A 72,089-nucleotide genomic window follows, 5' to 3' on the forward strand; every position below is an offset into this window, starting at 1 on the left:
CTCCTTCGGCACAGTTTTTGCATTAACTGACTAGTGGAGGGAGATTGAGGGGAGGAGCCAGTGCACCCACACTGAAAGTTCTTTTATGTGCCTGTCTCTCCTGCGGAGGTCTCAATCCCCATAGTAGTGAAGCCCAGTATCCCATATGGACTACGAGAAAAGGATTTACCGGTAGGTACCCAAAATCCTATTTTTTAGACCCCATATACCACTTTCACACCGCTGTACCCTTTCACATTTGATTGGGGTGTGAAAACCGGAATCTGGGAATAACTTGTACGCAGCTATGTGCCTGAAGGGTAAAATCTGGAACCTGTGATGAAATGTTCCTGACTTAGCAAGGTGCTTGGGGGTTTAAGCCGGAACCGACGGATGAGATGTTCTGGCCGTGACGAGGTGCTTTTGGAAGTGAAAGCTGGAACCAACGCATGAGATGTTCTGGCCGCGATTGGATGCTTTTGGGAGTGAAAGCCAGAACCGACGCATGAGATGTTCTGGACGCGACGGGATGCTTTTGGGAGTGAAAGCCGGAACCGACGCATAAGATGTTCTGGCCTGCGACGAGGTGCTTTTGGGAGTGAAAGCCGGAACCGGTGCAGGAAATGTTATAACACTTGATTGGGGTGTGAAAACTGGATCTGGCGAATAACTTGTCCATATGCAGCTATGTGCCTGGAGGGTAAAAGCTGGAACCTGTGAATGAAATGTTCCCACCTTGGCAAGGTGCTTGGAAGGGGTTGAAGCCTAAACCGACGTATGAGATATTCTGGCTGCGACGAGGTGCTTTTGGGGGTGAAAGTTGGAACCGGCGCAATAAATGTTCTGGCCGCGGCGTGGTGTTTGGGGGTGAAAGCCGGAAGCGGCGCATGAAATGTTCCGGACGTGTTGAGGTGCTTTGGAGAGGTGCCAGATCCGGAGCATGAGATTGTCATGCTTTTGCGATGGGCTTGAAGGCGGGTGAAAGCCTAAACTGGCGCATGAGATGTTCCAGGCACTGTGAGGTGCTTTGGGGGGTGATAGTCCCTGACAGCTCCTCAAGACTGGCTGCTGCAGAGCACATACCCGGCGACCTGCTCAGTTTGTAAAACTGAGTAACGGGTCCACAGTTAAGGGTCTTATATGTGCTGTAGCATGTATTTGCAATCACTGGGGCAGGAACTGATAAGGATGACTTGTGTTGTCTGTATAGTACTGCATTTATGTGTGTTACGATGTAAGACACATTATTAATAAATATGCATGTATGTCATGAACATATTATCAAGCCTCCTTCTTCTTCTTTTTTCAGGTAGACCTTCTCCATGAATGAATTGTGATGTCAACTACTTACCCAGCTACGTCTCTGGACTACTGTGACATCATTTTTACTACAGCATATTCCAAACGTCAAATTGCAGGAGCAGCTACCCACAACAGGTAAGCAGGCGCGATAATATCTTCCTGGCATACATGTATATTTATCAAATATGTATGGTCTTCCGTAAATTATGTTTAAAGTTTGATGAATTGAGGTCCTTATATTATTTTATGCAGACAGCGAGCCAAATCAGGGCTGATAGTGCGGGAGATAGCAGTGATATTGTCTGCATTGCTTTTTTATTGAATGTCAGTAATACTTTTTTCTACTAAAGTAGGTGAAAATAATAATTTTCACCTACTTTGGTAAAAAAAAAAAGTGATAATTTATAGGCCCCATATACCACTTTCACACCGCTGTACCCTTTCACATTTGATTGGGGTGTGAAAACCGGAACCGGCGAATAGCTTGTTATGTTCGCGGCTATGTGCCTGGAGGGTAAAAGCTGGAACCTGTGAATGAAATGTTCCCACCTTGGCAAGGTGCTTGGGGGGTAAAGCCGGAACTGACGTATGAGATGTTCTGGCCACGACGAGGTGCTTTTGGGAGTGAAAGCCAGAACCGACGCATGAGATGTTCTGACCTGCGACGAGATGCTTTTGGGAATGAAAGCTGGAACCGACGCAGAAAATGTTCCGGCTGCGGCGTGATGGTTGGGGGGTGAAAGCCAAAAACGGAGCATGAGATGTTTCGGCCGCTGTGACGTACTTATTTTCTACAAAAGTAAGTGAAAATGATCAATTTCACCTACTTTGGTAGAAATGAAGTGATAATATATAGTCCCCATAAACCACTTTCACACCACTGTACCCTATCACACTTGATTGGGATGTGAAAACTGGATCCGGCAAATAACTTGTCCATATGCAGCTATGTGCCTGGAGGGTGAAAGCTGGAACCTGTGAATGAAATGTCACCGCCTTGGCAAGGTGCTTTTGTGGGTGAAACCTGGAACCGGCACAAGAAATGTTCCGGCGTGATGGTTGGGCAGTGAAAGCCGGAACCGGCGCATGAGATGTACCGACTGCTGCAAGGTACTTATTTTCTACAAAAGTAGGTGAAAATTGTTATTTTCACCTCCATTGGTAAATAAAAGTGATAATTTTTAGACCCCATATACCACTTTCACACCGCTGTACCCTTTCACATTCGATTGGGGTGTGAAAACCGGAATCTGGGAATAACTTGTACGCAGCTATGTGCCTGGAGGGTAAAATCTGGAACCTGTGATGAAATGTTCCTGACTTAGCAAGGTGCTTGGGGGTTGAAGCCGGAACCGACGGATGAGATGTTCTGGCCGTGACGAGGTGCTTTTGGAAGTGAAAGCTGGAACCAACGCATGAGATGTTCTGGCCGCGACGGGATGCTTTTGGGAGTGAAAGCCAGAACCGACGCATGAGATGTTCTGGACGCGACGGGATGCTTTTGGGAGTGAAAGCCGGAACCGACGCATAAGATGTTCTGGCCTGCGACGAGATGCTTTTGGGAATGAAAGCCGGAACCGACGCAGAAAATGTTCCGGCTGCGGCGTGATTGTTGGGGGGTGAAAGCCAAAAACGGAGCATGAGATGTTTCGGCCGCTGTGTGGTACTTATTTTCTACAAAAGTAAGTGAAAATGATAAATTTCACCTACTTTGGTAGAAATGAAGTGATAATATATAGTCCCCATAAACCACTTTCACACCACTGTACCCTATCACACTTGATTGGGATGTGAAAACTGGATCCGGCAAATAACTTGTCCATATGCAGCTATGTGCCTGGAGGGTGAAAGCTGGAACCTGTGAATGAAATGGTACTGCCTTGGCAAGGTGCTTTTGTGGGTGAAACCTGGAACCGGTGAAAGGAATGTTCCAGTAGCGGCGTGGTGGTTTGGCGGTGAAAGCCGAAACCGGCGCATGAGATGTACCGGCTGCTGTGAGGTACTTATTTTCTACAAAAGTAGGTGAAAATTGTTATTTCCACCTTCTTTGGTAAAATTAATGTGATCATTTATAGGCCCCATATATTACTTTCACACCGCTGTACCCTTTCACATTCGATTGGGGTGTGAAAATCGGAACCTGGGAATAATTTGTTCCGTACACGGCTATGTGCCTGGAGGGTAAAAGCTGGAACCTGTGAATGAAATGTTCCCGACTTGGCAAGGTGCTTGGGGGGTTAAGCCAGAACCGACGGATGAGATGTTCTGGCCACGACGAGGTGCTTTTAGGAGTGAAAGCCAGAACCGACGCATGAGATGTTCTGGACGCGACGGGATGCTTTTGGGAGTGAAAGCCGGAACCGACGCAGAAAATGTTCCGGCCACGGCGTAATGGTTGAGGGGTGAAAGCCAAAAACGGAGCATGAGATGTTCCGGCCGCTGTGACGTTCTTATTTTCTACAAAAGTAAGTGAAAATTATCATTTTCACCTACATTGGCAGAAATGAAGTGATAATATATAGGCCCCATATATCACTTTCACACCATTGTACCCTATCACATTTGATTGGGATGTGGAAACTGGATCCGGCGAATAACTTGTCCATACAGTATGCAGCTATGTGCCTGGAGGGTGAAAGCTGGAACCTGTGAATGAAATGTCACCGCCTTGGCAAGGTGCTTGGGGGTAAAGCCGGAACCGATGGATGAGATATTCTGGCCGCGGCGAGGTGTTTTTGGAACTGAAAGCTGGAACTGACGCATGAGATGTTCTGGACGCGACGGGATGCTTCTGGGAGTGAAAGCCGGAACCGACGCAGAAAATGTTCTGGCCACGGCGTAATGGTTGGGGGATGAAAGCCAAAAACAGTATGAGATGTTCCAGCCACTGTGAGGTACTTATTTTCTATAAAAGTAAGTGAAAATTATCATTTTCACCTACATTGGTAGAAATGAAGTGATAATATATAGGCCCCATACATCACTTTCACACCATTGTACCCTATCACACTTGATTGGGATGTGGAAACTGGATCCGGCGAATAACTTGTCCATATGCAGCTATGTGCCTGGAGGGTGAAAGCTGGAACCTGTGAATGAAATGTCACCGCCTTGGCAAGGTGCTTTTGTGGGTGAAACCTGGAACCGGCACAAGAAATGTTCCGGCGTGATGGTTGGGCAGTGAAAGCCAGAACGGGCGCATGAGATGTACCGACTGCTGCAAGGTACTTATTTTCTACAAAAGTAGGTGAAAATTGTTATTTTCACCTGCTTTGGTAAAAGAAAAGTGATAATTTTTGGACCCCATATACCACTTTCACACCGCTGTACCCTTTCACATTCGATTGGGGTGTGAAAACCGGAATCTGGGAATAACTTGTACGCAGCTATGTGCCTGGAGGGTAAAATCTGGAACCTGTGATGAAATGTTCCTGACTTAGCAAGGTGCTTGGGGGTTGAAGCCGGAACCGACGGATGAGATGTTCTGGCCGTGACGAGGTGCTTTTGGAAGTGAAAGCCGGAACCGACGCATGAGATGTTCTGGCACGCGACGAGGTGCTTTTGGGAGTGAAAGCCGGAACCGACGCAAGGAATGTTCCGGTCGCGGCGTGTGAGTTACTTATTTTCTACAAAAGTAGGTGAAAATTGTTATTTTCACCTACTTTGGTAAAAAAAATGTGATCATTTATAGGCCTCATATACCACTTTCACACCGCTGTACCCTTTCACATTAGATTAAGGTGTGAAAGCCGGAAACCGACGCATGAGATGTTCTGGCCTGCGACGAGGTGCTTTTGGGAGTGAAAGCCGGAACCGGTGCAGGAAATGTTATAACACTTGATTGGGGTGTGAAAACTGGATCTGGCGAATAACTTGTCCATATGCAGCTATGTGCCTGGAGGGTAAAAGCTGGAACCTGTGAATGAAATGTTCCCACCTTGGCAAGGTGCTTGGGAGGGGTTGAAGCCTGAACCGACGTATGAGATATTCTGGCTGCGACGAGGTGCTTTTGGGGGTGAAAGTTGGAACAGGCGCAATAAATGTTCTGGCCGCGGCGTGGTGTTTAGGGGTGAAAGCCGGAAGTGGCGCATGAAATGTTCCGGACGCGTTGAGGTGCTTTGGAGAGGTGCCAGATCCGGAGCATGAGATTGTCATGCTTTTGCGATGGGCTTGAAGGCGGGTGAAAGCCTAAACTGGCGCATGAGATGTTCCAGGCACTGTGAGTTGCTTTGGGGGGTGATAGTCCCTGACAGCTCCTCAAGACTGGCTGCTGCAGAGCACATACCCGGGGACCTGCTCAGTTTGTAAAACTGAGTAACGGGTCCACAGTTAAGGGTCTAATATGTGCTGTAGCATGTATTTGCAATCACTGGGGCAGGAACTGATAAGGATGACTTGTGTTGTCTGTATAGTACTGCATTTATGTGTGTTACGATGTAAGACACATTATTAATAAATATGCATGTATGTCATGAACATATTATCGCGCCTCCTTCTTCTTTTTTTCAGGTAGACCTTCTCCACGAATGAATTGTGATGTCAACTTCTTACCCAGCTACGTCTCTGGACTACTGTGACATAATTTTTACTTCAGCATATTCCAAACGTCAAATTGCAGGAGCAGCTACCCACAACAGGTAAGCAGGCGCGATAATATCTTCCTGGCATACATGTATATTTATCAAATATGTATGGTCTTCCTTAAATTATGTTTAAAGTTTGATGAATTGAGGTCCTTATATTATTTTATGCAGACAGCGAGCCAAATCAGGGCTGATATCAGTGCGGGAGATAGCAGTGATATTGTCTGCATTGCTTTTTTATTGAATGTCAGTAATACTTTTTTCTACTAAAGTAGGTGAAAATAATAATTTTCACCTACTTTGGTAAAAAAAAAAAAGTGATAATTTATAGGCCCCATATACCACTTTCACACCGCTGTACCCTTTCACATTTGATTGGGGTGTGAAAACCGGAACCGGCGAATAGCTTGTTATGTACGCGGCTATGTGCCTGGAGGGTAAAAGCTGGAACCTGTGAATGAAATGTTCCCACCTTGGCAAGGTGCTTGGGGGGTAAAGCCGGAACCGACGGATAAGATGTTCTGGCCACGACGAGGTGCTTTTGGGAGTGAAAGCCAGAACCGACGCATGAGATGTTCTGGCCTGCGACGAGATGCTTTTGGGAATGAAAGCTGGAACCGACGCAGAAAATGTTCCGGCTGCGGCGTGATGGTTGGGGGGTGAAAGCCAAAAACGGAGCATGAGATGTTTCGGCCGCTGTGACGTACTTATTTTCTACAAAAGTAAGTGAAAATGATCAATTTCACCCTACTTTGGTAGAAATGAAGTGATAATATATAGTCCCCATAAACCACTTTCACACCACTGTACCCTATCACACTTGATTGGGATGTGAAAACTGGATCCGGCAAATAACTTGTCCATATGCAGCTATGTGCCTGGAGGGTGAAAGCTGGAACCTGTGAATGAAATGTCACCGCCTTGGCAAGGTGCTTTTGTGGGTGAAACCTGGAACCGGCACAAGAAATGTTCCGGCGTGATGGTTGGGCAGTGAAAGCCGGAACCGGCGCATGAGATGTACCGACTGCTGCAAGGTACTTATTTTCTACAAAAGTAGGTGAAAATTGTTATTTTCACCTCCTTTGGTAAAAAAAAGTGATAATTTTTAGACCCCATATACCACTTTCACACCGCTGTACCCTTTCACATTCGATTGGGGTGTGAAAACCGGAATCTGGGAATAACTTGTACGCAGCTATGTGCCTGGAGGGTAAAATCTGGAACCTGTGATTAAATGTTCCTGACTTAGCAAGGTGCTTGGGGGTTGAAGCTGGAACCAACGCATGAGATGTTCTGGCCGCGACGGGATGCTTTTGGGAGTGAAAGCCGGAACCGACACATAAGATGTTCTGGCCTGCGACGAGATGCTTTTGGGAGTGAAAGCCGGAACCGACACATAAGATGTTCTGGCCTGCGACGAGATGCTTTTGGGAGTGAAAGCCAGAACCGACGCATGAGATGTTCTGGCCTGCGACGAGATGCTTTTGGGAATGAAAGCTGGAACCGACGCAGAAAATGTTCCGGCTGCGGCGTGATGGTTGGGGGGTGAAAGCCAAAAACGGAGCATGAGATGTTTCGGCCGCTGTGTGGTACTTATTTTCTACAAAAGTAATTGAAATTGATACATTTCACCTACTTTTGTAGAAATGAAGTGATAATATATAGTCCCCATAAACCACTTTCACACCACTGTACCCTATCACACTTGATTGGGATGTGGAAACTGGATCCGGCGAATAACTTGTCCATATGCAGCTATGTGCCTGGAGGGTGAAAGCTGGAACCTGTGAATGAAATGTCACCGCCTTGGCAAGGTGCTTTTGTGGGTGAAACCTGGAACCGGCACAAGAAATGTTCCGGCGTGATGGTTGGGCAGTGAAAGCCAGAACCGGCGCATGAGATGTACCGACTGCTGCAAGGTACTTATTTTCTACAAAAGTAGGTGAAAATTGTAATTTTCACCTGCTTTGGTAAAAGAAAAGTTATAATTTTTAGACCCCATATACCACTTTTACACCGCTGTACCCTTTCACATTCGATTGGGGTGTGAAAACCGGAATCTGGGAATAACTTGTACGCAGCTATGTGCCTGGAGGGTAAAATCTGGAACCTGGGATGAAATGTTCCTGACTTAGCAAGGTGCTTGGGGGTTGAAGCCGGAACCGACGGATGAGATGTTCTGGCCGTGACGAGGTGCTTTTGGAAGTGAAAACTGGAACCGACGCATGAGATGTTCTGGCCGCGACGGTATGCTTTTGGGAGTGAAAGCCGGAACCGACGCATGAGATGTTCTGGCACGCGACGAGGTGCTTTTGGGAGTGAAAGCCGGAACCGACGCAAGGAATGTTCCGGTCGCGGCGTGTGAGTTACTTATTTTCTACAAAAGTAGGTGAAAATTGTTATTTCCACCTACTTTGGTAAAAAAAATGTGATCATTTATAGGCCTCATATACCACTTTCACACCGCTGTACCCTTTCACATTAGATTAAGGTGTGAAAGCCGGAAACCGACGCATGAGATGTTCTGGCCTGCGACGAGGTGCTTTTGGGAGTGAAAGCCGGAACCGGTGCAGGAAATGTTATAACACTTGATTGGGGTGTGAAAACTGGATCTGGCGAATAACTTGTCCATATGCAGCTATGTGCCTGGAGGGTAAAAGCTGGAACCTGTGAATGAAATGTTCCCACCTTGGCAAGGTGCTTGGAAGGGGTTGAAGCCTGAACCGACGTATGAGAGATTCTGGCTGCGACGAGGTGCTTTTGGGGGTGAAAGTTGGAACCGGCGCAATAAATGTTCTGGCCGCGGCGTGGTATTTGGGGGTGAAAGCCGGAAGCGGCGCATGAAATGTTCCGGACGTGTTGAGGTGCTTTGGAGAGGTGCCAGATCCGGAGCATGAGATTGTCATGCTTTTGCGATGGGCTTGAAGGCGGGTGAAAGCCTAAACTGGCGCATGAGATGTTCCAGGCACTGTGAGGTGCTTTGGGGGGTGATAGTCCCTGACAGCTCCTCAAGACTGGCTGCTGCAGAGCACATACCCGGGGACCTGCTCAGTTTGTAAAACTGAGTAACGGGTCCACAGTTAAGGGTCTAATATGTGCTGTAGCATGTATTTGCAATCACTGGGGCAGGAACTGATAAGGATGACTTGTGTTGTCTGTATAGTACTGCATTTATGTGTGTTACGATGTAAGACACATTATTAATAAATATGCATGTATGTCATGAACATATTATCGCGCCTCCTTCTTCTTTTTTTCATGTAGACCTTCTCCACGAATGAATTGTGATGTCAACTACTTACCCAGCTACGTCTCTGGACTACTGTGACATCATTTTTACTACAGCATATTCCAAACGTCAAATTGCAGGAGCAGCTACCCACAACAGGTAAGCAGGCGCGATAATATCTTCCTGGCATACATGTATATTTATCAAATATGTATGGTCTTCTATAAATTATGTTTAAAGTTTGATGAATTGAGGTCCTTATATTATTTTATGCAGACAGCGAGCCAAATCAGGGCTGATATCAGTGCGGGAGATAGCAGTGATATTGTCTGCATTGCTTTTTTATTGAATGTCAGTAATACTTTTTTCTACTAAAGTAGGTGAAAATAATAATTTTCACCTACTTTGGTAAAAAAAAAAGTGATAATTTATAGGCCCCATATACCACTTTCACACCGCTGTACCCTTTCACATTTGATTGGGGTGTGAAATCCGGAACCGGCGAATAGCTTGTTATGTACGCGGCTATGTGCCTGGAGGGTAAAAGCTGGAACCTGTGAATGAAATGTTCCCACCTTGGCAAGGTGCTTGGGGGGTAAAGCCGGAACCGACGGATGAGATGTTCTGGCCACGACGAGGTGCTTTTGGGAGTGAAAGCCAGAACCGACGCATGAGATGTTCTGGCCTGCGACGAGATGCTTTTGGGAATGAAAGCTGGAACCGACGCAGAAAATGTTCCGGCTGCGACGTGATGGTTGGGGGGTGAAAGCCAAAAAACGGAGCATGAGATGTTTCTGCCGCTGTGACGTACTTTTTTTCTACAAAAGTAAGTGAAAATGATCAATTTCACCTACTTTGGTAGAAATGAAGTGATAATATATAGTCCCCATAAACCACTTTCACACCACTGTACCCTATCACACTTGATTGGGATGTGAAAACTGGATCCGGCAAATAACTTGTCCATATGCAGCTATGTGCCTGGAGGGTGAAAGCTGGAACCTGTGAATGAAATGTCACCGCCTTGGCAAGGTGCTTTTGTGGGTGAAACCTGGAACCGGCACAAGAAATGTTCCGGCGTGATGGTTGGGCAGTAAAATCCGGAACCGGCGAATGAGATGTACCGACTGCTGCAAGGTACTTATTTTCTACAAAAGTAGGTGAAAATTGTTATTTTCACCTCCTTTGGTAAAAAAAAGTGATAATTTTTAGACCCCATATACCACTTTCACACCGCTGTACCCTTTCACATTCGATTGGGGTGTGAAAACCAGAATCTGGGAATAACTTGTACGCAGCTATGTGCCTGGAGGGTAAAATCTGGAACCTGTGATGAAATGTTCCTCACTTAGCAAGGTGCTTGGGGGTTGAAGCCGGAACCGACGGATGAGATGTTCTGGCCGTGACGAGGTGCTTTTGGAAGTGAAAGCTGGAACCAACGCATGAGATGTTCTGGCCGCGACGGAATGCTTTTGGGAGTGAAAGCCAGAACCGACGCATGAGATGTTCTGGACGCGACGGGATGCTTTTGGGAGTGAAAGCCGGAACCGACGCATAAGATGTTCTGGCCTGCGACGAGATGCTTTTGGGAATGAAAGCTGGAACCGACGCAGAAAATGTTCCGGCTGCGGCGTGATGGTTGGGGGGTGAAAGCCAAAAACGGAGCATGAGATGTTTCGGCCGCTGTGTGGTACTTATTTTCTACAAAAGTTAGTGAAAATGATAAATTTCACCTACTTTGGTAGAAATGAAGTGATAATATATAGTCCCCATAAACCACTTTCACACCACTGTACCCTATCACACTTGATTGAGATGTGAAAACTGGATCCGGCAAATAACTTGTCCATATGCAGCTATGTGCCTGGAGGGTGAAAGCTGGAACCTGTGAATGAAATGGTACTGCCTTGGCAAGGTGCTTTTGTGGGTGAAACCTGGAACCGGTGAAAGGAATGTTCCAGTAGCGGCGTGGTGGTTTGGCGGTGAAAGCCGAAAACCGGCGCATGAGATGTACCGGCTGCTGTGAGGTATATATTTTCTACAAAAGTAGGTGAAAATTGTTATTTCCACCTTCTTTGGTAAAAAAAATGTGATCATTTATAGGCCCCATATATTACTTTCACACCGCTGTACCCTTTCACATTCGATTGGGGTGTGAAAATCGGAACCTGGGAATAATTTGTTCCGTACACGGCTATGTGCCTGGAGGGTAAAAGCTGGAACCTGTGAATGAAATGTTCCCGACTTGGCAAGGTGCTTGGGGGGTTAAGCCAGAACCGACGGATGAGATGTTCTGGACGCGACGGGATGCTTTTGGGAGTGAAAGCCGGAACCGACGCAGAAAATGTTCCGGCCACGGCGTAATGGTTGAGGGGTGAAAGCCAAAAACGGAGCATGAGATGTTCCGGCCGCTGTGACGTTCTTATTTTCTACAAAAGTAAGTGAAAATTATCATTTTCACCTACATTGGCAGAAATGAAGTGATAATATATAGGCCCCATATATCACTTTCACACCATTGTACCCTATCACACTTGATTGGGATGTGAAAACTGGATCTGGCGAATAACTTGTCCATACAGTATGCAGCTATGTGCCTGGAGGGTGAAAGCTGGAACCTGTGAATTAAATGTCACCGCCTTGGCAAGGTGCTAGGGGGTAAAGCCGGAACCGACGGATGAGATGTTCTGGCCGCGGCGAGGTGTTTTTGGAACTGAAAGCTGGAACCGACGCATGAGATGTTCTGGACGCGACGGGATCATTCTGGGAGTGAAAGCCGGAACCGACGCAGAAAATGTTCTGGCCACGACGTTATGGTTGGGGGATGAAAGCCAAAAACAGTATGAGATGTTCCAGCCACTGTGAGGTACTTATTTTCTATAAAAGTAAGTGAAAATTATCATTTTCACCTACATTGGTAGAAATGAAGTGATAATATATAGAATGAAATGTCACCGCCTTGGCAAGGTGCTTTTGTGGGTGAAACCTGGAACCGGCACAAGAAATGTTCCGGCGTGATGGTTGGGCAGTGAAAGCCAGAACCGGCGCATGAGATGTACCGACTGCTGCAAGGTACTTATTTTCTACAAAAGTAGGTGAAAATTGTTATTTTCACCTGCTTTGGTAAAAGAAAAGTGATAATTTTTAGACCCCATATACCACTTTCACACCGCTGTACCCTTTCACATTCGATTGGGGTGTGAAAACCGGAATCTGGGAATAACTTGTACGCAGCTATGTGCCTGGAGGGTAAAATCTGGAACCTGTGATGAAATGTTCCTGACTTAGCAAGGTGCTTGGGGGTTGAAGCCGGAACCGACGGATGAGATGTTCTGGCCGTGACGAGGTGCTTTTGGAAGTGAAAGCTGGAACCGACGCATGAGATGTTCTGGCCGCGACGGTATGCTTTTGGGAGTGAAAGCCGGAACCGACGCATGAGATGTTCTGGCACGCGACGAGGTGCTTTTGGGAGTGAAAGCCGGAACCGACGCAAGGAATGTTCCGGTCGCGGCGTGTGAGTTACTTATTTTCTACAAAAGTAGGTGAAAATTGTTATTTCCACCTACTTTGGTAAAAAAAATGTGATCATTTATAGGCCCCATATACCACTTTCACACCGCTGTACCCTTTCACATTAGATTGGGGTGTGAAAGCCGGAAACCGACGCATGAGATGTTTTGGCCGTGACGAGGATCTTTTGGGAGTGAAAGCCGGAACCGACGCATGAGATGTTCTGGCCCGCGACGAGGTGCTTTTGGGAGTGAAAACCGGAACCGGTGCAGGAAATGTTATAACACTTGATTGGGGTGTGAAAAATGGATCTGGCGAATAACTTGTCCATATGCAGCTATGTGCCTGGAGGGTAAAAGCTGGAACCTGTGAATGAAATGTTCCCACCTTGGCAAGGTGCTTGGGAGGGGTTGAAGCCTGAACCGACGTATGAGATATTCTGGCTGCGACGAGGTGCTTTTGGGGGTGAAAGTTGGAACCGGCGCAATAAATGTTCTGGCCGCGGCGTGGTGTTTGGGGGTGAAAGCCGGAAGCAGCGCATGAAATGTTCCGGACGCGTTAACGTGCTTTGGAGAGGTGCCAGATCCGGAGCATGAGATTGTCATGCTTTTGCGATGGGCTTGAAGGCGGGTGAAAGCCTAAACTGGCGCATGAGATGTTCCAGGCACTGTGAGGTGCTTTGGGGGGTGATAGTCCCTGACAGCTCCTCAAGACTGGCTGCTGCAGAGCACATACCCGGGGACCTGCTCAGTTTGTAAAACTGAGTAACGGGTCCACAGTTAAGGGTCTAATATGTGCTGTAGCATGTATTTGCAATCACTGGGGCAGGAACTGATAAGGATGACTTGTGTTGTCTGTATAGTACTGCATTTATGTGTGTTACGATGTGAGACACATTATTAATAAATATGCATGTATGTCATGAACATATTATCGCGCCTCCTTCTTTTTTTCATGTAGACCTTCTCCACGAATGAATTGTGATGTCAACTACTTACCCAGCTACGTCTCTGGAGTACTGTGACATCATTTTTACTACAGCATATTCCAAACGTCAAATTGCAGGAGCAGCTACCCACAACAGGTAAGCAGGCGCGATAATATCTTCCTGGCATACATGTATATTTATCAAATATGTATGGTCTTCCTTAAATTATGTTTAAAGTTTGATGAATTGAGGTCCTTATATTATTTTATGCAGACAGCGAGCCAAATCAGGGCTGATATCAGTGCGGGAGATAGCAGTGATATTGTCTGCATTGCTTTTTTATTGAATATCAGTAATACTTTTTTCTACTAAAGTAGGTGAAAATAATAATTTTCACCTACTTTGGTAAACAAAAAAAGTGATCATTTATAGGCCCCATATACCACTTTCACACCGCTGTACCCTTTCACATTTGATTGGGGTGTGAAAACCGGAACCGGCGAATAGCTTGTTATGTACGCGGCTATGTGCCTGGAGGGTAAAAGCTGGAACCTGTGAATGAAATGTTCCCACCTTGGCAAGGTGCTTGGGGGGTAAAGCCGGAACGGACGGATGAGATGTTCTGGCCACGACGAGGTGCTTTTGGGAGTGAAAGCCAGAACCGACGCATGAGATGTTCTGGCCTGCGACGAGATGCTTTTGGGAATGAAAGCTGGAACCGACGCAGAAAATGTTCCGGCTGCGGCGTGATGGTTGGGGGGTGAAAGCCAAAAACGGAGCATGAGATGTTTCGGCCGCTGTGACGTACTTATTTTCTACAAAAGTAAGTGAAAATGATCAATTTCACCTACTTTGGTAGAAATGAAGTGATAATATATAGTCCCCATAAACCACTTTCACACCACTGTACCCTATCACACTTGATTGGGATGTGAAAACTGGATCCGGCAAATAACTTGTCCATATGCAGCTATGTGCCTGGAGGGTGAAAGCTGGAACCTGTGAATGAAATGTCACCGCCTTGGCAAGGTGCTTGTGTGGGTGAAACCTGGAACCGGCACAAGAAATGTTCCGGCGTGATGGTTGGGCAGTGAAAGCCGGAACCGGCGCATGAGATGTACCGACTGCTGCAAGGTACTTATTTTCTACAAAAGTAGGTGAAAATTGTTATTTTCACCTCCTTTGGTAAAAAAAAGTGATAATTTTTAGACCCCATATACCACTTTCACACCGCTGTACCCTTTCACATTCGATTGGGGTGTGAAAACCGGAATCTGGGAATAACTTGTACGCAGCTATGTGCCTGGAGGGTAAAATCTGGAACCTGTGATGAAATGTTCCTGACTTAGCAAGGTGCTTGGGGGTTGAAGCCGGAACCGACGGATGAGATGTTCTGGCCGTGACGAGGTGCTTTTGGAAGTGAAAGCTGGAACCAACGCATGAGATGTTCTGGCCGCGACGGGATGCTTTTGGGAGTGAAAGCCAGAACCAACGCATGAGATGTTCTGGACGCGACAGGATGCTTTTGGGAGTGAAAGCCGGAACCGACGCATAAGATGTTCTGGCCTGCAACGAGATGCTTTTGGGAATGAAAGCTGGAACCGACGCAGAAAATGTTCCGGCTGCCGCGTGATGGTTGGGGGGTGAAAGCCAAAAACGGAGCATGAGATGTTTCGGACGCTGTGTGGTACTTATTTTCTACAAAAGTAAGTGAAAATGATAAATTTCACCTACTTTGGTAGAAATGAAGTGATAATATATAGTCCCCATAAACCACTTTCACACCACTGTACCCTATCACACTTGATTGGGATGTGAAAACTGGATCCGGCAAATAACTTGTCTATATGCAGCTATGTGCCTGGAGGGTGAAAGCTGGAACCTGTGAATGAAATGTTCCCACCTTGGCAAGGTGCTTTTGTGGGTGAAACCTGGAACCGGTGAAAGGAATGTTCCAGTAGCGGCGTTGTGGTTTGGCGGTGAAAGCCGAAACCGGCGCATGAGATGTACCGGCTGCTGTGAGGTACTTATTTTCTACAAAAGTAGGTGAAAATTGTTATTTCCACCTTCTTTGGTAAAAAAAATGTGATCATTTCTAGGCCCCATATATTACTTTCACACCGCTGTACCCTTTCACATTCGATTGGGGTGTGAAAATCGGAACCTGGGAATAATTTGTTCCGTACACGGCTATGTGCCTGGAGGGTAAAAGCTGGAACCTGTGAATGAAATGTTCCCGACTTGGCAAGGTGCTTGGGGGGTTAAGCCAGAACCGACGGATGAGATGTTCTGGCCACGACGAGGTGCTTTTAGGAGTGAAAGCCAGAACCGACGCATGAGATGTTCTGGACGCGACGGGATGCTTTTGGGAGTGAAAGCCGTAACCGACGCAGAAAATGTTCCGGCCACGGCGTAATGGTTGAGGGGTGAAAGCAAAAAACGGAGCATGAGATGTTCCGGCCGCTGTGACGTTCTTATTTTCTACAAAAGTAAGTGAAAATTATCATTTTCACCTACATTGGCAGAAATGAAGTGATAATACATAGGCCCCATATATCACTTTCACACCATTGTACCCTATCACACTTGATTGGGATGTGGAAACTGGATCTGGCGAATAACTTGTCCATACAGTATGCAGCTATGTGCCTGGAGGGTGAAAGCTGGAACCTGTGAATGAAATGTCACCGCCTTGGCAAGGTGCTTTTGTGGGTGAAACCTGGAACCGGCACAAGAAATGTTCCGGCGTGATGGTTGGGCAGTGAAAGCCGGAACCGGCGCATGAGATGTACCGACTGCTGCAAGGTACTTATTTTCTACAAAAGTAGGTGAAAATTGTTATTTTCACCTCCTTTGGTAAAAAAAAGTGATAATTTTTAGACCCCATATACCACTTTCACACCGCTGTACCCTTTCACATTCGATTGGGGTGTGAAAACCGGAATCTGGGAATAACTTGTACGCAGCTATGTGCCTGGAGGGTAAAATCTGGAACCTGTGATGAAATGTTCCTGACTTAGCAAGGTGCTTGGGGGTTGAAGCCGGAACCGACGGATGAGATGTTCTGGCCGTGACGAGGTGCTTTTGGAAGTGAAAGCTGGAACCAACGCATGAGATGTTCTGGCCGCGACGGGATGCTTTTGGGAGTGAAAGCCAGAACCGACGGATGAGATGTTCTGGACGCGACAGGATGCTTTTGGGAGTGAAAGCCGGAACCGACGCATAAGATGTTCTGGCCTGCGACGAGATGCTTTTGGGAATGAAAGCTGGAACCGACGCAGAAAATGTTCCGGCTGCGGCGTGATGGTTGGGGGGTGAAAGCCAAAAACGGAGCATGAGATGTTTCGGACGCTGTGTGGTACTTATTTTCTACAAAAGTAAGTGAAAATGATAAATTTCACCTACTTTGGTAGAAATGAAGTGATAATATATAGTCCCCATAAACCACTTTCACACCACTGTACCCTATCACACTTGATTGGGATGTGAAAACTGGATCCGGCAAATAACTTGTCTATATGCAGCTATGTGCCTGGAGGGTGAAAGCTGGAACCTGTGAATGAAATGTTCCCACCTTGGCAAGGTGCTTTTGTGGGTGAAACCTGGAACCGGTGAAAGGAATGTTCCAGTAGCGGCGTTGTGGTTTGGCGGTGAAAGCCGAAACCGGCGCATGAGATGTACCGGCTGCTGTGAGGTACTTATTTTCTACAAAAGTAGGTGAAAATTGTTATTTCCACCTTCTTTGGTAAAAAAAATGTGATCATTTCTAGGCCCCATATATTACTTTCACACCGCTGTACCCTTTCACATTCGATTGGGGTGTGAAAATCGGAACCTGGGAATAATTTGTTCCGTACACGGCTATGTGCCTGGAGGGTAAAAGCTGGAACCTGTGAATGAAATGTTCCCGACTTGGCAAGGTGCTTGGGGGGTTAAGCCAGAACCGACGGATGAGATGTTCTGGCCACGACGAGGTGCTTTTAGGAGTGAAAGCCAGAACCGACGCATGAGATGTTCTGGACGCGACGGGATGCTTTTGGGAGTGAAAGCCGTAACCGACGCAGAAAATGTTCCGGCCACGGCGTAATGGTTGAGGGGTGAAAGCAAAAAACGGAGCATGAGATGTTCCGGCCGCTGTGACGTTCTTATTTTCTACAAAAGTAAGTGAAAATTATCATTTTCACCTACATTGGCAGAAATGAAGTGATAATACATAGGCCCCATATATCACTTTCACACCATTGTACCCTATCACACTTGATTGGGATGTGGAAACTGGATCTGGCGAATAACTTGTCCATACAGTATGCAGCTATGTGCCTGGAGGGTGAAAGCTGGAACCTGTGAATGAAATGTCACCGCCTTGGCAAGGTGCTTGGGGGTAAAGCCGGAACCGATGGATGAGATATTCTGGCCGCGGCGAGGTGTTTTTGGAACTGAAAGCTGGAACTGACGCATGAGATGTTCTGGACGCGACGGGATGCTTCTGGGAGTGAAAGCCGGAACCGACGCAGAAAATGTTCTGGCCACGGCGTAATGGTTGGGGGATGAAAGCCAAAAACAGTATGAGATGTTCCAGCCACTGTGAGGTACTTATTTTCTATAAAAGTAAGTGAAAATTATCATTTTCACCTACATTGGTAGAAATGAAGTGATAATATATAGGCCCCATACATCACTTTCACACCATTGTACCCTATCACACTTGATTGGGATGTGGAAACTGGATCCGGCGAATAACTTGTCCATATGCAGCTATGTGCCTGGAGGGTGAAAGCTGGAACCTGTGAATGAAATGTCACCGCCTTGGCAAGGTGCTTTTGTGGGTGAAACCTGGAACCGGCACAAGAAATGTTCCGGCGTGATGGTTGGGCAGTGAAAGCCAGAACGGGCGCATGAGATGTACCGACTGCTGCAAGGTACTTATTTTCTACAAAAGTAGGTGAAAATTGTTATTTTCACCTGCTTTGGTAAAAGAAAAGTGATAATTTTTGGACCCCATATACCACTTTCACACCGCTGTACCCTTTCACATTCGATTGGGGTGTGAAAACCGGAATCTGGGAATAACTTGTACGCAGCTATGTGCCTGGAGGGTAAAATCTGGAACCTGTGATGAAATGTTCCTGACTTAGCAAGGTGCTTGGGGGTTGAAGCCGGAACCGACGGATGAGATGTTCTGGCCGTGACGAGGTGCTTTTGGAAGTGAAAGCCGGAACCGACGCATGAGATGTTCTGGCACGCGACGAGGTGCTTTTGGGAGTGAAAGCCGGAACCGACGCAAGGAATGTTCCGGTCGCGGCGTGTGAGTTACTTATTTTCTACAAAAGTAGGTGAAAATTGTTATTTTCACCTACTTTGGTAAAAAAAATGTGATCATTTATAGGCCTCATATACCACTTTCACACCGCTGTACCCTTTCACATTAGATTAAGGTGTGAAAGCCGGAAACCGACGCATGAGATGTTCTGGCCTGCGACGAGGTGCTTTTGGGAGTGAAAGCCGGAACCGGTGCAGGAAATGTTATAACACTTGATTGGGGTGTGAAAACTGGATCTGGCGAATAACTTGTCCATATGCAGCTATGTGCCTGGAGGGTAAAAGCTGGAACCTGTGAATGAAATGTTCCCACCTTGGCAAGGTGCTTGGGAGGGGTTGAAGCCTGAACCGACGTATGAGATATTCTGGCTGCGACGAGGTGCTTTTGGGGGTGAAAGTTGGAACAGGCGCAATAAATGTTCTGGCCGCGGCGTGGTGTTTAGGGGTGAAAGCCGGAAGTGGCGCATGAAATGTTCCGGACGCGTTGAGGTGCTTTGGAGAGGTGCCAGATCCGGAGCATGAGATTGTCATGCTTTTGCGATGGGCTTGAAGGCGGGTGAAAGCCTAAACTGGCGCATGAGATGTTCCAGGCACTGTGAGTTGCTTTGGGGGGTGATAGTCCCTGACAGCTCCTCAAGACTGGCTGCTGCAGAGCACATACCCGGGGACCTGCTCAGTTTGTAAAACTGAGTAACGGGTCCACAGTTAAGGGTCTAATATGTGCTGTAGCATGTATTTGCAATCACTGGGGCAGGAACTGATAAGGATGACTTGTGTTGTCTGTATAGTACTGCATTTATGTGTGTTACGATGTAAGACACATTATTAATAAATATGCATGTATGTCATGAACATATTATCGCGCCTCCTTCTTCTTTTTTTCAGGTAGACCTTCTCCACGAATGAATTGTGATGTCAACTTCTTACCCAGCTACGTCTCTGGACTACTGTGACATAATTTTTACTTCAGCATATTCCAAACGTCAAATTGCAGGAGCAGCTACCCACAACAGGTAAGCAGGCGCGATAATATCTTCCTGGCATACATGTATATTTATCAAATATGTATGGTCTTCCTTAAATTATGTTTAAAGTTTGATGAATTGAGGTCCTTATATTATTTTATGCAGACAGCGAGCCAAATCAGGGCTGATATCAGTGCGGGAGATAGCAGTGATATTGTCTGCATTGCTTTTTTATTGAATGTCAGTAATACTTTTTTCTACTAAAGTAGGTGAAAATAATAATTTTCACCTACTTTGGTAAAAAAAAAAAAGTGATAATTTATAGGCCCCATATACCACTTTCACACCGCTGTACCCTTTCACATTTGATTGGGGTGTGAAAACCGGAACCGGCGAATAGCTTGTTATGTACGCGGCTATGTGCCTGGAGGGTAAAAGCTGGAACCTGTGAATGAAATGTTCCCACCTTGGCAAGGTGCTTGGGGGGTAAAGCCGGAACCGACGGATAAGATGTTCTGGCCACGACGAGGTGCTTTTGGGAGTGAAAGCCAGAACCGACGCATGAGATGTTCTGGCCTGCGACGAGATGCTTTTGGGAATGAAAGCTGGAACCGACGCAGAAAATGTTCCGGCTGCGGCGTGATGGTTGGGGGGTGAAAGCCAAAAACGGAGCATGAGATGTTTCGGCCGCTGTGACGTACTTATTTTCTACAAAAGTAAGTGAAAATGATCAATTTCACCCTACTTTGGTAGAAATGAAGTGATAATATATAGTCCCCATAAACCACTTTCACACCACTGTACCCTATCACACTTGATTGGGATGTGAAAACTGGATCCGGCAAATAACTTGTCCATATGCAGCTATGTGCCTGGAGGGTGAAAGCTGGAACCTGTGAATGAAATGTCACCGCCTTGGCAAGGTGCTTTTGTGGGTGAAACCTGGAACCGGCACAAGAAATGTTCCGGCGTGATGGTTGGGCAGTGAAAGCCGGAACCGGCGCATGAGATGTACCGACTGCTGCAAGGTACTTATTTTCTACAAAAGTAGGTGAAAATTGTTATTTTCACCTCCTTTGGTAAAAAAAAGTGATAATTTTTAGACCCCATATACCACTTTCACACCGCTGTACCCTTTCACATTCGATTGGGGTGTGAAAACCGGAATCTGGGAATAACTTGTACGCAGCTATGTGCCTGGAGGGTAAAATCTGGAACCTGTGATTAAATGTTCCTGACTTAGCAAGGTGCTTGGGGGTTGAAGCTGGAACCAACGCATGAGATGTTCTGGCCGCGACGGGATGCTTTTGGGAGTGAAAGCCGGAACCGACACATAAGATGTTCTGGCCTGCGACGAGATGCTTTTGGGAGTGAAAGCCGGAACCGACACATAAGATGTTCTGGCCTGCGACGAGATGCTTTTGGGAGTGAAAGCCAGAACCGACGCATGAGATGTTCTGGCCTGCGACGAGATGCTTTTGGGAATGAAAGCTGGAACCGACGCAGAAAATGTTCCGGCTGCGGCGTGATGGTTGGGGGGTGAAAGCCAAAAACGGAGCATGAGATGTTTCGGCCGCTGTGTGGTACTTATTTTCTACAAAAGTAATTGAAATTGATACATTTCACCTACTTTTGTAGAAATGAAGTGATAATATATAGTCCCCATAAACCACTTTCACACCACTGTACCCTATCACACTTGATTGGGATGTGAAAACTGGATCCGGCAAATAACTTGTCCATATGCAGCTATGTGCCTGGAGGGTAAAAGCTGGAACCTGTGAATGAAATGGTACTGCCTTGGCAAGGTGCTTTTGTGGGTGAAACCTGGAACCGGTGAAAGGAATGTTCCAGTAGCGGCGTGGTGGTTTGGCGCTGAAAGCCGAAACCGGCGCATGAGATGTACCGGCTGCTGTGAGGTACTTATTTTCTACAAAAGTAGGTGAAAATTGTTATTTCCACCTTCTTTGGTAAAAAAAATGTGATCATTTCTAGGCCCCATATATTACTTTCACACCGCTGTACCCTTTCACATTCGATTGGGGTGTGAAAATCGGAACCTGGGAATAATTTGTACGCAGCTATGTGCCTGGAGGGTAAAATCTGGAACCTGTGATTAAATGTTCCTGACTTAGCAAGGTGCTTGGGGGTTGAAGCCGGAACCGACGGATGAGATGTTCTGGCCGTGACGAGGTGCTTTTGGAAGTGAAAGCTGGAACCAACGCATGAGATGTTCTGGCCGCGACGGGATGCTTTTGGGAGTGAAAGCCAGAACCGACGCATGAGATGTTCTGGACGCGACGGGATGCTTTTGGGAGTGAAAGCCGGAACCGACACATAAGATGTTCTGGCCTGCGACGAGATGCTTTTGGGAGTGAAAGCCGGAACCGACACATAAGATGTTCTGGCCTGCGACGAGATGCTTTTGGGAGTGAAAGCCAGAACCGACGCATGAGATGTTCTGGCCTGCGACGAGATGCTTTTGGGAATGAAAGCTGGAACCGACGCAGAAAATGTTCCGGCTGCGGCGTGATGGTTGGGGGGTGAAAGCCAAAAACGGAGCATGAGATGTTTCGGCCGCTGTGTGGTACTTATTTTCTACAAAAGTAATTGAAATTGATACATTTCACCTACTTTTGTAGAAATGAAGTGATAATATATAGTCCCCATAAACCACTTTCACACCACTGTACCCTATCACACTTGATTGGGATGTGAAAACTGGATCCGGCAAATAACTTGTCCATATGCAGCTATGTGCCTGGAGGGTAAAAGCTGGAACCTGTGAATGAAATGGTACTGCCTTGGCAAGGTGCTTTTGTGGGTGAAACCTGGAACCGGTGAAAGGAATGTTCCAGTAGCGGCGTGGTGGTTTGACGCTGAAAGCCGAAACCGGCGCATGAGATGTACCGGCTGCTGTGAGGTACTTATTTTCTACAAAAGTAGGTGAAAATTGTTATTTCCACCTTCTTTGGTAAAAAAAATGTGATAATTTATAGGCCCCATATATTACTTTCACACCGCTGTACCCTTTCACATTCGATTGGGGTGTGAAAATCGGAACCTGGGAATAATTTGTTCCGTACACGGCTATGTGCCTGGAGGGTAAAAGCTGGAACCTGTGAATGAAATGTTCCCGACTTGGCAAGGTGCTTGGGGGGTTAAGCCAGAACCGACGGATGAGATGTTCTGGCCACGACGAGGTGCTTTTAGGAGTGAAAGCCAGAACCGACGCATGAGATGTTCTGGACGCGACGGGATGCTTTTGGGAGTGAAAGCCGGAACCGACGCAGAAAATGTTCCGGCCACGGCGTAATGGTTGAGGGGTGAAAGACAAAAACGGAGCATGAGATGTTCCGGCCGCTGTGACGTTCTTATTTTCTACAAAAGTAAGTGAAAATTATCATTTTCACCTACATTGGCAGAAATGAAGTGATAATATATAGGCCCCATATATCACTTTCACACCATTGTACCCTATCACACTTGATTGGGATGTGGAAACTGGATCCGGGGAATAACTTGTCCATACAGTATGCAGCTATGTGCCTGGAGGGTGAAAGCTGGAACCTGTGAATGAAATGTCACCGCCTTGGCAAGGTGCTTGGGGGTAAAGCCGGAACCGACGGATGAGATGTTCTGGCTGCTGCGAGGTGTTTTTGGAACTGAAAGCTGGAACCGACGCATGAGATGTTCTGGACGCGACGGGATGCTTCTGGGAGTGAAAGCCGGAACCGACGCAGAAAATGTTCTGGCCACGGCGTAATGGTTGGGGGATGAAAGCCAAAAACAGTATGAGATGTTCCAGCCACTGTGAGGTACTTATTTTCTATAAAAGTAAGTGAAAATGATCATTTTCACCTACATTGGTAGAAATGAAGTGATAATATATAGGCACCATACATCACTTTCACACCATTGTACCCTATCACACTTGATTGGGATGTGGAAACTGGATCCGGCGAATAACTTGTCCATATGCAGCTATGTGCCTGGAGGGTGAAAGCTGGAACCTGTGAATGAAATGTCACCGCCTTGGCAAGGTGCTTTTGTGGGTGAAACCTGGAACCGGCACAAGAAATGTTCCGGCGTGATGGTTGGGCAGTGAAAGCCAGAACCGGCGCATGAGATGTACCGACTGCTGCAAGGTACTTATTTTCTACAAAAGTAGGTGAAAATTGTAATTTTCACCTGCTTTGGTAAAAGAAAAGTTATAATTTTTAGACCCCATATACCACTTTTACACCGCTGTACCCTTTCACATTCGATTGGGGTGTGAAAACCGGAATCTGGGAATAATTTGTACGCAGCTATGTGCCTGGAGGGTAAAATCTGGAACCTGGGATGAAATGTTCCTGACTTAGCAAGGTGCTTGGGGGTTGAAGCCGGAACCGACGGATGAGATGTTCTGGCCGTGACGAGGTGCTTTTGGAAGTGAAAACTGGAACCGACGCATGAGATGTTCTGGCCGCGACGGTATGCTTTTGGGAGTGAAAGCCGGAACCGACGCATGAGATGTTCTGGCACGCGACGAGGTGCTTTTGGGAGTGAAAGCCGGAACCGACGCAAGGAATGTTCCGGTCGCGGCGTGTGAGTTACTTATTTTCTACAAAAGTAGGTGAAAATTGTTATTTCCACCTACTTTGGTAAAAAAAATGTGATCATTTATAGGCCTCATATACCACTTTCACACCGCTGTACCCTTTCACATTAGATTAAGGTGTGAAAGCCGGAAACCGACGCATGAGATGTTCTGGCCTGCGACGAGGTGCTTTTGGGAGTGAAAGCCGGAACCGGTGCAGGAAATGTTATAACACTTGATTGGGGTGTGAAAACTGGATCTGGCGAATAACTTGTCCATATGCAGCTATGTGCCTGGAGGGTAAAAGCTGGAACCTGTGAATGAAATGTTCCCACCTTGGCAAGGTGCTTGGAAGGGGTTGAAGCCTGAACCGACGTATGAGAGATTCTGGCTGCGACGAGGTGCTTTTGGGGGTGAAAGTTGGAACCGGCGCAATAAATGTTCTGGCCGCGGCGTGGTATTTGGGGGTGAAAGCCGGAAGCGGCGCATGAAATGTTCCGGACGTGTTGAGGTGCTTTGGAGAGGTGCCAGATCCGGAGCATGAGATTGTCATGCTTTTGCGATGGGCTTGAAGGCGGGTGAAAGCCTAAACTGGCGCATGAGATGTTCCAGGCACTGTGAGGTGCTTTGGGGGGTGATAGTCCCTGACAGCTCCTCAAGACTGGCTGCTGCAGAGCACATACCCGGGGACCTGCTCAGTTTGTAAAACTGAGTAACGGGTCCACAGTTAAGGGTCTAATATGTGCTGTAGCATGTATTTGCAATCACTGGGGCAGGAACTGATAAGGATGACTTGTGTTGTCTGTATAGTACTGCATTTATGTGTGTTACGATGTAAGACACATTATTAATAAATATGCATGTATGTCATGAACATATTATCGCGCCTCCTTCTTCTTTTTTTCATGTAGACCTTCTCCACGAATGAATTGTGATGTCAACTACTTACCCAGCTACGTCTCTGGACTACTGTGACATCATTTTTACTACAGCATATTCCAAACGTCAAATTGCAGGAGCAGCTACCCACAACAGGTAAGCAGGCGCGATAATATCTTCCTGGCATACATGTATATTTATCAAATATGTATGGTCTTCTATAAATTATGTTTAAAGTTTGATGAATTGAGGTCCTTATATTATTTTATGCAGACAGCGAGCCAAATCAGGGCTGATATCAGTGCGGGAGATAGCAGTGATATTGTCTGCATTGCTTTTTTATTGAATGTCAGTAATACTTTTTTCTACTAAAGTAGGTGAAAATAATAATTTTCACCTACTTTGGTAAAAAAAAAAGTGATAATTTATAGGCCCCATATACCACTTTCACACCGCTGTACCCTTTCACATTTGATTGGGGTGTGAAATCCGGAACCGGCGAATAGCTTGTTATGTACGCGGCTATGTGCCTGGAGGGTAAAAGCTGGAACCTGTGAATGAAATGTTCCCACCTTGGCAAGGTGCTTGGGGGGTAAAGCCGGAACCGACGGATGAGATGTTCTGGCCACGACGAGGTGCTTTTGGGAGTGAAAGCCAGAACCGACGCATGAGATGTTCTGGCCTGCGACGAGATGCTTTTGGGAATGAAAGCTGGAACCGACGCAGAAAATGTTCCGGCTGCGACGTGATGGTTGGGGGGTGAAAGCCAAAAAACGGAGCATGAGATGTTTCTGCCGCTGTGACGTACTTTTTTTCTACAAAAGTAAGTGAAAATGATCAATTTCACCTACTTTGGTAGAAATGAAGTGATAATATATAGTCCCCATAAACCACTTTCACACCACTGTACCCTATCACACTTGATTGGGATGTGAAAACTGGATCCGGCAAATAACTTGTCCATATGCAGCTATGTGCCTGGAGGGTGAAAGCTGGAACCTGTGAATGAAATGTCACCGCCTTGGCAAGGTGCTTTTGTGGGTGAAACCTGGAACCGGCACAAGAAATGTTCCGGCGTGATGGTTGGGCAGTAAAATCCGGAACCGGCGAATGAGATGTACCGACTGCTGCAAGGTACTTATTTTCTACAAAAGTAGGTGAAAATTGTTATTTTCACCTCCTTTGGTAAAAAAAAGTGATAATTTTTAGACCCCATATACCACTTTCACACCGCTGTACCCTTTCACATTCGATTGGGGTGTGAAAACCAGAATCTGGGAATAACTTGTACGCAGCTATGTGCCTGGAGGGTAAAATCTGGAACCTGTGATGAAATGTTCCTCACTTAGCAAGGTGCTTGGGGGTTGAAGCCGGAACCGACGGATGAGATGTTCTGGCCGTGACGAGGTGCTTTTGGAAGTGAAAGCTGGAACCAACGCATGAGATGTTCTGGCCGCGACGGAATGCTTTTGGGAGTGAAAGCCAGAACCGACGCATGAGATGTTCTGGACGCGACGGGATGCTTTTGGGAGTGAAAGCCGGAACCGACGCATAAGATGTTCTGGCCTGCGACGAGATGCTTTTGGGAATGAAAGCTGGAACCGACGCAGAAAATGTTCCGGCTGCGGCGTGATGGTTGGGGGGTGAAAGCCAAAAACGGAGCATGAGATGTTTCGGCCGCTGTGTGGTACTTATTTTCTACAAAAGTTAGTGAAAATGATAAATTTCACCTACTTTGGTAGAAATGAAGTGATAATATATAGTCCCCATAAACCACTTTCACACCACTGTACCCTATCACACTTGATTGAGATGTGAAAACTGGATCCGGCAAATAACTTGTCCATATGCAGCTATGTGCCTGGAGGGTGAAAGCTGGAACCTGTGAATGAAATGGTACTGCCTTGGCAAGGTGCTTTTGTGGGTGAAACCTGGAACCGGTGAAAGGAATGTTCCAGTAGCGGCGTGGTGGTTTGGCGGTGAAAGCCGAAAACCGGCGCATGAGATGTACCGGCTGCTGTGAGGTATATATTTTCTACAAAAGTAGGTGAAAATTGTTATTTCCACCTTCTTTGGTAAAAAAAATGTGATCATTTATAGGCCCCATATATTACTTTCACACCGCTGTACCCTTTCACATTCGATTGGGGTGTGAAAATCGGAACCTGGGAATAATTTGTTCCGTACACGGCTATGTGCCTGGAGGGTAAAAGCTGGAACCTGTGAATGAAATGTTCCCGACTTGGCAAGGTGCTTGGGGGGTTAAGCCAGAACCGACGGATGAGATGTTCTGGACGCGACGGGATGCTTTTGGGAGTGAAAGCCGGAACCGACGCAGAAAATGTTCCGGCCACGGCGTAATGGTTGAGGGGTGAAAGCCAAAAACGGAGCATGAGATGTTCCGGCCGCTGTGACGTTCTTATTTTCTACAAAAGTAAGTGAAAATTATCATTTTCACCTACATTGGCAGAAATGAAGTGATAATATATAGGCCCCATATATCACTTTCACACCATTGTACCCTATCACACTTGATTGGGATGTGAAAACTGGATCTGGCGAATAACTTGTCCATACAGTATGCAGCTATGTGCCTGGAGGGTGAAAGCTGGAACCTGTGAATTAAATGTCACCGCCTTGGCAAGGTGCTAGGGGGTAAAGCCGGAACCGACGGATGAGATGTTCTGGCCGCGGCGAGGTGTTTTTGGAACTGAAAGCTGGAACCGACGCATGAGATGTTCTGGACGCGACGGGATCATTCTGGGAGTGAAAGCCGGAACCGACGCAGAAAATGTTCTGGCCACAACGTAATGGTTGGGGGATGAAAGCCAAAAACAGTATGAGATGTTCCAGCCACTGTGAGGTACTTATTTTCTATAAAAGTAAGTGAAAATTATCATTTTCACCTACATTGGTAGAAATGAAGTGATAATATATAGAATGAAATGTCACCGCCTTGGCAAGGTGCTTTTGTGGGTGAAACCTGGAACCGGCACAAGAAATGTTCCGGCGTGATGGTTGGGCAGTGAAAGCCAGAACCGGCGCATGAGATGTACCGACTGCTGCAAGGTACTTATTTTCTACAAAAGTAGGTGAAAATTGTTATTTTCACCTGCTTTGGTAAAAGAAAAGTGATAATTTTTAGACCCCATATACCACTTTCACACCGCTGTACCCTTTCACATTCGATTGGGGTGTGAAAACCGGAATCTGGGAATAACTTGTACGCAGCTATGTGCCTGGAGGGTAAAATCTGGAACCTGTGATGAAATGTTCCTGACTTAGCAAGGTGCTTGGGGGTTGAAGCCGGAACCGACGGATGAGATGTTCTGGCCGTGACGAGGTGCTTTTGGAAGTGAAAGCTGGAACCGACGCATGAGATGTTCTGGCCGCGACGGTATGCTTTTGGGAGTGAAAGCCGGAACCGACGCATGAGATGTTCTGGCACGCGACGAGGTGCTTTTGGGAGTGAAAGCCGGAACCGACGCAAGGAATGTTCCGGTCGCGGCGTGTGAGTTACTTATTTTCTACAAAAGTAGGTGAAAATTGTTATTTCCACCTACTTTGGTAAAAAAAATGTGATCATTTATAGGCCCCATATACCACTTTCACACCGCTGTACCCTTTCACATTAGATTGGGGTGTGAAAGCCGGAAACCGACGCATGAGATGTTTTGGCCGTGACGAGGATCTTTTGGGAGTGAAAGCCGGAACCGACGCATGAGATGTTCTGGCCCGCGACGAGGTGCTTTTGGGAGTGAAAACCGGAACCGGTGCAGGAAATGTTATAACACTTGATTGGGGTGTGAAAAATGGATCTGGCGAATAACTTGTCCATATGCAGCTATGTGCCTGGAGGGTAAAAGCTGGAACCTGTGAATGAAATGTTCCCACCTTGGCAAGGTGCTTGGGAGGGGTTGAAGCCTGAACCGACGTATGAGATATTCTGGCTGCGACGAGGTGCTTTTGGGGGTGAAAGTTGGAACCGGCGCAATAAATGTTCTGGCCGCGGCGTGGTGTTTGGGGGTGAAAGCCGGAAGCAGCGCATGAAATGTTCCGGACGCGTTAACGTGCTTTGGAGAGGTGCCAGATCCGGAGCATGAGATTGTCATGCTTTTGCGATGGGCTTGAAGGCGGGTGAAAGCCTAAACTGGCGCATGAGATGTTCCAGGCACTGTGAGGTGCTTTGGGGGGTGATAGTCCCTGACAGCTCCTCAAGACTGGCTGCTGCAGAGCACATACCCGGGGACCTGCTCAGTTTGTAAAACTGAGTAACGGGTCCACAGTTAAGGGTCTAATATGTGCTGTAGCATGTATTTGCAATCACTGGGGCAGGAACTGATAAGGATGACTTGTGTTGTCTGTATAGTACTGCATTTATGTGTGTTACGATGTGAGACACATTATTAATAAATATGCATGTATGTCATGAACATATTATCGCGCCTCCTTCTTTTTTTCATGTAGACCTTCTCCACGAATGAATTGTGATGTCAACTACTTACCCAGCTACGTCTCTGGAGTACTGTGACATCATTTTTACTACAGCATATTCCAAACGTCAAATTGCAGGAGCAGCTACCCACAACAGGTAAGCAGGCGCGATAATATCTTCCTGGCATACATGTATATTTATCAAATATGTATGGTCTTCCTTAAATTATGTTTAAAGTTTGATGAATTGAGGTCCTTATATTATTTTATGCAGACAGCGAGCCAAATCAGGGCTGATATCAGTGCGGGAGATAGCAGTGATATTGTCTGCATTGCTTTTTTATTGAATATCAGTAATACTTTTTTCTACTAAAGTAGGTGAAAATAATAATTTTCACCTACTTTGGTAAACAAAAAAAGTGATCATTTATAGGCCCCATATACCACTTTCACACCGCTGTACCCTTTCACATTTGATTGGGGTGTGAAAACCGGAACCGGCGAATAGCTTGTTATGTACGCGGCTATGTGCCTGGAGGGTAAAAGCTGGAACCTGTGAATGAAATGTTCCCACCTTGGCAAGGTGCTTGGGGGGTAAAGCCGGAACGGACGGATGAGATGTTCTGGCCACGACGAGGTGCTTTTGGGAGTGAAAGCCAGAACCGACGCATGAGATGTTCTGGCCTGCGACGAGATGCTTTTGGGAATGAAAGCTGGAACCGACGCAGAAAATGTTCCGGCTGCGGCGTGATGGTTGGGGGGTGAAAGCCAAAAACGGAGCATGAGATGTTTCGGCCGCTGTGACGTACTTATTTTCTACAAAAGTAAGTGAAAATGATCAATTTCACCTACTTTGGTAGAAATGAAGTGATAATATATAGTCCCCATAAACCACTTTCACACCACTGTACCCTATCACACTTGATTGGGATGTGAAAACTGGATCCGGCAAATAACTTGTCCATATGCAGCTATGTGCCTGGAGGGTGAAAGCTGGAACCTGTGAATGAAATGTCACCGCCTTGGCAAGGTGCTTGTGTGGGTGAAACCTGGAACCGGCACAAGAAATGTTCCGGCGTGATGGTTGGGCAGTGAAAGCCGGAACCGGCGCATGAGATGTACCGACTGCTGCAAGGTACTTATTTTCTACAAAAGTAGGTGAAAATTGTTATTTTCACCTCCTTTGGTAAAAAAAAGTGATAATTTTTAGACCCCATATACCACTTTCACACCGCTGTACCCTTTCACATTCGATTGGGGTGTGAAAACCAGAATCTGGGAATAACTTGTACGCAGCTATGTGCCTGGAGGGTAAAATCTGGAACCTGTGATGAAATGTTCCTCACTTAGCAAGGTGCTTGGGGGTTGAAGCCGGAACCGACGGATGAGATGTTCTGGCCGTGACGAGGTGCTTTTGGAAGTGAAAGCTGGAACCAACGCATGAGATGTTCTGGCCGCGACGGAATGCTTTTGGGAGTGAAAGCCAGAACCGACGCATGAGATGTTCTGGACGCGACGGGATGCTTTTGGGAGTGAAAGCCGGAACCGACGCATAAGATGTTCTGGCCTGCGACGAGATGCTTTTGGGAATGAAAGCTGGAACCGACGCAGAAAATGTTCCGGCTGCGGCGTGATGGTTGGGGGGTGAAAGCCAAAAACGGAGCATGAGATGTTTCGGCCGCTGTGTGGTACTTATTTTCTACAAAAGTTAGTGAAAATGATAAATTTCACCTACTTTGGTAGAAATGAAGTGATAATATATAGTCCCCATAAACCACTTTCACACCACTGTACCCTATCACACTTGATTGAGATGTGAAAACTGGATCCGGCAAATAACTTGTCCATATGCAGCTATGTGCCTGGAGGGTGAAAGCTGGAACCTGTGAATGAAATGGTACTGCCTTGGCAAGGTGCTTTTGTGGGTGAAACCTGGAACCGGTGAAAGGAATGTTCCAGTAGCGGCGTGGTGGTTTGGCGGTGAAAGCCGAAAACCGGCGCATGAGATGTACCGGCTGCTGTGAGGTATATATTTTCTACAAAAGTAGGTGAAAATTGTTATTTCCACCTTCTTTGGTAAAAAAAATGTGATCATTTATAGGCCCCATATATTACTTTCACACCGCTGTACCCTTTCACATTCGATTGGGGTGTGAAAATCGGAACCTGGGAATAATTTGTTCCGTACACGGCTATGTGCCTGGAGGGTAAAAGCTGGAACCTGTGAATGAAATGTTCCCGACTTGGCAAGGTGCTTGGGGGGTTAAGCCAGAACCGACGGATGAGATGTTCTGGACGCGACGGGATGCTTTTGGGAGTGAAAGCCGGAACCGACGCAGAAAATGTTCCGGCCACGGCGTAATGGTTGAGGGGTGAAAGCCAAAAACGGAGCATGAGATGTTCCGGCCGCTGTGACGTTCTTATTTTCTACAAAAGTAAGTGAAAATTATCATTTTCACCTACATTGGCAGAAATGAAGTGATAATATATAGGCCCCATATATCACTTTCACACCATTGTACCCTATCACACTTGATTGGGATGTGAAAACTGGATCTGGCGAATAACTTGTCCATACAGTATGCAGCTATGTGCCTGGAGGGTGAAAGCTGGAACCTGTGAATTAAATGTCACCGCCTTGGCAAGGTGCTAGGGGGTAAAGCCGGAACCGACGGATGAGATGTTCTGGCCGCGGCGAGGTGTTTTTGGAACTGAAAGCTGGAACCGACGCATGAGATGTTCTGGACGCGACGGGATCATTCTGGGAGTGAAAGCCGGAACCGACGCAGAAAATGTTCTGGCCACGACGTAATGGTTGGGGGATGAAAGCCAAAAACAGTATGAGATGTTCCAGCCACTGTGAGGTACTTATTTTCTATAAAAGTAAGTGAAAATTATCATTTTCACCTACATTGGTAGAAATGAAGTGATAATATATAGAATGAAATGTCACCGCCTTGGCAAGGTGCTTTTGTGGGTGAAACCTGGAACCGGCACAAGAAATGTTCCGGCGTGATGGTTGGGCAGTGAAAGCCAGAACCGGCGCATGAGATGTACCGACTGCTGCAAGGTACTTATTTTCTACAAAAGTAGGTGAAAATTGTTATTTTCACCTGCTTTGGTAAAAGAAAAGTGATAATTTTTAGACCCCATATACCACTTTCACACCGCTGTACCCTTTCACATTCGATTGGGGTGTGAAAACCGGAATCTGGGAATAACTTGTACGCAGCTATGTGCCTGGAGGGTAAAATCTGGAACCTGTGATGAAATGTTCCTGACTTAGCAAGGTGCTTGGGGGTTGAAGCCGGAACCGACGGATGAGATGTTCTGGCCGTGACGAGGTGCTTTTGGAAGTGAAAGCTGGAACCGACGCATGAGATGTTCTGGCCGCGACGGTATGCTTTTGGGAGTGAAAGCCGGAACCGACGCATGAGATGTTCTGGCACGCGACGAGGTGCTTTTGGGAGTGAAAGCCGGAACCGACGCAAGGAATGTTCCGGTCGCGGCGTGTGAGTTACTTATTTTCTACAAAAGTAGGTGAAAATTGTTATTTCCACCTACTTTGGTAAAAAAAATGTGATCATTTATAGGCCCCATATACCACTTTCACACCGCTGTACCCTTTCACATTAGATTGGGGTGTGAAAGCCGGAAACCGACGCATGAGATGTTTTGGCCGTGACGAGGATCTTTTGGGAGTGAAAGCCGGAACCGACGCATGAGATGTTCTGGCCCGCGACGAGGTGCTTTTGGGAGTGAAAACCGGAACCGGTGCAGGAAATGTTATAACACTTGATTGGGGTGTGAAAAATGGATCTGGCGAATAACTTGTCCATATGCAGCTATGTGCCTGGAGGGTAAAAGCTGGAACCTGTGAATGAAATGTTCCCACCTTGGCAAGGTGCTTGGGAGGGGTTGAAGCCTGAACCGACGTATGAGATATTCTGGCTGCGACGAGGTGCTTTTGGGGGTGAAAGTTGGAACCGGCGCAATAAATGTTCTGGCCGCGGCGTGGTGTTTGGGGGTGAAAGCCGGAAGCAGCGCATGAAATGTTCCGGACGCGTTAACGTGCTTTGGAGAGGTGCCAGATCCGGAGCATGAGATTGTCATGCTTTTGCGATGGGCTTGAAGGCGGGTGAAAGCCTAAACTGGCGCATGAGATGTTCCAGGCACTGTGAGGTGCTTTGGGGGGTGATAGTCCCTGACAGCTCCTCAAGACTGGCTGCTGCAGAGCACATACCCGGGGACCTGCTCAGTTTGTAAAACTGAGTAACGGGTCCACAGTTAAGGGTCTAATATGTGCTGTAGCATGTATTTGCAATCACTGGGGCAGGAACTGATAAGGATGACTTGTGTTGTCTGTATAGTACTGCATTTATGTGTGTTACGATGTGAGACACATTATTAATAAATATGCATGTATGTCATGAACATATTATCGCGCCTCCTTCTTTTTTTCATGTAGACCTTCTCCACGAATGAATTGTGATGTCAACTACTTACCCAGCTACGTCTCTGGAGTACTGTGACATCATTTTTACTACAGCATATTCCAAACGTCAAATTGCAGGAGCAGCTACCCACAACAGGTAAGCAGGCGCGATAATATCTTCCTGGCATACATGTATATTTATCAAATATGTATGGTCTTCCTTAAATTATGTTTAAAGTTTGATGAATTGAGGTCCTTATATTATTTTATGCAGACAGCGAGCCAAATCAGGGCTGATATCAGTGCGGGAGATAGCAGTGATATTGTCTGCATTGCTTTTTTATTGAATATCAGTAATACTTTTTTCTACTAAAGTAGGTGAAAATAATAATTTTCACCTACTTTGGTAAACAAAAAAAGTGATCATTTATAGGCCCCATATACCACTTTCACACCGCTGTACCCTTTCACATTTGATTGGGGTGTGAAAACCGGAACCGGCGAATAGCTTGTTATGTACGCGGCTATGTGCCTGGAGGGTAAAAGCTGAAACCTGTGAATGAAATGTTCCCACCTTGGCAAGGTGCTTGGGGGGTAAAGCCGGAACGGACGGATGAGATGTTCTGGCCACGACGAGGTGCTTTTGGGAGTGAAAGCCAGAACCGACGCATGAGATGTTCTGGCCTGCGACGAGATGCTTTTGGGAATGAAAGCTGGAACCGACGCAGAAAATGTTCCGGCTGCGGCGTGATGGTTGGGGGGTGAAAGCCAAAAACGGAGCATGAGATGTTTCGGCCGCTGTGACGTACTTATTTTCTACAAAAGTAAGTGAAAATGATCAATTTCACCTACTTTGGTAGAAATGAAGTGATAATATATAGTCCCCATAAACCACTTTCACACCACTGTACCCTATCACACTTGATTGGGATGTGAAAACTGGATCCGGCAAATAACTTGTCCATATGCAGCTATGTGCCTGGAGGGTGAAAGCTGGAACCTGTGAATGAAATGTCACCGCCTTGGCAAGGTGCTTGTGTGGGTGAAACCTGGAACCGGCACAAGAAATGTTCCGGCGTGATGGTTGGGCAGTGAAAGCCGGAACCGGCGCATGAGATGTACCGACTGCTGCAAGGTACTTATTTTCTACAAAAGTAGGTGAAAATTGTTATTTTCACCTCCTTTGGTAAAAAAAAGTGATAATTTTTAGACCCCATATACCACTTTCACACCGCTGTACCCTTTCACATTCGATTGGGGTGTGAAAACCGGAATCTGGGAATAACTTGTACGCAGCTATGTGCCTGGAGGGTAAAATCTGGAACCTGTGATGAAATGTTCCTGACTTAGCAAGGTGCTTGGGGGTTGAAGCCGGAACCGACGGATGAGATGTTCTGGCCGTGACGAGGTGCTTTTGGAAGTGAAAGCTGGAACCAACGCATGAGATGTTCTGGCCGCGACGGGATGCTTTTGGGAGTGAAAGCCAGAACCGACGCATGAGATGTTCTGGACGCGACAGGATGCTTTTGGGAGTGAAAGCCGGAACCGACGCATAAGATGTTCTGGCCTGCAACGAGATGCTTTTGGGAATGAAAGCTGGAACCGACGCAGAAAATGTTCCGGCTGCGGCGTGATGGTTGGGGGGTGAAAGCCAAAAACGGAGCATGAGATGTTTCGGACGCTGTGTGGTACTTATTTTCTACAAAAGTAAGTGAAAATGATAAATTTCACCTACTTTGGTAGAAATGAAGTGATAATATATAGTCCCCATAAACCACTTTCACACCACTGTACCCTATCACACTTGATTGGGATGTGAAAACTGGATCCGGCAAATAACTTGTCTATATGCAGCTATGTGCCTGGAGGGTGAAAGCTGGAACCTGTGAATGAAATGTTCCCACCTTGGCAAGGTGCTTTTGTGGGTGAAACCTGGAACCGGTGAAAGGAATGTTCCAGTAGCGGCGTTGTGGTTTGGCGGTGAAAGCCGAAACCGGCGCATGAGATGTACCGGCTGCTGTGAGGTACTTATTTTCTACAAAAGTAGGTGAAAATTGTTATTTCCACCTTCTTTGGTAAAAAAAATGTGATCATTTCTAGGCCCCATATATTACTTTCACACCGCTGTACCCTTTCACATTCGATTGGGGTGTGAAAATCGGAACCTGGGAATAATTTGTTCCGTACACGGCTATGTGCCTGGAGGGTAAAAGCTGGAACCTGTGAATGAAATGTTCCCGACTTGGCAAGGTGCTTGGGGGGTTAAGCCAGAACCGACGGATGAGATGTTCTGGCCACGACGAGGTGCTTTTAGGAGTGAAAGCCAGAACCGACGCATGAGATGTTCTGGACGCGACGGGATGCTTTTGGGAGTGAAAGCCGTAACCGACGCAGAAAATGTTCCGGCCACGGCGTAATGGTTGAGGGGTGAAAGCAAAAAACGGAGCATGAGATGTTCCGGCCGCTGTGACGTTCTTATTTTCTACAAAAGTAAGTGAAAATTATCATTTTCACCTACATTGGCAGAAATGAAGTGATAATACATAGGCCCCATATATCACTTTCACACCATTGTACCCTATCACACTTGATTGGGATGTGGAAACTGGATCTGGCGAATAACTTGTCCATACAGTATGCAGCTATGTGCCTGGAGGGTGAAAGCTGGAACCTGTGAATGAAATGTCACCGCCTTGGCAAGGTGCTTTTGTGGGTGAAACCTGGAACCGGCACAAGAAATGTTCCGGCGTGATGGTTGGGCAGTGAAAGCCGGAACCGGCGCATGAGATGTACCGACTGCTGCAAGGTACTTATTTTCTACAAAAGTAGGTGAAAATTGTTATTTTCACCTCCTTTGGTAAAAAAAAGTGATAATTTTTAGACCCCATATACCACTTTCACACCGCTGTACCCTTTCACATTCGATTGGGGTGTGAAAACCGGAATCTGGGAATAACTTGTACGCAGCTATGTGCCTGGAGGGTAAAATCTGAAACCTGTGATGAAATGTTCCTGACTTAGCAAGGTGCTTGGGGGTTGAAGCCGGAACCGACGGATGAGATGTTCTGGCCGTGACGAGGTGCTTTTGGAAGTGAAAGCTGGAACCAACGCATGAGATGTTCTGGCCGCGACGGGATGCTTTTGGGAGTGAAAGCCAGAACCGACGCATGAGATGTTCTGGACGCGACAGGATGCTTTTGGGAGTGAAAGCCGGAACCGACGCATAAGATGTTCTGGCCTGCGACGAGATGCTTTTGGGAATGAAAGCTGGAACCGACGCAGAAAATGTTCCGGCTGCGGCGTGATGGTTGGGGGGTGAAAGCCAAAAACGGAGCATGAGATGTTTCGGACGCTGTGTGGTACTTATTTTCTACAAAAGTAAGTGAAAATGATAAATTTCACCTACTTTGGTAGAAATGAAGTGATAATATATAGTCCCCATAAACCACTTTCACACCACTGTACCCTATCACACTTGATTGGGATGTGAAAACTGGATCCGGCAAATAACTTGTCTATATGCAGCTATGTGCCTGGAGGGTGAAAGCTGGAACCTGTGAATGAAATGTTCCCACCTTGGCAAGGTGCTTTTGTGGGTGAAACCTGGAACCGGTGAAAGGAATGTTCCAGTAGCGGCGTTGTGGTTTGGCGGTGAAAGCCGAAACCGGCGCATGAGATGTACCGGCTGCTGTGAGGTACTTATTTTCTACAAAAGTAGGTGAAAATTGTTATTTCCACCTTCTTTGGTAAAAAAAATGTGATCATTTCTAGGCCCCATATATTACTTTCACACCGCTGTACCCTTTCACATTCGATTGGGGTGTGAAAATCGGAACCTGGGAATAATTTGTTCCGTACACGGCTATGTGCCTGGAGGGTAAAAGCTGGAACCTGTGAATGAAATGTTCCCGACTTGGCAAGGTGCTTGGGGGGTTAAGCCAGAACCGACGGATGAGATGTTCTGGCCACGACGAGGTGCTTTTAGGAGTGAAAGCCAGAACCGACGCATGAGATGTTCTGGACGCGACGGGATGCTTTTGGGAGTGAAAGCCGTAACCGACGCAGAAAATGTTCCGGCCACGGCGTAATGGTTGAGGGGTGAAAGCAAAAAACGGAGCATGAGATGTTCCGGCCGCTGTGACGTTCTTATTTTCTACAAAAGTAAGTGAAAATTATCATTTTCACCTACATTGGCAGAAATGAAGTGATAATACATAGGCCCCATATATCACTTTCACACCATTGTACCCTATCACACTTGATTGGGATGTGGAAACTGGATCTGGCGAATAACTTGTCCATACAGTATGCAGCTATGTGCCTGGAGGGTGAAAGCTGGAACCTGTGAATGAAATGTCACCGCCTTGGCAAGGTGCTTTTGTGGGTGAAACCTGGAACCGGCACAAGAAATGTTCCGGCGTGATGATTGGGCAGTGAAAGCCGGGACCGGCGCATGAGATGTACCGACTGCTACAAGGTACTTATTTTCTACAAAAGTAGGTGACATTTTTTATTTTCACCTCCTTTGGTAAAAAAAAGTGATAATTTTTAGACCCCATATACCACTTTCACACCGCTGTACCCTTTCACATTCGATTGGGGTGTGAAAACCGGAATCTGGGAATAACTTGTACGCAGCTATGTGCCTGGAGGGTAAAATCTGGAACCTGTGATGAAATGTTCCTGACTTAGCAAGGTGCTTGGGGGTTGAAGCCGGGACCGACGGATGAGATGTTCTGGCCGTGACGAGGTGCTTTTGGAAGTGAAAGCTGGAACCGACGCATGAGATGTTCTGGCCGCGACGGTATGCTTTTGGGAGTGAAAGCCGGAACCGACGCATGAGATGTTCTGGCACGCGACGAGGTGCTTTTGGGAGTGAAAGCCGGAACCGACGCAAGGAATGTTCCGGTCGCGGCGTGTGAGTTACTTATTTTCTACAAAAGTAGGTGAAAATTGTTATTTCCACCTACTTTGGTAAAAAAAATGTGATCATTTATAGGCCTCATATACCACTTTCACACCGCTGTACCCTTTCACATTAGATTAAGGTGTGAAAGCCGGAAACCGACGCATGAGATGTTCTGGCCTGCGACGAGGTGCTTTTGGGAGTGAAAGCCGGAACCGGTGCAGGAAATGTTATAACACTTGATTGGGGTGTGAAAACTGGATCTGGCGAATAACTTGTCCATATGCAGCTATGTGCCTGGAGGGTAAAAGCTGGAACCTGTGAATGAAATGTTCCCACCTTGGCAAGGTGCTTGGGAGGGGTTGAAGCCTGAACCGACGTATGAGATATTCTGGCTGCGACGAGGTGCTTTTGGGGGTGAAAGTTGGAACCGGCGCAATAAATGTTCTGGCCGCGGCGTGGTGTTTGGGGGTGAAAGCCGGAAGCAGCGCATGAAATGTTCCGGACGCGTTGAGGTGCTTTGGAGAGGTGCCAGATCCGGAGCATGAGATTGTCATGCTTTTGCGATGGGCTTGAAGGCGGGTGAAAGCCTAAACTGGCGCATGAGATGTTCCAGGCACTGTGAGGTGCTTTGGGGGGTGATAGTCCCTGACAGCTCCTCAAGACTGGCTGCTGCAGAGCACATACCCGGGGACCTGCTCAGTTTGTAAAACTGAGTAACGGGTCCACAGTTAAGGGTCTAATATGTGCTGTAGCATGTATTTGCAATCACTGGGGCAGGAACTGATAAGGATGACTTGTGTTGTCTGTATAGTACTGCATTTATGTGTGTTACGATATGAGACACATTATTAATAAATATGCATGTATGTCATGAACATATTATCGCGCCTCCTTCTTTTTTTCATGTAGACCTTCTCCACGAATGAATTGTGATGTCAACTACTTACCCAGCTACGTCTCTGGACTACTGTGACATCATTTTTACTACAGCATATTCCAAACGTCAAATTGCAGGAGCAGCTACCCACAACAGGTAAGCAGGCGCGATAATATCTTCCTGGCATACATGTATATTTATCAAATATGTATGGTCTTCCTTAAATTATGTTTAAAGTTTGATGAATTGAGGTCCTTATATTATTTTATGCAGACAGCGAGCCAAATCAGGGCTGATATCAGTGCTGGAGATAGCAGTGATATTGTCTGCATTGCTTTTTTATTGAATATCAGTAATACTTTTTTCTACTAAAGTAGGTGAAAATAATAATTTTCACCTACTTTGGTAAACAAAAAAAGTGATCATTTATAGGCCCCATATACCACTTTCACACCGCTGTACCCTTTCACATTTGATTGGGGTGTGAAAACCGGAACCGGCGAATAGCTTGTTATGTACGCGGCTATGTGCCTGGAGGGTAAAAGCTGGAACCTGTGAATGAAATGTTCCCACCTTGGCAAGGTGCTTGGGGGGTAAAGCCGGAACGGACGGATGAGATGTTCTGGCCACGACGAGGTGCTTTTGGGAGTGAAAGCCAGAACCGACGCATGAGATGTTCTGGCCTGCGACGAGATGCTTTTGGGAATGAAAGCTGGAACCGACGCAGAAAATGTTCCGGCTGCGGCGTGATGGTTGGGGGGTGAAAGCCAAAAACGGAGCATGAGATGTTTCGGCCGCTGTGACGTACTTATTTTCTACAAAAGTAAGTGAAAATGATCAATTTCACCTACTTTGGTAGAAATGAAGTGATAATATATAGTCCCCATAAACCACTTTCACACCACTGTACCCTATCACACTTGATTGGGATGTGAAAACTGGATCCGGCAAATAACTTGTCCATATGCAGCTATGTGCCTGGAGGGTGAAAGCTGGAACCTGTGAATGAAATGTCACCGCCTTGGCAAGGTGCTTTTGTGGGTGAAACCTGGAACCGGCACAAGAAATGTTCCGGCGTGATGGTTGGGCAGTGAAAGCCGGAACCGGCGCATGAGATGTACCGACTGCTGCAAGGTACTTATTTTCTACAAAAGTAGGTGAAAATTGTTATTTTCACCTCCTTTGGTAAAAAAAAGTGATAATTTTTAGACCCCATATACCACTTTCACACCGCTGTACCCTTTCACATTCGATTGGGGTGTGAAAACCGGAATCTGGGAATAACTTGTACGCAGCTATGTGCCTGGAGGGTAAAATCTGGAACCTGTGATGAAATGTTCCTGACTTAGCAAGGTGCTTGGGGGTTGAAGCCGGAACCGACGGATGAGATGTTCTGGCCGTGACGAGGTGCTTTTGGAAGTGAAAGCTGGAACCAACGCATGAGATGTTCTGGCCGCGACGGGATGCTTTTGGGAGTGAAAGCCAGAACCGACGCATGAGATGTTCTGGACGCGACAGGATGCTTTTGGGAGTGAAAGCCGGAACCGACGCATAAGATGTTCTGGCCTGCGACGAGATGCTTTTGGGAATGAAAGCTGGAACCGACGCAGAAAATGTTCCGGCTGCGGCGTGATGGTTGGGGGGTGAAAGCCAAAGACGGAGCATGAGATGTTTCGGACGCTGTGTGGTACTTATTTTCTACAAAAGTAAGTGAAAATGATCAATTTCACCTACTTTGGTAGAAATGAAGTGATAATATATAGTCCCCATAAACCACTTTCACACCACTGTACCCTATCACACTTGATTGGGATGTGAAAACTGGATCCGGCAAATAACTTGTCTATATGCAGCTATGTGCCTGGAGGGTGAAAGCTGGAACCTGTGAATGAAATGTTCCCACCTTGGCAAGGTGCTTTTGTGGGTGAAACCTGGAACCGGTGAAAGGAATGTTCCAGTAGCGGCGTTGTGGTTTGGCGGTGAAAGCCGAAACCGGCGCATGAGATGTACCGGCTGCTGTGAGGTACTTATTTTCTACAAAAGTAGGTGAAAATTGTTATTTCCACCTTCTTTGGTAAAAAAAATGTGATCATTTCTAGGCCCCATATATTACTTTCACACCGCTGTACCCTTTCACATTCGATTGGGGTGTGAAAATCGGAACCTGGGAATAATTTGTTCCGTACACGGCTATGTGCCTGGAGGGTAAAAGCTGGAACCTGTGAATGAAATGTTCCCGACTTGGCAAGGTGCTTGGGGGGTTAAGCCAGAACCGACGGATGAGATGTTCTGGCCACGACGAGGTGCTTTTAGGAGTGAAAGCCAGAACCGACGCATGAGATGTTCTGGACGCGACGGGATGCTTTTGGGAGTGAAAGCCGTAACCGACGCAGAAAATGTTCCGGCCACGGCGTAATGGTTGAGGGGTGAAAGCAAAAAACGGAGCATGAGATGTTCCGGCCGCTGTGACGTTCTTATTTTCTACAAAAGTAAGTGAAAATTATCATTTTCACCTACATTGGCAGAAATGAAGTGATAATACATAGGCCCCATATATCACTTTCACACCATTGTACCCTATCACACTTGATTGGGATGTGGAAACTGGATCTGGCGAATAACTTGTCCATACAGTATGCAGCTATGTGCCTGGAGGGTGAAAGCTGGAACCTGTGAATGAAATGTCACCGCCTTGGCAAGGTGCTTTTGTGGGTGAAACCTGGAACCGGCACAAGAAATGTTCCGGCGTGATGATTGGGCAGTGAAAGCCGGAACCGGCGCATGAGATGTACCGACTGCTGCAAGGTACTTATTTTCTACAAAAGTAGGTGAAATTTTTTATTTTCACCTCCTTTGGTAAAAAAAAGTGATAATTTTTAGACCCCATATACCACTTTCACACCGCTGTACCCTTTCACATTCGATTGGGGTGTGAAAACCGGAATCTGGGAATAACTTGTACGCAGCTATGTGCCTGGAGGGTAAAATCTGGAACCTGTGATGAAATGTTCCTGACTTAGCAAGGTGCTTGGGGGTTGAAGCCGGGACCGACGGATGAGATGTTCTGGCCGTGACGAGGTGCTTTTGGGAGTGAAAGCCGGAACCGACGCATGAGATGTTCTGGCACGCGACGAGGTGCTTTTGGGAGTGAAAGCCGGAACCGACGCAACGAATGTTCCGGTCGCGGCGTGTGAGTTACTTATTTTCTACAAAAGTAGGTGAAAATTGTTATTTCCACCTACTTTGGTAAAAAAAATGTGATCATTTATAGGCCTCATATACCACTTTCACACCGCTGTACCCTTTCACATTAGATTAAGGTGTGAAAGCCGGAAACCGACGCATGAGATGTTCTGGCCTGCGACGAGGTGCTTTTGGGAGTGAAAGCCGGAACCGGTGCAGGAAATGTTATAACACTTGATTGGGGTGTGAAAACTGGATCTGGCGAATAACTTGTCCATATGCAGCTATGTGCCTGGAGGGTAAAAGCTGGAACCTGTGAATGAAATGTTCCCACCTTGGCAAGGTGCTTGGGAGGGGTTGAAGCCTGAACCGACGTATGAGATATTCTGGCTGCGACGAGGTGCTTTTGGGGGTGAAAGTTGGAACCGGCGCAATAAATGTTCTGGCCGCGGCATGGTGTTTGGGGGTGAAAGCCGGAACCGGCGCATGAAATGTTCCGGACGCGTTGAGGTGCTTTGGAGAGGTGCCAGATCCGGAGCATGAGATTGTCATGCTTTTGCGATGGGCTTGAAGGCGGGTGAAAGCCTAAACTGGCGCATGAGATGTTCCAGGCACTGTGAGGTGCTTTGGGGGGTGATAGTCCCTGACAGCTCCTCAAGACTGGCTGCTGCAGAGCACATACCCGGGGACCTGCTCAGTTTGTAAAACTGAGTAACGGGTCCACAGTTAAGGGTCTAATATGTGCTGTAGCATGTATTTGCAATCACTGGGGCAGGAACTGATAAGGATGACTTGTGTTGTCTGTATAGTACTGCATTTATGTGTGTTACGATGTAAGACACATTATTAATAAATATGCATGTATGTCATGAACATATTATCGCGCCTCCTTCTTCTTTTTTTCAGGTAGACCTTCTCCACGAATGAATTGTGATGTCAACTACTTACCCAGCTACATCTCTGGACTACTGTGACATCATTTTTACTACAGCATATTCCAAACGTCAAATTGCAGGAGCAGCTACCCACAACAGGTAAGCAGGAAGATAATATCTTCCTGGCATACATGTATATTTATCAAATATGTATGGTCTTCCTTAAATTATGTTTAAAGTTTGATGAATTGAGGTCCTTATATTATTTTATGCAGACAGCGAGCCAAATCAGGGCTGATATCAGTGCGGGAGATAGCAGTGATATTGTCCGCATTGCTTTTTTATTGAATGTCAGTAATACTTTTTTCGGTACTTATGAGTTATCTGGGCGCCCGATTTTTTGATTGTATGCCTTAAGTTAAGGCATACAATCAGATGCGATGCGATACGATATCGCATCGCATCGCATGCGACCATCGGATGCGATGACCCGATTTTTCCATAGGAATCAATGTTAAAATGGACAGAGTCCATTTTAACATGGAATTCAATGGGAAAAAGGGGTCCTCTTCATACCCCTACTATCCAAGTGGGCATGGAGTTGGATATAAACCTGTGGCGAGCGTAGCGAGCCACCGAGCCCGAAGCGTGGCGAGCGAAGCGAGCCCCGCGAGGGGACGGTATTCTGTGTCCCCTCGCGGGGCTCGCTACGCTCGCCACGCTTCGGGCTCGGTGGCTCGCTACGCTCGCCACAGGTTTATATCCAACTCCATGCCCACTTGGATAGTAGGGGTATGAAAAGGACCCCTTTTTCCCATTGAATTCCATGTTAAAATGGACTCTGTCCATTTTAACATTGATTCCTATGGAAAAATCGGGTCATCGCATCGCATCCGATGGTCGCATGCGATGCGATGCGATGTGCCCGATCCGACCCGATTTAGAAATCGGGCGCCCGGATAACTCATAAGTACCCTTTTTTCTACTAAAGTAGGTGAAAATAATAATTTTCACCTACTTTGGTAAAAAAAAAAAGTGATAATTTATAGGCCCCATATACCACTTTCACACCGCTGTACCCTTTCACATTTGATTGGGGTGTGAAAACCGGAACCGGCGAATAGCTTGTTATGTACGCGGCTATGTGCCTGGAGGGTAAAAGCTGGAACCTGTGAATGAAATGTTCCCACCTTGGCAAGGTGCTTGGGGGGTAAAGCCGGAACCGACGGATGAGATGTTCTGGCCACGACGAGGTGCTTTTGGGAGTGAAAGCCAGAACCGACGCATGAGATGTTCTGGCCTGCGACGAGATGCTTTTGGGAATGAAAGCTGGAACCGACGCAGAAAATGTTCCGGCTGCGGCGTGATGGTTGGGGGGTGAAAGCCAAAAACGGAGCATGAGATGTTTCGGCCGCTGTGACGTACTTATTTTCTACAAAAGTAAGTGAAAATGATCAATTTCACCTACTTTGGTAGAAATGAAGTGATAATATATAGTCCCCATAAACCACTTTCACACCACTGTACCCTATCACACTTGATTGGGATGTGAAAACTGGATCCGGCAAATAACTTGTCCATATGCAGCTATGTGCCTGGAGGGTGAAAGCTGGAACCTGTGAATGAAATGTCACCGCCTTGGCAAGGTGCTTTTGTGGGTGAAACCTGGAGCCGGCACAAGAAATGTTCCGGCGTGATGGTTGGGCAGTGAAAGCCGGAACCGGCACATGAGATGTACCGACTGCTGCAAGGTACTTATTTTCTACAAAAGTAGGTGAAAATTGTTATTTTCACCTCCTTTGGTAAAAAAAAAGTGATCATTTTTACACCCCATATACCACTTTCACACCGCTGTACCCTTTCACATTCGATTGGGGTGTGAAAACCGGAATCTGGGAATAACTTGTACGCAGCTATGTGCCTGGAGGGTAAAATCTGGAACCTGTGATAAAATGTTCCTGACTTAGCAAGGTGCTTGGGGGTTGAAGCCGGAACCGACGGATGAGATGTTCTGGCCGTGACGAGGTGCTTTTGGAAGTGAAAGCTGGAACCAACGCATGAGATGTTCTGGCCGCGACGGGATGCTTTTGGGAGTAAAAGCCAGAACCGACGCATGAGATGTTCTGGACGCAACGGGATGCTTTTGGGAGTGAAAGCCGGAACCGACGCATAAGATGTTCTGGCCTGCGACGAGATGCTTTTGGGAATGAAAGCTGGAACCGACGCAGAAAATGTTCCGGCTGCGGCGTGATGGTTGGGGGGTGAAAGCCAAAAACGGAGCATGAGATGTTTCGGCCGCTGTGTGGTACTTATTTTCTACAAAAGTAAGTGAAAATGATAAATTTCACCTACTTTGGTAGAAATGAAGTGATAATATATAGTCCCCATAAACCACTTTCACACCACTGTACCCTATCACATTTGATTGGGATGTGAAAACTGGATCCGGCAAATAACTTGTCCATATGCAGCTATGTGCCTGGAGGGTGAAAGCTGGAACCTGTGAATGAAATGGTACTGCCTTGGCAAGGTGCTTTTGTGGGTGAAACCTGGAACCGGTGAAAGGAATGTTCCAGTAGCGGCGTGGTGGTTTGGCGGTGAAAGCCGAAAACCGGCGCATGAGATGTACCGGCTGCTGTGAGGTATATATTTTCTACAAAAGTAGGTGAAAATTGTTATTTCCACCTTCTTTGGTAAAAAAAATGTGATCATTTATAGGCCCCATATATTACTTTCACACCGCTGTACCCTTTCACATTCGATTGGGGTGTGAAAATCGGAACCTGGGAATAATTTGTTCCGTACACGGCTATGTGCCTGGAGGGTAAAAGCTGGAACCTGTGAATGAAATGTTCCCGACTTGGCAAGGTGCTTGGGGGGTTAAGCCAGAACCGACGGATGAGATGTTCTGGACGCGACGGGATGCTTTTGGGAGTGAAAGCCGGAACCGACGCAGAAAATGTTCCGGCCACGGCGTAATGGTTGAGGGGTGAAAGCCAAAAACGGAGCATGAGATGTTCCGGCCGCTGTGACGTTCTTATTTTCTACAAAAGTAAGTGAAAATTATCATTTTCACCTACATTGGCAGAAATGAAGTGATAATATATAGGCCCCATATATCACTTTCACACCATTGTACCCTATCACACTTGATTGGGATGTGAAAACTGGATCTGGCGAATAACTTGTCCATACAGTATGCAGCTATGTGCCTGGAGGGTGAAAGCTGGAACCTGTGAATTAAATGTCACCGCCTTGGCAAGGTGCTAGGGGGTAAAGCCGGAACCGACGGATGAGATGTTCTGGCCGCGGCGAGGTGTTTTTGGAACTGAAAGCTGGAACCGACGCATGAGATGTTCTGGACGCGACGGGATCATTCTGGGAGTGAAAGCCGGAACCGACGCAGAAAATGTTCTGGCCACGACGTAATGGTTGGGGGATGAAAGCCAAAAACAGTATGAGATGTTCCAGCCACTGTGAGGTACTTATTTTCTATAAAAGTAAGTGAAAATTATCATTTTCACCTACATTGGTAGAAATGAAGTGATAATATATAGAATGAAATGTCACCGCCTTGGCAAGGTGCTTTTGTGGGTGAAACCTGGAACCGGCACAAGAAATGTTCCGGCGTGATGGTTGGGCAGTGAAAGCCAGAACCGGCGCATGAGATGTACCGACTGCTGCAAGGTACTTATTTTCTACAAAAGTAGGTGAAAATTGTTATTTTCACCTGCTTTGGTAAAAGAAAAGTGATAATTTTTAGACCCCATATACCACTTTCACACCGCTGTACCCTTTCACATTCGATTGGGGTGTGAAAACCGGAATCTGGGAATAACTTGTACGCAGCTATGTGCCTGGAGGGTAAAATCTGGAACCTGTGATGAAATGTTCCTGACTTAGCAAGGTGCTTGGGGGTTGAAGCCGGAACCGACGGATGAGATGTTCTGGCCGTGACGAGGTGCTTTTGGAAGTGAAAGCTGGAACCGACGCATGAGATGTTCTGGCCGCGACGGTATGCTTTTGGGAGTGAAAGCCGGAACCGACGCATGAGATGTTCTGGCACGCGACGAGGTGCTTTTGGGAGTGAAAGCCGGAACCGACGCAAGGAATGTTCCGGTCGCGGCGTGTGAGTTACTTATTTTCTACAAAAGTAGGTGAAAATTGTTATTTCCACCTACTTTGGTAAAAAAAATGTGATCATTTATAGGCCCCATATACCACTTTCACACCGCTGTACCCTTTCACATTAGATTGGGGTGTGAAAGCCGGAAACCGACGCATGAGATGTTTTGGCCGTGACGAGGATCTTTTGGGAGTGAAAGCCGGAACCGACGCATGAGATGTTCTGGCCCGCGACGAGGTGCTTTTGGGAGTGAAAACCGGAACCGGTGCAGGAAATGTTATAACACTTGATTGGGGTGTGAAAAATGGATCTGGCGAATAACTTGTCCATATGCAGCTATGTGCCTGGAGGGTAAAAGCTGGAACCTGTGAATGAAATGTTCCCACCTTGGCAAGGTGCTTGGGAGGGGTTGAAGCCTGAACCGACGTATGAGATATTCTGGCTGCGACGAGGTGCTTTTGGGGGTGAAAGTTGGAACCGGCGCAATAAATGTTCTGGCCGCGGCGTGGTGTTTGGGGGTGAAAGCCGGAAGCAGCGCATGAAATGTTCCGGACGCGTTAACGTGCTTTGGAGAGGTGCCAGATCCGGAGCATGAGATTGTCATGCTTTTGCGATGGGCTTGAAGGCGGGTGAAAGCCTAAACTGGCGCATGAGATGTTCCAGGCACTGTGAGGTGCTTTGGGGGGTGATAGTCCCTGACAGCTCCTCAAGACTGGCTGCTGCAGAGCACATACCCGGGGACCTGCTCAGTTTGTAAAACTGAGTAACGGGTCCACAGTTAAGGGTCTAATATGTGCTGTAGCATGTATTTGCAATCACTGGGGCAGGAACTGATAAGGATGACTTGTGTTGTCTGTATAGTACTGCATTTATGTGTGTTACGATGTGAGACACATTATTAATAAATATGCATGTATGTCATGAACATATTATCGCGCCTCCTTCTTTTTTTCATGTAGACCTTCTCCACGAATGAATTGTGATGTCAACTACTTACCCAGCTACGTCTCTGGAGTACTGTGACATCATTTTTACTACAGCATATTCCAAACGTCAAATTGCAGGAGCAGCTACCCACAACAGGTAAGCAGGCGCGATAATATCTTCCTGGCATACATGTATATTTATCAAATATGTATGGTCTTCCTTAAATTATGTTTAAAGTTTGATGAATTGAGGTCCTTATATTATTTTATGCAGACAGCGAGCCAAATCAGGGCTGATATCAGTGCGGGAGATAGCAGTGATATTGTCTGCATTGCTTTTTTATTGAATATCAGTAATACTTTTTTCTACTAAAGTAGGTGAAAATAATAATTTTCACCTACTTTGGTAAACAAAAAAAGTGATCATTTATAGGCCCCATATACCACTTTCACACCGCTGTACCCTTTCACATTTGATTGGGGTGTGAAAACCGGAACCGGCGAATAGCTTGTTATGTACGCGGCTATGTGCCTGGAGGGTAAAAGCTGGAACCTGTGAATGAAATGTTCCCACCTTGGCAAGGTGCTTGGGGGGTAAAGCCGGAACGGACGGATGAGATGTTCTGGCCACGACGAGGTGCTTTTGGGAGTGAAAGCCAGAACCGACGCATGAGATGTTCTGGCCTGCGACGAGATGCTTTTGGGAATGAAAGCTGGAACCGACGCAGAAAATGTTCCGGCTGCGGCGTGATGGTTGGGGGGTGAAAGCCAAAAACGGAGCATGAGATGTTTCGGCCGCTGTGACGTACTTATTTTCTACAAAAGTAAGTGAAAATGATCAATTTCACCTACTTTGGTAGAAATGAAGTGATAATATATAGTCCCCATAAACCACTTTCACACCACTGTACCCTATCACACTTGATTGGGATGTGAAAACTGGATCCGGCAAATAACTTGTCCATATGCAGCTATGTGCCTGGAGGGTGAAAGCTGGAACCTGTGAATGAAATGTCACCGCCTTGGCAAGGTGCTTGTGTGGGTGAAACCTGGAACCGGCACAAGAAATGTTCCGGCGTGATGGTTGGGCAGTGAAAGCCGGAACCGGCGCATGAGATGTACCGACTGCTGCAAGGTACTTATTTTCTACAAAAGTAGGTGAAAATTGTTATTTTCACCTCCTTTGGTAAAAAAAAGTGATAATTTTTAGACCCCATATACCACTTTCACACCGCTGTACCCTTTCACATTCGATTGGGGTGTGAAAACCGGAATCTGGGAATAACTTGTACGCAGCTATGTGCCTGGAGGGTAAAATCTGGAACCTGTGATGAAATGTTCCTGACTTAGCAAGGTGCTTGGGGGTTGAAGCCGGAACCGACGGATGAGATGTTCTGGCCGTGACGAGGTGCTTTTGGAAGTGAAAGCTGGAACCAACGCATGAGATGTTCTGGCCGCGACGGGATGCTTTTGGGAGTGAAAGCCAGAACCGACGCATGAGATGTTCTGGACGCGACAGGATGCTTTTGGGAGTGAAAGCCGGAACCGACGCATAAGATGTTCTGGCCTGCAACGAGATGCTTTTGGGAATGAAAGCTGGAACCGACGCAGAAAATGTTCCGGCTGCGGCGTGATGGTTGGGGGGTGAAAGCCAAAAACGGAGCATGAGATGTTTCGGACGCTGTGTGGTACTTATTTTCTACAAAAGTAAGTGAAAATGATAAATTTCACCTACTTTGGTAGAAATGAAGTGATAATATATAGTCCCCATAAACCACTTTCACACCACTGTACCCTATCACACTTGATTGGGATGTGAAAACTGGATCCGGCAAATAACTTGTCTATATGCAGCTATGTGCCTGGAGGGTGAAAGCTGGAACCTGTGAATGAAATGTTCCCACCTTGGCAAGGTGCTTTTGTGGGTGAAACCTGGAACCGGTGAAAGGAATGTTCCAGTAGCGGCGTTGTGGTTTGGCGGTGAAAGCCGAAACCGGCGCATGAGATGTACCGGCTGCTGTGAGGTACTTATTTTCTACAAAAGTAGGTGAAAATTGTTATTTCCACCTTCTTTGGTAAAAAAAATGTGATCATTTCTAGGCCCCATATATTACTTTCACACCGCTGTACCCTTTCACATTCGATTGGGGTGTGAAAATCGGAACCTGGGAATAATTTGTTCCGTACACGGCTATGTGCCTGGAGGGTAAAAGCTGGAACCTGTGAATGAAATGTTCCCGACTTGGCAAGGTGCTTGGGGGGTTAAGCCAGAACCGACGGATGAGATGTTCTGGCCACGACGAGGTGCTTTTAGGAGTGAAAGCCAGAACCGACGCATGAGATGTTCTGGACGCGACGGGATGCTTTTGGGAGTGAAAGCCGTAACCGACGCAGAAAATGTTCCGGCCACGGCGTAATGGTTGAGGGGTGAAAGCAAAAAACGGAGCATGAGATGTTCCGGCCGCTGTGACGTTCTTATTTTCTACAAAAGTAAGTGAAAATTATCATTTTCACCTACATTGGCAGAAATGAAGTGATAATACATAGGCCCCATATATCACTTTCACACCATTGTACCCTATCACACTTGATTGGGATGTGGAAACTGGATCTGGCGAATAACTTGTCCATACAGTATGCAGCTATGTGCCTGGAGGGTGAAAGCTGGAACCTGTGAATGAAATGTCACCGCCTTGGCAAGGTGCTTTTGTGGGTGAAACCTGGAACCGGCACAAGAAATGTTCCGGCGTGATGGTTGGGCAGTGAAAGCCGGAACCGGCGCATGAGATGTACCGACTGCTGCAAGGTACTTATTTTCTACAAAAGTAGGTGAAAATTGTTATTTTCACCTCCTTTGGTAAAAAAAAGTGATAATTTTTAGACCCCATATACCACTTTCACACCGCTGTACCCTTTCACATTCGATTGGGGTGTGAAAACCGGAATCTGGGAATAACTTGTACGCAGCTATGTGCCTGGAGGGTAAAATCTGGAACCTGTGATGAAATGTTCCTGACTTAGCAAGGTGCTTGGGGGTTGAAGCCGGAACCGACGGATGAGATGTTCTGGCCGTGACGAGGTGCTTTTGGAAGTGAAAGCTGGAACCAACGCATGAGATGTTCTGGCCGCGACGGGATGCTTTTGGGAGTGAAAGCCAGAACCGACGCATGAGATGTTCTGGACGCGACAGGATGCTTTTGGGAGTGAAAGCCGGAACCGACGCATAAGATGTTCTGGCCTGCGACGAGATGCTTTTGGGAATGAAAGCTGGAACCGACGCAGAAAATGTTCCGGCTGCGGCGTGATGGTTGGGGGGTGAAAGCCAAAAACGGAGCATGAGATGTTTCGGACGCTGTGTGGTACTTATTTTCTACAAAAGTAAGTGAAAATGATAAATTTCACCTACTTTGGTAGAAATGAAGTGATAATATATAGTCCCCATAAACCACTTTCACACCACTGTACCCTATCACACTTGATTGGGATGTGAAAACTGGATCCGGCAAATAACTTGTCTATATGCAGCTATGTGCCTGGAGGGTGAAAGCTGGAACCTGTGAATGAAATGTTCCCACCTTGGCAAGGTGCTTTTGTGGGTGAAACCTGGAACCGGTGAAAGGAATGTTCCAGTAGCGGCGTTGTGGTTTGGCGGTGAAAGCCGAAACCGGCGCATGAGATGTACCGGCTGCTGTGAGGTACTTATTTTCTACAAAAGTAGGTGAAAATTGTTATTTCCACCTTCTTTGGTAAAAAAAATGTGATCATTTCTAGGCCCCATATATTACTTTCACACCGCTGTACCCTTTCACATTCGATTGGGGTGTGAAAATCGGAACCTGGGAATAATTTGTTCCGTACACGGCTATGTGCCTGGAGGGTAAAAGCTGGAACCTGTGAATGAAATGTTCCCGACTTGGCAAGGTGCTTGGGGGGTTAAGCCAGAACCGACGGATGAGATGTTCTGGCCACGACGAGGTGCTTTTAGGAGTGAAAGCCAGAACCGACGCATGAGATGTTCTGGACGCGACGGGATGCTTTTGGGAGTGAAAGCCGTAACCGACGCAGAAAATGTTCCGGCCACGGCGTAATGGTTGAGGGGTGAAAGCAAAAAACGGAGCATGAGATGTTCCGGCCGCTGTGACGTTCTTATTTTCTACAAAAGTAAGTGAAAATTATCATTTTCACCTACATTGGCAGAAATGAAGTGATAATACATAGGCCCCATATATCACTTTCACACCATTGTACCCTATCACACTTGATTGGGATGTGGAAACTGGATCTGGCGAATAACTTGTCCATACAGTATGCAGCTATGTGCCTGGAGGGTGAAAGCTGGAACCTGTGAATGAAATGTCACCGCCTTGGCAAGGTGCTTTTGTGGGTGAAACCTGGAACCGGCACAAGAAATGTTCCGGCGTGATGATTGGGCAGTGAAAGCCGGGACCGGCGCATGAGATGTACCGACTGCTACAAGGTACTTATTTTCTACAAAAGTAGGTGAAATTTTTTATTTTCACCTCCTTTGGTAAAAAAAAGTGATAATTTTTAGACCCCATATACCACTTTCACACCGCTGTACCCTTTCACATTCGATTGGGGTGTGAAAACCGGAATCTGGGAATAACTTGTACGCAGCTATGTGCCTGGAGGGTAAAATCTGGAACCTGTGATGAAATGTTCCTGACTTAGCAAGGTGCTTGGGGGTTGAAGCCGGGACCGACGGATGAGATGTTCTGGCCGTGACGAGGTGCTTTTGGAAGTGAAAGCTGGAACCGACGCATGAGATGTTCTGGCCGCGACGGTATGCTTTTGGGAGTGAAAGCCGGAACCGACGCATGAGATGTTCTGGCACGCGACGAGGTGCTTTTGGGAGTGAAAGCCGGAACCGACGCAAGGAATGTTCCGGTCGCGGCGTGTGAGTTACTTATTTTCTACAAAAGTAGGTGAAAATTGTTATTTCCACCTACTTTGGTAAAAAAAATGTGATCATTTATAGGCCTCATATACCACTTTCACACCGCTGTACCCTTTCACATTAGATTAAGGTGTGAAAGCCGGAAACCGACGCATGAGATGTTCTGGCCTGCGACGAGGTGCTTTTGGGAGTGAAAGCCGGAACCGGTGCAGGAAATGTTATAACACTTGATTGGGGTGTGAAAACTGGATCTGGCGAATAACTTGTCCATATGCAGCTATGTGCCTGGAGGGTAAAAGCTGGAACCTGTGAATGAAATGTTCCCACCTTGGCAAGGTGCTTGGGAGGGGTTGAAGCCTGAACCGACGTATGAGATATTCTGGCTGCGACGAGGTGCTTTTGGGGGTGAAAGTTGGAACCGGCGCAATAAATGTTCTGGCCGCGGCGTGGTGTTTGGGGGTGAAAGCCGGAAGCAGCGCATGAAATGTTCCGGACGCGTTGAGGTGCTTTGGAGAGGTGCCAGATCCGGAGCATGAGATTGTCATGCTTTTGCGATGGGCTTGAAGGCGGGTGAAAGCCTAAACTGGCGCATGAGATGTTCCAGGCACTGTGAGGTGCTTTGGGGGGTGATAGTCCCTGACAGCTCCTCAAGACTGGCTGCTGCAGAGCACATACCCGGGGACCTGCTCAGTTTGTAAAACTGAGTAACGGGTCCACAGTTAAGGGTCTAATATGTGCTGTAGCATGTATTTGCAATCACTGGGGCAGGAACTGATAAGGATGACTTGTGTTGTCTGTATAGTACTGCATTTATGTGTGTTACGATATGAGACACATTATTAATAAATATGCATGTATGTCATGAACATATTATCGCGCCTCCTTCTTTTTTTCATGTAGACCTTCTCCACGAATGAATTGTGATGTCAACTACTTACCCAGCTACGTCTCTGGACTACTGTGACATCATTTTTACTACAGCATATTCCAAACGTCAAATTGCAGGAGCAGCTACCCACAACAGGTAAGCAGGCGCGATAATATCTTCCTGGCATACATGTATATTTATCAAATATGTATGGTCTTCCTTAAATTATGTTTAAAGTTTGATGAATTGAGGTCCTTATATTATTTTATGCAGACAGCGAGCCAAATCAGGGCTGATATCAGTGCTGGAGATAGCAGTGATATTGTCTGCATTGCTTTTTTATTGAATATCAGTAATACTTTTTTCTACTAAAGTAGGTGAAAATAATAATTTTCACCTACTTTGGTAAACAAAAAAAGTGATCATTTATAGGCCCCATATACCACTTTCACACCGCTGTACCCTTTCACATTTGATTGGGGTGTGAAAACCGGAACCGGCGAATAGCTTGTTATGTACGCGGCTATGTGCCTGGAGGGTAAAAGCTGGAACCTGTGAATGAAATGTTCCCACCTTGGCAAGGTGCTTGGGGGGTAAAGCCGGAACGGACGGATGAGATGTTCTGGCCACGACGAGGTGCTTTTGGGAGTGAAAGCCAGAACCGACGCATGAGATGTTCTGGCCTGCGACGAGATGCTTTTGGGAATGAAAGCTGGAACCGACGCAGAAAATGTTCCGGCTGCGGCGTGATGGTTGGGGGGTGAAAGCCAAAAACGGAGCATGAGATGTTTCGGCCGCTGTGACGTACTTATTTTCTACAAAAGTAAGTGAAAATGATCAATTTCACCTACTTTGGTAGAAATGAAGTGATAATATATAGTCCCCATAAACCACTTTCACACCACTGTACCCTATCACACTTGATTGGGATGTGAAAACTGGATCCGGCAAATAACTTGTCCATATGCAGCTATGTGCCTGGAGGGTGAAAGCTGGAACCTGTGAATGAAATGTCACCGCCTTGGCAAGGTGCTTTTGTGGGTGAAACCTGGAACCGGCACAAGAAATGTTCCGGCGTGATGGTTGGGCAGTGAAAGCCGGAACCGGCGCATGAGATGTACCGACTGCTGCAAGGTACTTATTTTCTACAAAAGTAGGTGAAAATTGTTATTTTCACCTCCTTTGGTAAAAAAAAGTGATAATTTTTAGACCCCATATACCACTTTCACACCGCTGTACCCTTTCACATTCGATTGGGGTGTGAAAACCGGAATCTGGGAATAACTTGTACGCAGCTATGTGCCTGGAGGGTAAAATCTGGAACCTGTGATGAAATGTTCCTGACTTAGCAAGGTGCTTGGGGGTTGAAGCCGGAACCGACGGATGAGATGTTCTGGCCGTGACGAGGTGCTTTTGGAAGTGAAAGCTGGAACCAACGCATGAGATGTTCTGGCCGCGACGGGATGCTTTTGGGAGTGAAAGCCAGAACCGACGCATGAGATGTTCTGGACGCGACAGGATGCTTTTGGGAGTGAAAGCCGGAACCGACGCATAAGATGTTCTGGCCTGCGACGAGATGCTTTTGGGAATGAAAGCTGGAACCGACGCAGAAAATGTTCCGGCTGCGGCGTGATGGTTGGGGGGTGAAAGCCAAAGACGGAGCATGAGATGTTTCGGACGCTGTGTGGTACTTATTTTCTACAAAAGTAAGTGAAAATGATCAATTTCACCTACTTTGGTAGAAATGAAGTGATAATATATAGTCCCCATAAACCACTTTCACACCACTGTACCCTATCACACTTGATTGGGATGTGAAAACTGGATCCGGCAAATAACTTGTCTATATGCAGCTATGTGCCTGGAGGGTGAAAGCTGGAACCTGTGAATGAAATGTTCCCACCTTGGCAAGGTGCTTTTGTGGGTGAAACCTGGAACCGGTGAAAGGAATGTTCCAGTAGCGGCGTTGTGGTTTGGCGGTGAAAGCCGAAACCGGCGCATGAGATGTACCGGCTGCTGTGAGGTACTTATTTTCTACAAAAGTAGGTGAAAATTGTTATTTCCACCTTCTTTGGTAAAAAAAATGTGATCATTTCTAGGCCCCATATATTACTTTCACACCGCTGTACCCTTTCACATTCGATTGGGGTGTGAAAATCGGAACCTGGGAATAATTTGTTCCGTACACGGCTATGTGCCTGGAGGGTAAAAGCTGGAACCTGTGAATGAAATGTTCCCGACTTGGCAAGGTGCTTGGGGGGTTAAGCCAGAACCGACGGATGAGATGTTCTGGCCACGACGAGGTGCTTTTAGGAGTGAAAGCCAGAACCGACGCATGAGATGTTCTGGACGCGACGGGATGCTTTTGGGAGTGAAAGCCGTAACCGACGCAGAAAATGTTCCGGCCACGGCGTAATGGTTGAGGGGTGAAAGCAAAAAACGGAGCATGAGATGTTCCGGCCGCTGTGACGTTCTTATTTTCTACAAAAGTAAGTGAAAATTATCATTTTCACCTACATTGGCAGAAATGAAGTGATAATACATAGGCCCCATATATCACTTTCACACCATTGTACCCTATCACACTTGATTGGGATGTGGAAACTGGATCTGGCGAATAACTTGTCCATACAGTATGCAGCTATGTGCCTGGAGGGTGAAAGCTGGAACCTGTGAATGAAATGTCACCGCCTTGGCAAGGTGCTTTTGTGGGTGAAACCTGGAACCGGCACAAGAAATGTTCCGGCGTGATGATTGGGCAGTGAAAGCCGGAACCGGCGCATGAGATGTACCGACTGCTGCAAGGTACTTATTTTCTACAAAAGTAGGTGAAATTTTTTATTTTCACCTCCTTTGGTAAAAAAAAGTGATAATTTTTAGACCCCATATACCACTTTCACACCGCTGTACCCTTTCACATTCGATTGGGGTGTGAAAACCGGAATCTGGGAATAACTTGTACGCAGCTATGTGCCTGGAGGGTAAAATCTGGAACCTGTGATGAAATGTTCCTGACTTAGCAAGGTGCTTGGGGGTTGAAGCCGGGACCGACGGATGAGATGTTCTGGCCGTGACGAGGTGCTTTTGGGAGTGAAAGCCGGAACCGACGCATGAGATGTTCTGGCACGCGACGAGGTGCTTTTGGGAGTGAAAGCCGGAACCGACGCAACGAATGTTCCGGTCGCGGCGTGTGAGTTACTTATTTTCTACAAAAGTAGGTGAAAATTGTTATTTCCACCTACTTTGGTAAAAAAAATGTGATCATTTATAGGCCTCATATACCACTTTCACACCGCTGTACCCTTTCACATTAGATTAAGGTGTGAAAGCCGGAAACCGACGCATGAGATGTTCTGGCCTGCGACGAGGTGCTTTTGGGAGTGAAAGCCGGAACCGGTGCAGGAAATGTTATAACACTTGATTGGGGTGTGAAAACTGGATCTGGCGAATAACTTGTCCATATGCAGCTATGTGCCTGGAGGGTAAAAGCTGGAACCTGTGAATGAAATGTTCCCACCTTGGCAAGGTGCTTGGGAGGGGTTGAAGCCTGAACCGACGTATGAGATATTCTGGCTGCGACGAGGTGCTTTTGGGGGTGAAAGTTGGAACCGGCGCAATAAATGTTCTGGCCGCGGCATGGTGTTTGGGGGTGAAAGCCGGAACCGGCGCATGAAATGTTCCGGACGCGTTGAGGTGCTTTGGAGAGGTGCCAGATCCGGAGCATGAGATTGTCATGCTTTTGCGATGGGCTTGAAGGCGGGTGAAAGCCTAAACTGGCGCATGAGATGTTCCAGGCACTGTGAGGTGCTTTGGGGGGTGATAGTCCCTGACAGCTCCTCAAGACTGGCTGCTGCAGAGCACATACCCGGGGACCTGCTCAGTTTGTAAAACTGAGTAACGGGTCCACAGTTAAGGGTCTAATATGTGCTGTAGCATGTATTTGCAATCACTGGGGCAGGAACTGATAAGGATGACTTGTGTTGTCTGTATAGTACTGCATTTATGTGTGTTACGATGTAAGACACATTATTAATAAATATGCATGTATGTCATGAACATATTATCGCGCCTCCTTCTTCTTTTTTTCAGGTAGACCTTCTCCACGAATGAATTGTGATGTCAACTACTTACCCAGCTACATCTCTGGACTACTGTGACATCATTTTTACTACAGCATATTCCAAACGTCAAATTGCAGGAGCAGCTACCCACAACAGGTAAGCAGGAAGATAATATCTTCCTGGCATACATGTATATTTATCAAATATGTATGGTCTTCCTTAAATTATGTTTAAAGTTTGATGAATTGAGGTCCTTATATTATTTTATGCAGACAGCGAGCCAAATCAGGGCTGATATCAGTGCGGGAGATAGCAGTGATATTGTCCGCATTGCTTTTTTATTGAATGTCAGTAATACTTTTTTCGGTACTTATGAGTTATCTGGGCGCCCGATTTTTTGATTGTATGCCTTAAGTTAAGGCATACAATCAGATGCGATGCGATACGATATCGCATCGCATCGCATGCGACCATCGGATGCGATGACCCGATTTTTCCATAGGAATCAATGTTAAAATGGACAGAGTCCATTTTAACATGGAATTCAATGGGAAAAAGGGGTCCTCTTCATACCCCTACTATCCAAGTGGGCATGGAGTTGGATATAAACCTGTGGCGAGCGTAGCGAGCCACCGAGCCCGAAGCGTGGCGAGCGAAGCGAGCCCCGCGAGGGGACGGTATTCTGTGTCCCCTCGCGGGGCTCGCTACGCTCGCCACGCTTCGGGCTCGGTGGCTCGCTACGCTCGCCACAGGTTTATATCCAACTCCATGCCCACTTGGATAGTAGGGGTATGAAAAGGACCCCTTTTTCCCATTGAATTCCATGTTAAAATGGACTCTGTCCATTTTAACATTGATTCCTATGGAAAAATCGGGTCATCGCATCGCATCCGATGGTCGCATGCGATGCGATGCGATGTGCCCGATCCGACCCGATTTAGAAATCGGGCGCCCGGATAACTCATAAGTACCCTTTTTTCTACTAAAGTAGGTGAAAATAATAATTTTCACCTACTTTGGTAAAAAAAAAAAGTGATAATTTATAGGCCCCATATACCACTTTCACACCGCTGTACCCTTTCACATTTGATTGGGGTGTGAAAACCGGAACCGGCGAATAGCTTGTTATGTACGCGGCTATGTGCCTGGAGGGTAAAAGCTGGAACCTGTGAATGAAATGTTCCCACCTTGGCAAGGTGCTTGGGGGGTAAAGCCGGAACCGACGGATGAGATGTTCTGGCCACGACGAGGTGCTTTTGGGAGTGAAAGCCAGAACCGACGCATGAGATGTTCTGGCCTGCGACGAGATGCTTTTGGGAATGAAAGCTGGAACCGACGCAGAAAATGTTCCGGCTGCGGCGTGATGGTTGGGGGGTGAAAGCCAAAAACGGAGCATGAGATGTTTCGGCCGCTGTGACGTACTTATTTTCTACAAAAGTAAGTGAAAATGATCAATTTCACCTACTTTGGTAGAAATGAAGTGATAATATATAGTCCCCATAAACCACTTTCACACCACTGTACCCTATCACACTTGATTGGGATGTGAAAACTGGATCCGGCAAATAACTTGTCCATATGCAGCTATGTGCCTGGAGGGTGAAAGCTGGAACCTGTGAATGAAATGTCACCGCCTTGGCAAGGTGCTTTTGTGGGTGAAACCTGGAACCGGCACAAGAAATGTTCCGGCGTGATGGTTGGGCAGTGAAAGCCGGAACCGGCACATGAGATGTACCGACTGCTGCAAGGTACTTATTTTCTACAAAAGTAGGTGAAAATTGTTATTTTCACCTCCTTTGGTAAAAAAAAAGTGATCATTTTTACACCCCATATACCACTTTCACACCGCTGTACCCTTTCACATTCGATTGGGGTGTGAAAACCGGAATCTGGGAATAACTTGTACGCAGCTATGTGCCTGGAGGGTAAAATCTGGAACCTGTGATAAAATGTTCCTGACTTAGCAAGGTGCTTGGGGGTTGAAGCCGGAACCGACGGATGAGATGTTCTGGCCGTGACGAGGTGCTTTTGGAAGTGAAAGCTGGAACCAACGCATGAGATGTTCTGGCCGCGACGGGATGCTTTTGGGAGTAAAAGCCAGAACCGACGCATGAGATGTTCTGGACGCAACGGGATGCTTTTGGGAGTGAAAGCCGGAACCGACGCATAAGATGTTCTGGCCTGCGACGAGATGCTTTTGGGAATGAAAGCTGGAACCGACGCAGAAAATGTTCCGGCTGCGGCGTGATGGTTGGGGGGTGAAAGCCAAAAACGGAGCATGAGATGTTTCGGCCGCTGTGTGGTACTTATTTTCTACAAAAGTAAGTGAAAATGATAAATTTCACCTACTTTGGTAGAAATGAAGTGATAATATATAGTCCCCATAAACCACTTTCACACCACTGTACCCTATCACATTTGATTGGGATGTGAAAACTGGATCCGGCAAATAACTTGTCCATATGCAGCTATGTGCCTGGAGGGTGAAAGCTGGAACCTGTGAATGAAATGGTACTGCCTTGGCAAGGTGCTTTTGTGGGTGAAACCTGGAACCGGTGAAAGGAATGTTCCAGTAGCGGCGTGGTGGTTTGGCGGTGAAAGCCGAAACCGGCGCATGACATGTACCGGCTGCTGTGAGGTACTTATTTTCTACAAAAGTAGGTGAAAATTGTTATTTCCACCTTCTTTGGTAAAAAAAATGTGATCATTTATAGGCCCCATATATTACTTTCACACCGCTGTACCCTTTCACATTCGATTGGGGTGTGAAAATCGGAACCTGGGAATAATTTGTTCCGTACACGGCTATGTGCCTGGAGGGTAAAAGCTGGAACCTGTGAATGAAATGTTCCCGACTTGGCAAGGTGCTTGGGGGGTTAAGCCAGAATCGACGGATGAGATGTTCTGGCCACGACGAGGTGCTTTTAGGAGTGAAAGCCAGAACCGACGCATGAGATGTTCTGGACGCGACGGGATGCTTTTGGGAGTGAAAGCCGGAACCGACGCAGAAAATGTTCCGGCCACGGCGTAATGGTTGAGGGGTGAAAGCCAAAAACGGAGCATGAGATGTTCCGTCCGCTGTGACGTTCTTATTTTCTACAAAAGTAAGTGAAAATTATCATTTTCACCTACATTGGCAGAAATGAAGTGATAATATATAGGCCCCATATATCACTTTCACACCATTGTACCCTATCACACTTGATTGGGATGTGGAAACTGGATCCGGCGAATAACTTGTCCATACAGTATGCAGCTATGTGCCTGGAGGGTGAAAGCTGGAACCTGTGAATGAAATGTCACCGCCTTGGCAAGGTGCTTGGGGGTAAAGCCGGAACCCGACGGATTAGATGTTCTGGCCGCGGCGAGGTGTTTTTGGAACTGAAAGCTGGAACCGACGCATGAGATGTTCTGGACGCGACGGGATGCTTCTGGGAGTGAAAGCCGGAACCGACGCAGAAAATGTTCTGGTCACGGCGTAATGGTTGGGGGATGAAAGCCAAAAACAGTATGAGATGTTCCAGCCACTGTGAGGTACTTATTTTCTATAAAAGTAAGTGAAAATTATCATTTTCACCTACATTGGTAGAAATGAAGTGATAATATATAGGCCCCATACATCACTTTCACACCATTGTACCCTATCACACTTGATTGGGATGTGGAAACTGGATCCGGCGAATAACTTGTCCATATGCAGCTATGTGCCTGGAGGGTGAAAGCTGGAACCTGTGAATGAAATGTCACCGCCTTGGCAAGGTGCTTTTGTGGGTGAAACCTGGAACCGGCACAAGAAATGTTCCGGCGTGATGGTTGGGCAGTGAAAGCCAGAACCGGCGCATGAGATGTACCGACTGCTGCAAGGTACTTATTTTCTACAAAAGTAGGTGAAAATTGTTATTTTCACCTGCTTTGCTAAAAGAAAAGTGATAATTTTTAGACCCCATATACCACTTTCACACCGCTGTACCCTTTCACATTCGATTGGGGTGTGAAAACCGGAATCTGGGAATAACTTGTACGCAGCTATGTGCCTGGAGGGTAAAATCTGGAACCTGTGATGAAATGTTCCTGACTTAGCAAGGTGCTTGGGGGTTGAAGCCTGAACCGACGGATGAGATGTTCTGGCCGTGACGAGGTGCTTTTGGAAGTGAAAGCTGGAACCGACGCATGAGATGTTCTGGCCGCGACGGTATGCTTTTGGGAGTGAAAGCCGGAACCGACGCATGAGATGTTCTGGCACGCGACGAGGTGCTTTTGGGAGTGAAAGCCGGAACCGACGCACGGAATGTTCCGGTCGCGGCGTGTGAGTTACTTATTTTCTACAAAAGTAGGTGAAAATTGTTATTTCCACCTACTTTGGTAAAAAAAATTTGATCATTTATAGGCCTCATATACCACTTTCACACCGCTGTACCCTTTCACATTAGATTACGGTGTGAAAGCCGGAAACCGACGCATGAGATGTTCTGGCCTGCGACGAGGTGCTTTTGGGAGTGAAAGCCGGAACCGGTGCAGGAAATGTTATAACACTTGATTGGGGTGTGAAAACTGGATCTGGCGAATAACTTGTCCATATGCAGCTATGTGCCTGGAGGGTAAAAGCTGGAACCTGTGAATGAAATGTTCCCACCTTGGCAAGGTGCTTGGGAGGGGTTGAAGCCTGAACCGACGTATGAGATATTCTGGCTGCGACGAGGTGCTTTTGGGGGTGAAAGTTGGAACCGGCGCAATAAATGTTCTGGCCGCGGCGTGGTGTTTGGGGGTGAAAGCCTGAAGCGGCGCATGAAATGTTCCGGACGCGTTGAGGTGCTTTGGAGAGGTGCCAGATCCGGAGCATGAGATTGTCATGCTTTTGCAATGGGCTTGAAGGCGGGTGAAAGCCTAAACTGGCGCATGAGATGTTCCAGGCACTGTGAGGTGCTTTGGGGGGTGATAGTCCCTGACAACTCCTCAAGACTGGCTGCTGCAGAGCACATACCCGGGGACCTGCTCAGTTTGTAAAACTGAGTAACGGGTCCACAGTTAAGGGTCTAATATGTGCTGTAGCATGTATTTGCAATCACTGGGGCAGGAACTGATAAGGATGACTTGTGTTGTCTGTATAGTACTGCATTTATGTGTGTTACGATGTAAGACACATTATTAATAAATATGCATGTATGTCATGAACATATTATCGCGCCTCCTTCTTCTTTTTTTCAGGTAGACCTTCTCCACGAATGAATTGTGATGTCAACTACTTACCCAGCTACGTCTCTGGACTACTGTGACATCATTTTTACTACAGCATATTCCAAACGTCAAATTGCAGGAGCAGCTACCCACAACAGGTAAGCAGGCGCGATAATATCTTCCTGGCATACATGTATATTTATCAAATATGTATGGTCTTCCTTAAATTATGTTTAAAGTTTGATGAATTGAGGTCCTTATATTATTTTATGCAGACAGCGAGCCAAATCAGGGCTGATATCAGTGCGGGAAATAGCAGTGATATTGTCTGCATTGCTTTTTTATTGAATGTCAGTAATACTTTTTTCTACTAAAGTAGGTGAAAATAATAATTTTCACCTACTTTGGTAAAAAAAAAAAGTGATCATTTATAGGCCCCATATACCACTTTCACACCGCTGTACCCTTTCACATTTGATTGGGGTGTGAAAACCGGAACCGGCGAATAGCTTGTTATGTACGCGGCTATGTGCCTGGAGGGTAAAAGCTGGAACCTGTGAATGAAATGTTCCCACCTTGGCAAGGTGCTTGGGGGGTAAAGCCGGAACCGACGGATGAGATGTTCTGGCCTGCGACGAGATGCTTTTGGGAATGAAAGCTGGAACCGACGCAGAAAATGTTCCGGCTGCGGCGTGATGGTTGGGGGGTGAAAGCCAAAAACGGAGCATGAGATGTTTCGGCCGCTGTGTGGTACTTATTTTCTACAAAAGTAAGTGAAAATGATAAATTTCACCTACTTTGGTAGAAATGAAGTGATAATATATAGTACCCATAAACCACTTTCACACCACTGTACCCTATCACACTTGATTGGGATGTGAAAACTGGATCCGGCGAATAACTTGTCCATATGCAGCTATGTGCCTGGAGGGTGAAAGCTGGAACCTGTGAATGAAATGTCACCGCCTTGGCAAGGTGCTTTTGTGGGTGAAACCTGGAACCGGCACAAGAAATGTTCCGGCGTGATGGTTGGGCAGTGAAAGCCAGAACCGGCGCATGAGATGTACCGACTGCTGCAAGGTACTTATTTTCTACAAAAGTAGGTGAAAATTGTTATTTTCACCTGCTTTGGTAAAAGAAAAGTGATAATTTTTAGACCCCATATACCACTTTCACACCGCTGTACCCTTTCACATTCGATTGGGGTGTGAAAACCGGAATCTGGGAATAACTTGTACGCAGCTATGTGCCTGGAGGGTAAAATCTGGAACCTGTGATGAAATGTTCCTGACTTAGCAAGGTGCTTGGGGGTTGAAGCCGGAACCGACGGATGAGATGTTCTGGCCGTGACGAGATGCTTTTGGAAGTGAAAGCTGGAACCGACGCATGAGATGTTCTGGCCGCGACGGTATGCTTTTGGGAGTGAAAGCCGGAACCGACGCATGAGATGTTCTGGCACACGACGAGGTGCTTTTGGGAGTGAAAGCCGGAACCGGTGCAGGAAATGTTATAACACTTGATTGGGGTGTGAAAACTGGATCTGGCAAATAACTTGTCCATATGCAGCTATGTGCCTGGAGGGTAAAAGCTGGAACCTGTGAATGAAATGTTCCCACCTTGGCAAGGTGCTTGGGAGGGGTTGAAGCCTGAACCGACGTATGAGATATTCTGGCTGCGACGAGGTGCTTTTGGGGGTGAAAGTTGGAACCGGCGCAATAAATGTTCTGGCCGCGGCGTGGTGTTTGGGGGTGAAAGCCTGAAGCGGCGCATGAAATGTTCCGGACGCGTTGAGGTGCTTTGGAGAGGTGCCAGATCCGGAGCATGAGATTGTCATGCTTTTGCGATGGGCTTGACGGCGGGTGAAAGCCTAAACTGGCGCATGAGATGTTCCAGGCACTGTGAGGTGCTTTGGGGGGTGATAGTCCCTGACAGCTCCTCAAGACTGGCTGCTGCAGAGCACATACCTGGGGACCTGCTCAGTTTGTAAAACTGAGTAACGGGTCCACAGTTAAGGGTCTAATATGTGCTGTAGCATGTATTTGCAATCACTGGGGCAGGAACTGATAAGGATGACTTGTGTTGTCTGTATAGTACTGCATTTATGTGTGTTACGATGTAAGACACATTATTAATAAATATGCATGTATGTCATGAACATATTATCGCGCCTCCTTCTTCTTTTTTTCAGGTAGACCTTCTCCACGAATGAATTGTGATGTCAACTACTTACCCAGCTACGTCTCTGGACTACTGTGACATAATTTCTTCCTGGCATACATGTATATTTATCAAATATGTATGGTCTTCCTTAAATTATGTTTAAAGTTTGATGAATTGAGGTCCTTATATTATTTTATGCAGACAGCGAGCCAAATCAGGGCTGATATCAGTACGGGAGATAGCAGTGATATTGTCTGCATTGCTTTTTTATTGAATGTCAGTAATACTTTTTTCTACTGAAGTAGGTGAAAATAATAATTTTCACCTACTTTGGTAAAAAAAAAAAGTGATAATTTATAGGCCCCATATACCACTTTCACACCACTGTACCCTTTCACATTTGATTGGGGTGTGAAAACCTGAACCGGCGAATAGCTTGTTATGTACGCGGCTATGTGCCTGGATGGTAAAAGCTGGAACCTGTGAATGAAATGTTCCCACCTTGGCAAGGTGCTTGGGGGGTAAAGCCGGAACCGACTGATGAGATGTTCTGGCCACGACGAGGTGCTTTTGGGAGTGAAAGCCAGAACCGACGCATGAGATGTTCTGGCCTGCGACGAGATGCTTTTGGGAATGAAAGCTGGAACCGACGCAGAAAATGTTCCGGCTGCGGCGTGATGGTTGGGGGGTGAAAGCCAAAAACAGAGCATGAGATGTTTCGTCCGCTGTGACGTTCTTATTTTCTACAAAAGTAAGTGAAAATTATCATTTTCACCTACATTGGCAGAAATGAAGTGATAATATATAGGCCCCATATATCACTTTCACACCATTGTACCCTATCACACTTGATTGGGATGTGGAAACTGGATCCGGCGAATAACTTGTCCATACAGTATGCAGCTATGTGCCTGGAGGGTGAAAGCTGGAACCTGTGAATGAAATGTCACCGCCTTGGCAAGGTGCTTGGGGGTAAAGCCGGAACCCGACGGATTAGATGTTCTGGCCGCGGCGAGGTGTTTTTGGAACTGAAAGCTGGAACCGACGCATGAGATGTTCTGGACGCGACGGGATGCTTCTGGGAGTGAAAGCCGGAACCGACGCAGAAAATGTTCTGGTCACGGCGTAATGGTTGGGGGATGAAAGCCAAAAACAGTATGAGATGTTCCAGCCACTGTGAGGTACTTAGTTTCTATAAAAGTAAGTGAAAATTATCATTTTCACCTACATTGGTAGAAATGAAGTGATAATATATAGGCCCCATACATCACTTTCACACCATTGTACCCTATCACACTTGATTGGGATGTGGAAACTGGATCCGGCGAATAACTTGTCCATATGCAGCTATGTGCCTGGAGGGTGAAAGCTGGAACCTGTGAATGAAATGTCACCGCCTTGGCAAGGTGCTTTTGTGGGTGAAACCTGGAACCGGCACAAGAAATGTTCCGGCGTGATGGTTGGGCAGTGAAAGCCAGAACCGGCGCATGAGATGTACCGACTGCTGCAAGGTACTTATTTTCTACAAAAGTAGGTGAAAATTGTTATTTTCACCTGCTTTGCTAAAAGAAAAGTGATAATTTTTAGACCCCATATACCACTTTCACACCGCTGTACCCTTTCACATTCGATTGGGGTGTGAAAACTGGAATCTGGGAATAACTTGTACGCAGCTATGTGCCTGGAGGGTAAAATCTGGAACCTGTGATGAAATGTTCCTGACTTAGCAAGGTGCTTGGGGGTTGAAGCCTGAACCGACGGATGAGATGTTCTGGCCGTGACGAGGTGCTTTTGGAAGTGAAAGCTGGAACCGACGCATGAGATGTTCTGGCCGCGACGGTATGCTTTTGGGAGTGAAAGCCGGAACCGACGCATGAGATGTTCTGGCACGCGACGAGGTGCTTTTGGGAGTGAAAGCCGGAACCGACGCACGGAATGTTCCGGTCGCGGCGTGTGAGTTACTTATTTTCTACAAAAGTAGGTGAAAATTGTTATTTCCACCTACTTTGGTAAAAAAAATTTGATCATTTATAGGCCTCATATACCACTTTCACACCGCTGTACCCTTTCACATTAGATTACGGTGTGAAAGCCGGAAACCGACGCATGAGATGTTCTGGCCTGCGACGAGGTGCTTTTGGGAGTGAAAGCCGGAACCGGTGCAGGAAATGTTATAACACTTGATTGGGGTGTGAAAACTGGATCTGGCGAATAACTTGTCCATATGCAGCTATGTGCCTGGAGGGTAAAAGCTGGAACCTGTGAATGAAATGTTCCCACCTTGGCAAGGTGCTTGGGAGGGGTTGAAGCCTGAACCGACGTATGAGATATTCTGGCTGCGACGAGGTGCTTTTGGGGGTGAAAGTTGGAACCGGCGCAATAAATGTTCTGGCCGCGGCGTGGTGTTTGGGGGTGAAAGCCTGAAGCGGCGCATGAAATGTTCCGGACGCGTTGAGGTGCTTTGGAGAGGTGCCAGATCCGGAGCATGAGATTGTCATGCTTTTGCAATGGGCTTGAAGGCGGGTGAAAGCCTAAACTGGCGCATGAGATGTTCCAGGCACTGTGAGGTGCTTTGGGGGGTGATAGTCCCTGACAACTCCTCAAGACTGGCTGCTGCAGAGCACATACCCGGGGACCTGCTCAGTTTGTAAAACTGAGTAACGGGTCCACAGTTAAGGGTCTAATATGTGCTGTAGCATGTATTTGCAATCACTGGGGCAGGAACTGATAAGGATGACTTGTGTTGTCTGTATAGTACTGCATTTATGTGTGTTACGATGTAAGACACATTATTAATAAATATGCATGTATGTCATGAACATATTATCGCGCCTCCTTCTTCTTTTTTTCAGGTAGACCTTCTCCACGAATGAATTGTGATGTCAACTACTTACCCAGCTACGTCTCTGGACTACTGTGACATCATTTTTACTACAGCATATTCCAAACGTCAAATTGCAGGAGCAGCTACCCACAACAGGTAAGCAGGCGCGATAATATCTTCCTGGCATACATGTATATTTATCAAATATGTATGGTCTTCCTTAAATTATGTTTAAAGTTTGATGAATTGAGGTCCTTATATTATTTTATGCAGACAGCGAGCCAAATCAGGGCTGATATCAGTGCGGGAAATAGCAGTGATATTGTCTGCATTGCTTTTTTATTGAATGTCAGTAATACTTTTTTCTACTAAAGTAGGTGAAAATAATAATTTTCACCTACTTTGGTAAAAAAAAAAAGTGATCATTTATAGGCCCCATATACCACTTTCACACCGCTGTACCCTTTCACATTTGATTGGGGTGTGAAAACCGGAACCGGCGAATAGCTTGTTATGTACGCGGCTATGTGCCTGGAGGGTAAAAGCTGGAACCTGTGAATGAAATGTTCCCACCTTGGCAAGGTGCTTGGGGGGTAAAGCCGGAACCGACGGATGAGATGTTCTGGCCTGCGACGAGATGCTTTTGGGAATGAAAGCTGGAACCGACGCAGAAAATGTTCCGGCTGCGGCGTGATGGTTGGGTGGTGAAAGCCAAAAACGGAGCATGAGATGTTTCGGCCGCTGTGTGGTACTTATTTTCTACAAAAGTAAGTGAAAATGATAAATTTCACCTACTTTGGTAGAAATGAAGTGATAATATATAGTACCCATAAACCACTTTCACACCACTGTACCCTATCACACTTGATTGGGATGTGAAAACTGGATCCGGCGAATAACTTGTCCATATGCAGCTATGTGCCTGGAGGGTGAAAGCTGGAACCTGTGAATGAAATGTCACCGCCTTGGCAAGGTGCTTTTGTGGGTGAAACCTGGAACCGGCACAAGAAATGTTCCGGCGTGATGGTTGGGCAGTGAAAGCCAGAACCGGCGCATGAGATGTACCGACTGCTGCAAGGTACTTATTTTCTACAAAAGTAGGTGAAAATTGTTATTTTCACCTGATAAGGATGACTTGTGTTGTCTGTATAGTACTGCATTTATGTGTGTTACGATGTAAGACACATTATTAATAAATATGCATGTATGTCATGAACATATTATCGCGCCTCCTTCTTCTTTTTTTCAGGTAGACCTTCTCCACGAATGAATTGTGATGTCAACTACTTACCCAGCTACGTCTCTGGACTACTGTGACATAATTTCTTCCTGGCATACATGTATATTTATCAAATATGTATGGTCTTCCTTAAATTATGTTTAAAGTTTGATGAATTGAGGTCCTTATATTATTTTATGCAGACAGCGAGCCAAATCAGGGCTGATATCAGTGCGGGAGATAGCAGTGATATTGTCTGCATTGCTTTTTTATTGAATGTCAGTAATACTTTTTTCTACTGAAGTAGGTGAAAATAATAATTTTCACCTACTTTGGTAAAAAAAAAAAGTGATAATTTATAGGCCCCATATACCACTTTCACACCACTGTACCCTTTCACATTTGATTGGGGTGTGAAAACCTGAACCGGCGAATAGCTTGTTATGTACGCGGCTATGTGCCTGGAGGGTAAAAGCTGGAACCTGTGAATGAAATGTTCCCACCTTGGCAAGGTGCTTGGGGGGTAAAGCCGGAACCGACTGATGAGATGTTCTGGCCACGACGAGGTGCTTTTGGGAGTGAAAGCCAGAACCGACGCATGAGATGTTCTGGCCTGCGACGAGATGCTTTTGGGAATGAAAGCTGGAACCGACGCAGAAAATGTTCCGGCTGCGGCGTGATGGTTGGGGGGTGAAAGCCAAAAACAGAGCATGAGATGTTTCGGCCGCTGTGACGTACTTATTTTCTACAAAAGTAAGTGAAAATGATCAATTTCACCTACTTTGGTAGAAATGAAGTGATAATATATAGTCCCCATAAACCACTTTCACACCACTGTACCCTATCACACTTGATTGGGATGTGAAAACTGGATCCGGCAAATAACTTGTCCATATGCAGCTATGTGCCTGGAGGGTGAAAGCTGGAACCTGTGAATGAAATGTCACCGCCTTGGCAAGGTGCTTTTGTGGGTGAAACCTGGAACCGGCACAAGAAATGTTCCGGCGTGATGGTTGGGCAGTGAAAGCCGGAACCGGCGCATGAGATGTACCGACTGCTGCAAGGTACTTATTTTCTACAAAAGTAGGTGAAAATTGTTATTTTCACCTCCTTTGGTAAAAAAAAGTGATAATTTTTAGACCCCATATACCACTTTCACACCGCTGTACCCTTTCACATTCGATTGGGGTGTGAAAACCGGAATCTGGGAATAACTTGTACGCAGCTATGTGCCTGGAGGGTAAAATCTGGAACCTGTGATGAAATGTTCCTGACTTAGCAAGGTGCTTGGGGGTTGAAGCCGGAACCGACGGATGAGATGTTCTGGCCGTGACAAGGTGCTTTTGGAAGTGAAAGCTGGAACCGACGCATGAGATGTTCTGGCCGCGACGGTATGCTTTTGGGAGTGAAAGCCGGAACCGACGCATGAGATGTTCTGGCCTGCGACGAGATGCTTTTGGGAATGAAAGCTGGAACCGACGCAGAAAATGTTCCGGCTGCGGCGTGATGGTTGGGGGGTGAAAGCCAAAAACAGAGCATGAGATGTTTCGGCCGCTGTGACGTACTTATTTTCTACAAAAGTAAGTGAAAATGATCAATTTCACCTACTTTGGTAGAAATGAAGTGATAATATATAGTCCCCATAAACCACTTTCACACCACTGTACCCTATCACACTTGATTGGGATGTGAAAACTGGATCCGGCAAATAACTTGTCCATATGCAGCTATGTGCCTGGAGGGTGAAAGCTGGAACCTGTGAATGAAATGGTACTGCCTCGGCAAGGTGCTTTTGTGGGTGAAACCTGGAACCGGTGAAAGGA

At 46.6% G+C, this 72,089-nt stretch overlaps 1 long non-coding RNA gene and 1 pseudogene across 2 annotated transcripts in view; both read left to right on the forward strand.

Moving 5' to 3' along the window:
* The first annotated feature begins 1,291 nt into the window (after positions 1-1,291).
* LOC146053272 (uncharacterized) lies at positions 1,292-39,739 on the forward strand. The gene is made up of 3 exons (XR_014467710.1): positions 1,292-1,416; positions 5,791-9,252; positions 19,736-39,739. It is a non-coding gene; the product is annotated as an uncharacterized LOC146053272 (long non-coding RNA).
* A 29,373-nt stretch (positions 39,740-69,112) lies between these two features.
* LOC146053271 (myeloid-associated differentiation marker homolog) overlaps positions 69,113-72,089 on the forward strand; it is a 10,072-nt pseudogene continuing 7,095 nt past the window's right edge. Inside the window, exon 1 of the transcript XR_014467709.1 lies at positions 69,113-69,203. The product of XR_014467709.1 is annotated as a myeloid-associated differentiation marker homolog (transcript). The remainder of the gene's footprint in view (positions 69,204-72,089) is intronic.

This window comes from Crinia signifera, unplaced genomic scaffold (genome assembly GCF_055691185.1).
Source record: "Crinia signifera unplaced genomic scaffold, ASM5569118v1 HAP2_SCAFFOLD_135, whole genome shotgun sequence".
Lineage (NCBI taxonomy): Eukaryota > Metazoa > Chordata > Amphibia > Anura > Myobatrachidae > Crinia > Crinia signifera.